The following is a 72,089-nucleotide window of genomic DNA, read 5'->3' as shown; positions in this document are numbered from 1 at the left end:
AAATACTAAATTCGGAAAATACTGGAGATATCCGCTTCGTTCTATCACTTTTGGGCTTTGAAACCACTGTACGTAACAGCAGGTCACTTGGTGCTTCTTTGTTTGGTGTACTCATCCATGGGTCAGGTCAAATGAGGTCAACTGAGGTCAAAATGACGTTTTTGCCAATAACATGGCACATAATGACGCTAGAGCTTAAAAATGGTATCATTGTGTTCCTGGTGATGAGCCGAATCGAATGATATGCAATATGATGCAATTTGGTTAACTTGCACTTAATTAATTAAAGTTTACTTAAAAATTAAGAAAAACTAAGTACACTTAACTTAAGCGACACCAGCGAGGCCAGCATGCATTCCTATTTCACCAGTCGCAGCGCGAGATGCTTAAGATCATATCCCTCCGGGCTTAGAGGTCCATCGCGACTGAGGTTCAGGAAGCAGGTCCCTTCGCTCTGATAGTCGATGAAACAACTGACGCGAGCGGGAAAGAACAGGTCTCGCTGTGTTTCAGATAGTCGATGAAACAACCGACGCGAGCGGGAAAGAACAGGTCTCGCTGTGTTTCAGATTGGTAACCAAGAGTTTGAGCCCGTTGAGCTGTTCGCCGGGTATGTACCAGCGTCATACGCCGCGCCAGCGACTGACGCTGGTACCCTGACGGCCATCATTTTTGATGTGCTGTCGCGATGGGGTCTTGACCCGAACATTATCCGGGGTCTGGCGTATGACGGCGCATGGAACATGTCTGGCCGTTACTCCGGGGTCCAGGCACGCCTAAAAGAGGTCGCACCGGCAGCTGTATTCGTGCACTGCACGGCGCACCGACTCAACCTGATGTTGCAAGATACCTTCACGGAGGTCCGCTCTCTGAGTTTCTCCATGTCGCAGGTGAGCGCGCTGGTGACTTTTTACCGGGATTCACCAAAGCGCATGGCGGCACTTCAGGACGCCGGTGCCGAGCTGAGCCTGAGGCCGCTCTGTCCCACCCGATGGACGCGTCGGGAGGGATGCCTGGCGGAAATGCCAACATATTAGTAACGATAGGATTGGTAACACGTATGATAGGATGTGCTTGGCTTATAGGTACTGGCATTTTCTGTAACGTCGTAAGTTTTAATTACAGGTGAATATTTACTTGATGCCATACGCCATCTGCCCATTTGCAGCTTACAGGATTCAAAGAAAATAAATATCAGCGAACGATGGCACTGTGCACGCAATGTGCACTATTCAATGATGGTTCCTCATGTGGCTCTTTAAAGGGACCCTCCCACCTTCAAAAAAGTTAATGAATTGGCATAAAAGTGATGTAGCGTGAATCACAAAGAGCGAAAATGAACATCTACCAAATTTTACCGGAAAATATTCACCCGTTTTCGAGATATAAGACTTTTATTTTTGTTTACTTTTTGGGAAATCCGCTGTTTCTATGACGTCACATAAAGGTTTTCTTTACGTCGGCATTTGGTTGCAATAGTTTGGTATCAAAGTGCGACAAATATTGCGCGAATGATGCGTTTATCTTATCAAGGTCAATATATGATGGCCAATAAAGGATTCCAGGACAATTCTTATGACATTTCTTCGTATCGCAATTCTTCGTCTGCAAATCTTCGTCAGGGCATTTATTCGTACCTATCGCATTACTTTGTCTCGCACCAGGGTATATGAAAATCGGCTCGCATTTCTTCTTCAACGCAAATATGTGCAAGAGTAAGCATTGAGGGACAAATAAATGCACCGACGAAGATTTGTATACGAAGAAATGCGGACGAAAAATTGTGCTACGAAGAAATGTCATGCGAGGATTCGTTTCGGGTACCATGACATTTATGTGTAATGTCAAGGTTCACAGCTGATCTGCTAAATCAAGCCAAGAATCCAAACTATCAAAAAACTATAAATATTTGTTTGTCTGTCACAGAGGTCTCAAGCAATATAAGGTTGACATATGTTGAATCAAAAATCTACTGCCACAACTCACATCTCCTGCCTTAGTTTATCATTGTTGTTTTAACTTGCTTTCAAGAGAAACAGAAGCCAGTATCTGATATCACTTCAGATGATTGTTTCAAGATCTGAGTTCAAATGGAAATAAAAGCAAGATCAAGATGAAACAGGGATTATTGCTGTTGAAGTAGTTTGGCCATGATACAACAAGCACATAAATCATTAGCCAAATCAAATACTGGTTGGTTTGTCAAGATGTTTGTTGTCTGTCGTCTGTCGAGCTGCTATGAACACTGAACGCTCTCACTCTTACTTTAAAGAGAGTAGTTTAAGTTGAATGGTAGTGAGCTGTAATTAGACAAAGCAGCTATTCAGTGCTCACATCAAGCCAGGCTAGGAAATGGCATCAACTGTGGTGGGAGGAAGCAGGTTCGGCAGCCCTATGTTGTAAACTTCTGTTATGTTTTGTGTTTGATCAACTGATGTTTTCTGCTCTGTTTTGTGCAGTGATAGTAGCAGGTAACTGCATGCTTGTCAAATTATGTGAATAAACGAATTCATAACATTGCATTTTTCTCTCCATGCAAGGAACAAGTAAGATGTTGTAGAAAATGTAATAGAGGGCTGCATTGCTGATTTTGCACTTTATCAGAGCTTTATTTAGAATTGCTTTCCTGAAAGCTACACACAGGCCACAGTGCTGAAATTCACAATGTCATAGCTGACATTGCTGAAATTCACAATGTCATAGCTGACTACTCCGTGTCGGGACTCCGTAGAGAGAGGACGTGTCTCAGCGGGGCGTTTGTGGCGCTTTGCACAGTGACTTTTGTGTGGTTTGTGTGATTGTGGGGGTAGCCTTATTGGATCTTTAGTTTAATCTGGTTATTTTTGTTTTTTGTCTCTTTAGTCTACTTTGGTAATTTCTATTCTCTTCTTTCTTTTTCTCCAGGGAGTGTTCTGTGAGTGGTGAGTTGTGCTTGTGCTGTGGTTGTGCTGTGATTGTGATTGTGGTTGTGTCTGTTGGTGACTGGTGCTTCGGTTCTCAATTATATCCTATAGTTTCCGTGTTATTAATTTGTCTGTGAGTGATCTGGGAATGGGTGTCACAATGGACGAGGTGAAGGAGCTAGTAGAGAGAGCGGTGAGAGAGGCGACTGACTCGCTCCGTGTAGAGTTAGACAAGGTGAAGGAGGAAAATAGCTGCTTGAAGGTAAAAATGATGACCATGGAAAGAGCTTTAGAGAAAAATGAACAGTATAGCAGGAAAACATCTCTGATTCTGAGCGGTAAGACAATTCCTGTTCCTCCATCTGACCGAGTTGAGACCCCAGCCGAAACAAGGACCATCGCAACTAAAGCGATCAAGGACAAACTCAAGGTAGAAATGCAGGGATCTATCGTGGCATGCCACAGACTGAAAAACAAAAAAAGAATCCTTGTCAAGTTCCAGGATCTCTCTGACCGTGATGCTGTTTACCAGGCCAGGTTCGAACAGGAAGGGGAGGGGAACAATAGGATAATTATCCATGAAAACCTCACCGAACCAAGGGCCAACATGATTAGGACTCTGGGTGAACTAAGGGAAAAAAATGTGGTGATGAACTACCATACCAAAAATGGCAACATATTTGCAAGGAACTCTACTGAAAAAAGATATGCAAACATAGAACCATGGTTCTCTGAGACGGAGATTGTCAAGGCAATGGAAGCAGCTCCTTTGAAGCAAACAAGGGGCCCAGGGCAATCTGGCAGTGGACCTGATCGTTTTTTGAGATCCCAGACCCTTGCCAACATCCCAGCTGGACATGTCGCTGGACGTGCTGCAGACCTGAGTGAGTTTGTTGTGGACTCAAAGCGCTCAAAGCGCCAGACCCCAAAGTAGATAGGTATCTACTTATAATACTGATGGCTGATGCCTAAATTCAATTTGGATCTTTCGGTGGGCCGGCTGGTGGAGTGTGCTTGTCCTTTATTCTGTTATCCTAATTGTTGTTACATTTATTTACTTTGATTTATTTTATTTCGTCCTTAACTGTTATTATTACATCCTGACTTTATTCCGCTATCAGTTCTAGACCCTAAAACTAGCAGTTCCTTTAAACACCCTGATGAGCTATTTGCTTTTCATCCACCCCAAAGCAACTGCATCACACACTCGCACAAGGGTGCTACTTGTGTTTGACACCACATGATGTCATGACAGTTGACACTTGACACACTGGCTGTAAGTGTGATTCCTCAGATGTGTTGATGACAATGTAATTCACTACATGTGATTTATGATGCACTGTGAGCGCCAGTGTGCTTGACCCGGCAGATGGGTCATTTTAACCTGTTTTAAATGTATGGGTTATGTGTGAGCCACTGGTGCTTCTAAGAGCACCAGTGAGCTTGGCCAGGCAGTGGGCCATTTTTATCTGTTTTAATAAGAATGGGTTATGAATGAGCAAGTGTGATCACTCGTGATTTGCAGATTGCTTGACCTGGCAGAAGGGTCATTTTAACCTGTTTTAATGAGTGAATGGCATGAGTGAGCACCTTTGGCTGCTTGTCTGCACCAGCTGTGCTTGACCCGGCAGATGGGTCATTTTAACCTGTTTTAAATGTATGGGATATGAATGAGCACCTGGCGACACCTGTGCCTAAGTGTTTATGTGAGAAATAGCACATGATATGATACTACATGTTTGTAGTATACATGACAATGGGCGCTGCTGTCCTACATTGAGTACCACTCATGCATACAATATTGACGATATGCACAACCTGTGGCGAATTGACACCACTATATAACACTCAACATAACACAGCACCTTTGATCTGCTTTTCCTTTTATTATGAGAAAGGTCAATTTTTTTCGCCCAGCCTTATCTGTTTCCGTACCCCTAGCTGCTCACCTGCCGGCCTGCCCTAAGCACAATATGGAAAATGGGACAGCCATATATCTATAATACGTATATATGTATTCTAGCTGATGTCATTCTTCCCCTACTCTGATGTCAGCTTCCTCTACCTAGTGGCGGCTTAGTCTTACCTACTGTATGGGCGCTGCTGTCCTCCAGCCACCTTTCACCTGCCAGGTTGCCTGATGCCAATTGGAAGCTGGGACACAACAGTAGCGCCACCTATGTATACGGTGGCGCCGCGTGGTAGAGTGCTGGTTCATTTAATACTGTGGATCGGTTTACTTGACAGTTAATTCATCAATATGTAGGCAGCGTGTCATACAGCGAATGGCTGTATTGGTATGAATCTTTTTGTGTTACCTATACTTGCTTTACATCTGTTCATGGATGTTAAACTTACTGACATCCATTCCCAATCAGTGTATCTTTTGTTTTTCCCACCTTTTGTGTGGATCACTGCTAGTTTGCATAGTGTCATATGCAAATAGATCCAACCTCTCCTTAATGACAAAGTCATTGATCCATTCAAAAATATCGGCCCATCAGGGCTCTCGTTTCAACATCAGAGGTTTGAGCAGCTCAGAAATGATTGTCAACATGTTGTATCCTCCAGTCCTGGATCATTCTTACATAAGCACAGCACTGAACTCCTCATCTTACATGTTAACACCAGATCTATCTTAACTAATGATAAGTTCGAGGAATTCCAAACTTTCCTTTACACTACAGGTAAACATTGGAGCATCATTTGCTTATCAGAAACTTGGCTGGACTCAAGCACCGAACAATATAGACATCTAGATGGCTACACATCTATATTCAACAGTCGCCAAGATAGAACTGGTGGAGGAGTAGCACTATATGTATGCAATGAATGCATAAATTCAACATCTCTCATGCAGCATATCAACATAGCTGGGGCTGAAGCTACATTTGTAGAATGTACTCTGCAGTCCATTAAGTTTATAATTGGGGTAGTGTATAGACCACCAAGAGTTAATTCAACACTATTTATAGAAAAAATGACAGAGGTATTAGAAGAAATTGGTCATACCTCAAAAAATGTTATAATTGCAGGGGATTTTAACTTTGACCTTTTTCACACATCAACAGAATCCTCTGTTGAGAGCTTTTTTAACATGTTTACTTCTCACGGCTATTTCCCTTGTATCTCAAGAACTACGAGGCTGGCTGCTGAAAGTGCTTCTCTCCTTGATAATTTCTTCTCCAACAATCTTGACATAATAGAAAGATCAGGTATTATCATAAGTGATATATCCGATCACTTTCCTATCCTTGTTGGTCTCACTCTTAAAAATGACAGACATAATCTTACAAAACAAACTGTTACCTCATTTAATTATCACAAGATACATGATTTACGATCTTACTTGCAGACGGAACTGACAGACTTCTTTCAGGAAACAAATGCAGAGAATGCGTGTAAAATTTTAATTGATGCGTATACGTCCGGGATTGCTAGGTACAGTAGTACCTATACACCTTCCCGCAAAAGTACGCCAATTAAGCCATGGATCACTCCTGGCCTACTCGCTTCAATTAATAAGAAAAATGAGCTGTTTCGTATCAAGTGCAAACATCCTACTACTTATAACATAAGCAGTTATAAGAAATATAAGAACATGTTCACTAAAGTTTTACGGAATGCTAAAAAGATTTACTACCAAACTGCACTGCATGACTGTGGTCCTAAAGAAACCTGGCGAATACTTAATGAAATGACTAAAGGCAACGCGCCTGAAGGAAAAATATCTACCGCTTTTAAGATTGACAATGATATTGTCAAAGATCCAGAAAAGATTGCTAAATCTTTCAACTCGTACTTCTCACAGGTTGGAAAACAACTGGAGGAACTGATTCCCCCCAGTCATATCGACCCATTGGGAAGCTTTCCTAGTGAAATAGGAAATACACTATCATCTTTCACAGATACAAATGAAGTAGAACTTGAAGAAATCGTAAAAGGTATGAAAAATGTTGGCGCTGGGATCGACGGTATCAATGCACGCATATTTAAAGCAACTTTTCGTGTAATACGTAGACACCTTGTATATCTTATGAATCTTTGTTTACGACAAAATGTATTCCCTCTGCCCCTGAAAAGAGCTGTTATAAAGCCGATTTATAAATCCGGAGACAAACAGAGCTTTAACAATTATAGACCTATAAGTATACTGCCTTTTATCTCGAAGATACTGGAAAAACTGGTCTTTAATCGGCTCGATACTTTTTTTAACCTCAACGATACGTTATCTAAGTATCAGTTCGGTTTTAGGAGTAATAGAAGCACTTATATGCCTCTAATTTTGGTTCAGGAGAAGGTAAGCCAAGCTTTTGAGGCAGGCAATGTTGTCTGTGGCCTATATCTTGATCTACGAAAAGCGTTTGACACGGTGGACCAAAATGTTTTACTAAAAAAACTGTATGCTTATGGTATACGTGGAGATGCGCATAAAATGATGACTTCGTATTTGCAGGATCGTGCCCAATGCACACAAATAGATCATGTCCGATCTAGCTTCCTCCCAGTAGACATAGGCGTGCCACAGGGCTCCATTTTAGGACCTCTCCTTTTTCTTATATACATTAATGACTTTCCCACTATATCTGACGATTTTACTGCGTATCTTTACGCAGATGACACGGCAATTTTTATAGAAGGCAAAGATGAAAACCATCTTCAAAGCATCATCAATGTCACCATGCCTAAAATCACAGACTGGTTTAAATCAAACAGACTTTCACTAAACACTGACAAAACAGTTTGTCAATTGTATAATATTTCTAAAAGCGATATAAGTGTATCTGTTTCTCTCTCTGGTGTTAATATCAAGTTCGTTAAAACTGTGAAATATTTGGGTATGTATGTGGATGATGATATGAGATGGAAATCCCATATTACTTATCTTACTCATACGTTAGGTCGTAACGTAGGCTTGATAAGTCGAGTTAGGCATTTTCTTTTGCCTAAGCAGCTAATACTTTTGTACAATGCACTGTTCCAACCATATATTAACTACTGTTGTATGCTTTTTAGCAATACACATGTAACTTATATTGAGAAGCTTGAAAAACTACAAAAGCGTGTAGTAAGAATGATTGATGGACAAGACAGATTTGCCCACACTGCACCCATTTTTAAGAAGCTGAAGATCCTTCGTCTGAGAGACGTGGGCAAGCTACAAATGATGCTATTGATGCATAAAAAGTTGAATGGTACTTTGCCCACGCCTCTTGACGAACTTTTTACTGTTTTTGAACCGCTCCGAACCACCCGTTCACTTCATCACTTCCAGGAAACATTTACACACAAATTATACTGTACGCACACAGTACGTTGGGCTGGACCCAGGCTTTGGAACCAAGTTATGGGGCCAAAGTTCCCAAACCTACGAGACGTTCCAACCTCCAAGAGACTTATCAAAGGTCTCTTAAAACAATTTTTCTTTGATTCTTACTGAACTGACACAATTGACCACGCATTTTATATTACAATAACTTTATACATTTTCATGCTGTCACAGTTCACCCCCGCACTGTTTTTGTCTGTATATTTGTATACAATGTGACAAAATGAAGGAGACCCATAATGCCACTGCGTGTTTACAATAACATAGGTATTATGCATATATACCTAAACCAGAGCGAGAGGTGGTCTACTTCGATGAATCGTTATCTCACTATGTCATCATTGTATTTTGACCTCTTTAATGTATTTGTGCTTTCCATTTTTTTTTTCTTTAGTTACGCTACCGTGTATTTTCCCTATATCTTTTTCGTGGAGTCACTCATATATGTGTTGTGTTCGCATTCTCGAATTCATGTTTGTAACAACATGATATATTTCGACCGCTTATAAACTACGTAACAATACGTAACACTTCAAATAACGCCCTGACGTTTGCCCGCTGATTTGAGTTCGCTGAGCAACAAGCTTGCTTAGCTCGGCGGCTCTTTTCAGTGGGCATTTGACTCTGCCGAACCCAGACCAGATACTGTCCCCCCCCCCGCAAAAATGTGTGAATGCGCTGCACGATTAACCTAACTAACCGATGGAATGACTGATCCTTTGGCTTATTCTTAAATGGGAAGGTGTAGTGGTCAGTCAAGCTACACCACCCCACAAAGAAGTCTTGACTTCTTTGCTTCTCTTTTAAGCCATATACCATACTAACAAGGGCCTTACCGCGCTTATTCCAGCTTTGATTTTGTTTTCTTCATTCTCCTAGCAGGGAGTGTCGCGACTTGATGAATTATGTTTCGGGGTGGTGTTAACGTAAGGTTCTATGTGTCGCGCGGGTCAGTGGGTGGACACTCCTGGTCGTCTATTCATGGGCGGCGGCTTAGAAAAAAAAATAGCTTTTGGCAGAAAAAAGAAAAGACCTACCTAGGTAAAATTGGCTGAAAGTATGGCAGAGCAGGTCTTGATGCGTATGCCCATCCGTGTGCTTGCCGAAGCCGAACTGACTGTAACACATTTAACTCTGACCCACCATGGTGGCTGGCATATCCTGAACTTTCACCACTCTAAACAAGACAACTTTCAGCCCTCAGCATTGTATTAAAACACTGTACAAAACACTCAAAATTTGTTTCAGTGCCATCCACGGACAACATCAGTCGCCATTCACCAGGCCAGTAAAAACAGAATAGATAATAGCTTCAAACCCATGTAGTCAGAGTTACTAGGTCTGCACCTCAAAACAAAATCCAGGTGACATTCACCACGCCAGTAAAAAACAGGTACTTAGGTAACGTAACAGCTTCAAATCTGGTAACATGTTGGTCAGACTTTACACTACCATATTTACATGGAATAATATGATACCAAACAATAGTGCAACCATTCTGGACAACAAAAGTGTATGAATTAAAATGAAATCGGACTTACTCCACAAGAGTTCGTTGGGTCGGAGCTTTCGAATTGTATTACAATTCTTCGTCAGCGAGAGTCGTATCGGATGTTAAGATCGAATCGAAGGTACAGTGCGGATCGAACAAAATATGGGTCGGACAGGAGGGTCTCTGAGGCAACTAGTTGGTCTTGAAATAAACATACAAACACTGGGAAAACACGTGAATAATAACAGGATGCACACTTACTAGAAAAAGCCTGTAAAATGGGTATAAAACACACTAGTAAAATATCTAATACAAAAATATAGGCAGGTAGGTAAAAATACAGTTAATGACATGTAAAAAATTGCATAGATTAGGTGCAAACAGTACCTAAAGCAGAGATAAAGCTTTACAAAAACACGAATAGTAAACTAGACTACCGTGGGACGGCGGGAAGCCGTCCTAGTGTCACCCAATGACGCGAATGTGAACCGCAACTCTGGTGCCCTGCTGCAAGACAGGTGGCTTCCCATTATTCGCCGTTTCTGCCGTTAAAAAGTTCATTTATAGAATTTATCATTTTGATATTTTATATCTTAGTCTAGTTTACTATTCGTGTTTTTGTAAAGCTTTATCTCTGCTTTAGGTACTGTTTGCACCTAATCTATGCAATTTTTTACATGTCATTAACTGTATTTTTACCTACCTGCCTATATTTTTGTATTAGATATTTTACTAGTGTGTTTTATACCCATTTTACAGGCTTTTTCTAGTAAGTGTGCATCCTGTTATTATTCACGTGTTTTCCCAGTGTTTGTATGTTTATTTCAAGACCAACTAGTTGCCTCAGAGACCCTCCTGTCCGACCCATATTTTGTTCGATCCGCACTGTACCTTCGATTCGATCTTAACATCCGATACGACTCTCGCTGACGAAGAATTGTAATACAATTCGAAAGCTCCGACCCAACGAACTCTTGTGGAGTAAGTCCGATTTCATTTTAATTCACAATTCATCTCCACATCATGTCTTTAAATGTACAAAAGTGTATGATAAAATTAATTTAGAATACTCTGGCAGCATGATTTACGAGCACAGGCAGGTGTTACCTACCAGCCTTCTCAATGCTCGTAAAACCAACATTGTAGTTTTGATTTTACCTTACATGATAACACACTTGGCTGCAATGGCACATTTAATTTAATACTGTGAAAAGACCAGTTATAACCACTTCACAAGCACAATTGCACCTCATGCCGACATCCTTTTCCAAAGACAGTCAGCAGCGTCTTTCGTCAAAACTGGAAGATAAATCCCCTTTCAACTGTTAACATCAAAAATATTTCTTCATGGTGTGACTGTGATCTCCATATGGAAACCTTGCAGGAAAAGAATTAATGTCAATTGTCAGCTCTTCAAATTTCTTTGGACTTTAACTTGCAGTACCATATCCAGTTTGCTTTAATATTTTGTTTTTTATTCCATGTTGAAGTTGAACACCAAGCTCCAGATATAGCAGGCAGCTTGATCATCTTCGGCCTTGGTATAATATCAGTCCAAGTTCCAGTGGTGGGTATCTTCTAATATTCAAATTAAAATGAAAAGCAATAGGCTTTCTCAGCGCCGACGACGGATTTCACGTTGATAAAAAAGGGAGCTCAAGGTCAGCAAAACTCGGGTTCAAGGAATGGCGGGCGTTGAAATGACTGCTGACGTCATCAAAAAACCGCTAATGGTTAAGAGATAGGGACTAAGCTGGTCCCACCCTGCGAGTAAAGGGAAGAAATTTCTTGAACACCATAAAGCTGCGGGGGTTGCGACCAGGATAAATGGTGGTTTCTGATTCTGGCCGCAAATTTGGCTATCTCAACTCAAAACTAATGTTAAGGTGGGATGGTCCCTTTAAAGGTAGACTGCCACCTTTTTTCCACAAAACGGTTTTCACTAGAGCTGAGCCACCTATGTCCCAGACTGAAGTCGATTTTCCGAAATTCGAACCCGTTTGCGAGAAATCGGAGACCAAAGTTCAGTTTGATGCCATTTTTTTAGTCCAAGAAAACCGACATCTCTACTGTTTATCGATAACTTTGAAACATGAATTTTCTTATCTTTTGGTAAATTTATGCCAAAACTTTGATTGTTTCGAGATCAGAGAAGAATTTTGGAGTGTCAAAATAAAAGTTAAACTTATATATTCAGTAGTTCATTTTTTCCAAAAAAGTGTGGGAAATGGGGTTTAACATGGGCCAGACCCATTCCAAATGAGCCATGATTTTTTTCAATGTTTTACGAACTTAAATGCAAAATAAATTAAACATGGCCAATTTCTCATGAAATCATATATTAGTAAATTATAAAATACCTTACTTTTTCAAATAAAATGTAATAATCTTATGACCTTGAAGTCTAGTGATGTGTAAACATTGTCGCTAGACATTAACCGATTGATAATTGTATAAAAATCGACAATTTTTTTCGCGATTCACGTGATGATACTTTGTCAGGTGAATTCTAAAATTTTGTTTTGTCCAGGGAATAAATCATAGGCCGATCTGAGAAAACTTTTTGAAGGTGGCAGTCTTCCTTTAAGCACTGTCAGACGCTACGCATTACTACGACGGCTTTCGCCATCGCCCAACCTTGCCCTCCCCCCGCACAGCGCGAGTGACCGCGCGCCGGCCCGAAACTGCCGCAGGCCAAGGCCATAGAGGTAGGGCTTAGCAGTGACGTCACTACGTATCACACCCCGCGTTCGATGTCTCTCGGACGACGAAGATTCTAATGTCGTCCGGCCAATCCCGCTCGAGGTCAGCGGGGACTCGGCTGCGGTTATGGAACGTGATTGGCCGGACGGCGTAGAATCTTCGTCGTCCAAGAGACATCGAACGCGGGGACAGGCTGACAGGTGATAGCCTCTACATACCGGGTGAAAATCGTGCTCCGAATTTAACATTACGTGTCAATGAGAAGTGCCCAAAATATTGAAATGACCGACAAAATATCTAAATAGTAAAAGTTTCGGCAGGTCTTGAAACGGCCACTTACTAAATTTGGTTGAAATTCGTCTAAGCGTTCAAAAATAATCGCGAAAAATTAAGGTCTCAAGGGGTCTGGCGCGCCGCCAACAGTAGCTACATGTCTGGTCAAATATCTGGCGTTCAAGCGCGACTAGCCTCAATGCATCCGAAGGTCAGCTAACTTCGTGTATCACTCTCGATCTGGCCCTCGTGGAAGATGCAAAGCAGTTACCAATGATCGCCGACGTCACGAAGATCGTGCGGGTTGTGTCACCCAGCCTCAACACAGCTGAGCGAAAAAAAAAATGTTTCGAGACCACGTAGTCGGAAGCGGCGACTTTTTCAGATGAGCGACCCTAAAAGACGCCGCTCGCCCGATGTCCCACGAAACAGACTGTTCACTTTCCGCCGCCAGGTTTTTTTTTTAAACCAAGATGCGGTGAAGCAACGATTAATGATCTAGTGATAGATATGGTGTCTCCCGACGTTCCTAGCAAGCTACGAAGGATCAAAACGCAAACGAGCAGGTGGGAAACCGTCTTTGGTCTGGTTGTGGCGCTGCAGGTGCTTACGCCATGCGAGGCTTTAGCTCGTAAACTTCCTAGCCCATCTGTGACATTTGGTGAAGCGGTAAAGGAAGCGGAGGCCCTCGCTAACATGCTTCAAACATAACACAGCAGTGACGGATTCAACATGATGTATGCGAAAGTCAAGGAAAAGTAACCTCTCTTGAATCTGAAACCCAGGTCCCATGACAGTACTTACAGCCATGAGCCAGACAAGGCCGCCAAAGAGCCTCAAGCAGGTGGCAAACCCAAAGCCTATCGCCATACCGCGCTGCATTCCCAAAGATCTTCTCCGAAAGCAATGCCTTGGTGCTCTCGATCTTGCTTGCCAAGATCGATCTTGCCAAAATATTTGTGCAACCGGGGATCAACGCTGGAAAGCCCTGGAGGTCGGATGAGCTGAAAGCCATGGAGCTCGCTGAAAACAGAGCATCAAACGCGATTGAAATGATAAGTCGCCTCGCAGTTGCGTCGGTTGCGTCGCAGTCAGAAGGCCGTGACGGTACAGAGGCTATGATGGTACCACACGTTGATCCAAGAATGTTTGTTCTCAGCTACAACTTACAACTTACAAGACACCCTTCTTGTTCTCAACCGCTAAAAGCCGGCACCGCTGTAACGAAACCGGCGATGAGTATTTTTTTCCTTTTCATTTTGGGCGAGAGTGGCGAAGTCGGGCGGGAGCTTTTAAAGGGAGAATATTACCTTTCTTATTTCTTAAAGAAAATTATTGAAGCGTTATGCTATTATTACTGTAAGTTATATAAAATATTAAAATTTTCAAACATTTCAGTATGTGAAAACGCCATTTTTTTAGCAAAAGAAAAGAAGCAATTGAAAGTACTTTTTTCCTTCTCTATTAGAAAGCTGCATTATATGGCGCTTTTGTTATAAGGACGCTTTGTTTTTGGTTTACTGCCCCTTGCAAGGCTAAAGGACTTACCGTAAAGTGGGGCTATTTGAAACGGATTTTACCGTCTTTGGCCTCTCCCTTCAAAACGGTTGATATTTCTTATAGGATGTAAATTGCAAAAACGTAGTTCTCTGTAACTGCTTTCAGATAGGCTGATTTTGTTTCAGCTAGTAGCAATAAATAAAGTTATTTTTTTAGTCGAAGCCTGTCTCAAATAGCCCCATAGTGTGGGGCTATTTTAGTAAGTTTTAGTTGCAAGGAAATTGAAGAAAACTGGTCAAGCTAGGGATAATTCTTTTAATGCCACGCGATTGGAAATTCAATTTTTATACTTCTGACAAAAAGTATTTCTTTCAACTACAGTCAAATAATTTCAAATACATATTTTGATAACAAATCTATATTTCTAGATCCATGATATAGCTATACCTACACGGAATTCAGGGCCTGTGCAAAAAAAAACTGCTTAGAATGAGTTTGATTCTGGGAAACCGCTTTCAAACCACTCATAGAATGTTAAAAAACAAATAAGGGTATTAGATCACGAGCCACGGTGGACGCAGCAAACATGATAAGGACGTCATTTATCATTTTTGGGAAAGATGATAACAGACAAGAAATGGGCGAGAATCAGGAAAAATTATTGTTTGATTTGAGTAAAAAGTATTGCTTTCAAATCAGGGTTTCGGAGTCGGAGTCGGAGTCGGAGTCGCCCGGAGTCGCGGCAAGCAGCCAGGAGTCGGAGTCGGAGTCGGAGTCGGTCCAGCTGCCTCGACTTCGACTCCGGAAAGTTAACTGAAGTCTAAAATCCGTGCTATCACTTTTCAGTTGTTTTTAACCAGTGGCCCCACGGCAAAATTCGCTTCTGGTGATCACAAATAAGTTTTTTTCACACATCTTGTTTTTGTTCTGAAAAGCTAACATTGCATCTTACAAATTTCAAGTTATGTCATAATTTAGTAGGCAAGCATTTTGTATTCGCGTTATAACTTCTACTATCCAGTGTTAAAAACTTGATGACAACTGTATAACTATTTACTTTCTTCTTTTATCGCTCCAAAAAGTGCCTAACACAAACACAGACCGACATGATGGCGATGCCCGTGGTCATGATACGGCCACACTCGTGCTTTTCGGCGGGTTTTCATTTTTCAAGCTGGCCGCCCAAGGCCGTATAAGAGCTGGCCGCCGGCCGCTGGTCTCTAAGGATTCAGCTGCGTCAACGTGGGAGAAATGGTGACCGCATGAACGAAACCGGAGCGATCTCCCGGTGCGCGAACAGGGTGTCCGGAAAGTTTTGGTGCCTCTTTTGGACGTCGTCTAAAGCGCGCTGTGATTATTGGACTTTCAACCAATCACCGCTGATATATGACCCTCGTTCACCGCTCAGCTAGGGGTCGCGCAAATATGACCTTGAAACCATTTTCAGTGCTAGGTATATGGGCGAAGATGCGCCTTGTCGCTGAGAGCCCGCGCGCGGGGGCCCGGTGCGGGTTGAACGAGGCGCGAGTTGCAGCGCGATGCGGCGTTTCCCGGCGAATGGTTGAGCAGGCAAAGGTGCATTCCGGATCAGAAATTTCTTAGAAAATATTCTCACTCAGTTACGACCACGGTATGCCAAAGCTGCTGAGACTGAAGCAGCATTTCAGCAGCAAGAAGAAAATCTGGGGTCTGATTGACACAAATGTTATATCATCTTTGTCAAGGTCAAATAAATGACTGACAGGCTGGTCCACGAGGGGTTCCTGGACACGACAATCAAGGCGACTTGCCCTAAGTGTCATTTTGCACTTCAACAGCTCCAACAACGCCGCTGCCGTCCAAACCAAACTGACAGAGGAGCTCGGCGGACCATATCACCGTGGTGAAATGAGATTAGGCCACCTTATTATCCCAGCCTTAACCCGCTCGACTTAGGCATCCTACGCGTTTTGCAGAAATAAGCTCTAGGCCACCTCTCATCCCAGCCTGGAGTCGCTGAAGACTCGCATCATGACAGCATGGGAGGACATGAAATGTCCTGCATCGTCAAAACCCGCAGGCGTTTCCGCCCTTGCGTCGAGGCCGTCGTCGGCACAGACGGTGGTTACAATGAATGGGCACTTGAGTCGGAGTCTGAGTCGGTCAGGAGCCCGGAGTCGGAGTCGGAAGAGCACTACCACGACTCCGAAACCCTGTTTCAAATATCAGTTGACTGACAAGAGCGCTCAGTCAGCACTTCAACTGTCATTTGTCCGCGATAGTCTGGCTTCACGGAAAACGTTTGCCATATGAGTCAGGGGCCAATTGAGGGGGTCATGACAGGGCTGTAGGTCGCATTCTGCCGATGCACTTTATATCACTTTTTATTTTAAAAAATAGGCCATAAAGACAAATGCGGATGAACTCTGACAAATTCCAAAGAAGAATGTTGTTTCCATAGCAATACCCCACATTTGACATAAAATCACTTAAGTCTTCTCCCATGAATATGTTAGTGGAAAAAGGGCAAAATGTCGAGGCCAGATAATATGTAGATCAGGCTAGTGTCTACATAGAGGCTACCGACGTAACTACAGATGCCGCTTTTAAAAGCGTGACAGGGTCTTCCGAATTATTGTGATTCCTCTGTGTTGTGCGCTACTTCAATCACTTCTGAAAAAGCCCGTCTGGACATTCAAAGTGACCTGGTGATCTGACCTTAAAATACATTAAGCTATAACTTGCACACCATGTGTGAAATTGATACGAAAATGGTCGTGCCAAATTTCAGGTTTTTTTTCGCTATCTACGAAAACCTCAGGAGGATAGTGCGCAGGTTTACACGAGGAAGGTCAAGCAATACCTTATATCGAAGCATCACATCTTTGAAGTTGGAGATAAGCAGATAACTAGGTTTAACACATTTATGTCATAATAATTTAATCACAACCATTGGCGAATAAGCAATGCTTTTAAATCCACACTGAAAACAAATCGACACAGTGAGGGCATGTTCTGTACTAGTAACACATCAGTCATGTGTTAATCGAACCAAAACACAATAAGGCTAAGTATTTTCACGCTTGGCGGGACCTTCGACACGTTTGATAGCACATAAAACAGAATAATGACAAAATTTTATCGTGCCAAGCACGCTGGACGAATGTAATGCATCAGTGTATCGAAATCATGTGTTGTCGGATATGGTAGACGTGTACCCTTGCACAAATACACCGTGCCATCCACCAGTGAGCGACCTCTGAACCTTAACTTCAGATGGGGATAAATGATAATATTATTATTATTATTATTATTATGTCAAACATCCACCAACCACAGAACAGTGGGCATTACGGTGGCATAGCACATACAGACGCACACATGCATACCATTTCACACATATTCATATATGAACACTTAATCGACTAACACAATATTCGGCGCAGTGTGAAGCAATCCATACGCGAAGATATAAATAACCATGTGTCCCATGTATGACAATTAAACTGTGTGCTCCTTTGTTTGAAGATATTTAATCAATTCCTTTTTAGATGCACTTCTTATCTGTGTCGGCAAACTGTTCCACAATTTTGAACCCTGGTATGATAAGGAGCGTTTTAAGAAGTCAGTTTTAGGAGCAATAAGATCAAGGTTACAAGCCTGTCTCGTATTACGTTCCGATTTCCTGGTCCTAAAGAGGGATGAAAGTAACGGCGACATGGTTTCTGGATAGAGTAGGCACTGGCGAACAACGGTGAGGACAGCAATGTTGCATTCCAACTCGAGGTCACCGCGCCATGCAATATTTTGATGTTCTCTACCTGCGATGCGCCGCGCAAATTTGACAATTTTTGATATTCTCTTCCTCTGAGCCAGACCACATGTGCCCCAAAGAGACACACAGAAGCGAAGATGAGGAAGAACTAGAGCATTTATCAATAATACGATGGTTTTGGGAGGTAACACATGACGAAGGTGACTTAGGCGGATTAACATGCCTATACATCGGCCTACGACGCTGTCAATATGACTGCTCCAGGTGAAACAACTGTCTATTGTCACGCCTAGACTCACCAATGTACTTTTGACAGGTATCACAGCATCAAAGATAGTAATGCTCCGCAAGTTGATTCGCCTCAAAATAGTTTTAGAGCCAAAAACAGCTACTTGTGATTTACTGACATTGATCGTCAGGCGATTTCGAGAGAACCATACACGAAGCCTGTTCAGCAATGTTTGAAGACGATTTATAATGTCATCAATGTCTTGAGGTTTACCTGAAACAATTATCTGAGTATCATCTGCGTATTGGACTAGGGAGCCCAAGTTATTGGCAACAGAAGTCATATCATTGACAAACAAATTGAACAACGTTGGGCCCAAGACACTGCCTTGCGGAACACCTGATGAGACCTTGCCTCTAAATTCATCACAGCCTCGAACATACTGACATCTCTCAGCAAGGTAGCTCTCAAACCAGGGGTGTTCAATTCCGTAATGAGAAAGTTTTTGAAGCAATATACTGTGATCAACAGAATCAAAGGCTCTGCTCAGATCTAATGACACCAAGATACATATTTTGCCGCTATCGATGGTGGACCGAATTGACTCTGTCAACGCAATGAGAGCATGGTTTACGGAATGACCAGGTCGGAATCCAAACTGCTCGTCCGATAACAGACAACAGTCTTCTAAATATGTCTTAAGCTGAAGTGAAACAACTCTTTCAAGAATCTTAGACACAACGTTTAACAGAGAAATCGGTCTGTAATTAGTCGCATCCCTGGGGTCACCTTTACCCTTAAAAATAGGGACAACTTCTGCAGTTTTCCAACACAGTGGTATGGTACCGCTGTTGATCGAGGCGTTCAAAATACGCAAAAGCGGCAGAAGCTGCCTGCCTGAGAAAGACTTAAATAAAAATGTAGGCAGCTTATCGGGACCAGCTGATGAATGCATTTTGAGCGAACGCACTACAGAACGAAGTTCGGCCAGCGTTGCTGGACGAAGATCAAATTTGGTGGATAAAACTCTAGTTGGACCAGAAACAACGTCAGTGTCATTCCTATTCCCAACAACATTAGCACTGGTGGATGAATTAGACCCTAACGAACAGAAGAAGTCATTAAATGACTGTGCTGTATGCTTATCTAGGACCTGAGTGGCCTTTGACCTACCCAAGGTCGAATTTATCAGATCCCACGTATCTCTGCTGGATGAATGAGTTGTGATACTGGACTCAAATTTTAAACGTCGCTCTGAGGAGATGGCACTCCTTACCTGCCGGCGCATGCGCTTATAAAGAGCAATGTCAGCTGGGGAACCAGAGACACGAGACACACGCAGCTGAATAGTTGCTGAACGGATAAGCTGTCTTGTTTCAGCTGAAATACCAAAACCAGATTTATGTTTAAGTGAAATAGTAATGAATGGGGCATGACGATCGATGACAGGAGTTACAGAGTCTGTCCACCCTTTCCATGCCTCATCAAGAGAAGTATCATCACCTATTTGTGACCAGGAAATCGTCCGTAAATCTCTAGAAAATGACTCAAAATCGATATTTTTCCAGTTGCGGAATGTTATTGCTTTGGGTTTCACTTTAGTTCTCCTTACTTTAATTTTTGCTATAACTAAGTTATGATCGGATGCAATACAGTCTAGCGAAGAGCATTCTGTCACAATAGAAGAATCACTAACAAGAACTATGTCAATGAGGGTGGAACTAGAGCTTGTAATGCGGGTCGGGTGGCTGACGCACTGTTGCAGTCCAGTATTGCCGATGACAGAAAGCAGTGATCGAACGTGGGGAAGGTTTGGTTGAAGCAGATCACAGTTTAAGTCGCCACACAATACAACACATTTACCTGCCGATAAGAGCTTTTGAATCGATAGCTCTAGCGCCTCAAAATCTAATTTAATGCCATCGTACTTGGGCGGTCTATAGACACAACCTATGGCCAGTGCTCGGTTATGGCCACACTGTACATTTATCCAAGTTAACTCAAGCCGGCTGGAGCCATGAAGAGCCGGGCTAGAGAGTTTCGAGAACGTAAGGTCATTGCGGCAGTAGATGGCTACACCGCCGCCCTTCTTCCTCGACCTATCGACTCTACTGGCCAACTTCATACTGGCAATGGGTACATCAGGCTCACCCCTCCTTAGCCAAGTCTCTGTAAGGCACAACACATCAATGTGGTGACGCTTAACATAATCTGACACAATATCTGATGAGGGTGTCAAAGATCTTACGTTCAGGTTACCTACTGATAAGACGTATTTTGATGACTGCACGCGACTATGGCTGATGCTGGTACCCAGCACTCTACATGGACTCGAGACCAAGGCAGCGGCTACTGATGGCAAGGAAGGCGAGGTACGAGACGCGGGGACTGGGGAACCTGACGATTCCTTGGCTGGTTCATTAACTACACTATGTTTGGGTCTTCGGTGCTCAGACCCTATAAAAAAGTATTTCCTGTCAACTGTAAGATCGATCTGAGGGTCTGCGTGGCACCCTCCCTATTGTAGTGAACTGCGTCTCTCGCTAATCCGCTGAATCTACAGCTGTGCAGAGCCTGCCGCAAGTCAATAAATTTGATGTCAGGACTCTGTGAGCAGAGAGTGCGCAGCCTATTGTTGACGCTCTCAGATCTGCTGTAGATGAAGGATCCGGTGTCCTTTCTTGGGATTATACTACATATAAACACATCGCTTACACCATCCCTACGCTTAGTTTGGTCAGCTAAACTGAATATGTCCTTTGCGACCAGTTCGGATCCTTTGCGAGTTACGTCATTAGTCCCAGCATGTATAACAACCCGTTTAGCACCACATTTGCGTATGGCCTGGCTGATGTCCTGTCTCACGTGCTCGGTAGTGGCACCTGAGATGGAGTGAAAAGCGGGTTTACTGGGGCCGCGTACACTCATTCCCTCGAGGCGCCTCACGTTGGAGTCACCGATCACCAGCAAAGACGTCCCTGCATTAGCGGGCTGGCGACCGGCGTGCCGTTCCCCAGCGGTCGTCCGGTGATGGCGAGCTAAGTCCTCAGCTGTCAGTAGCTGCTGTGTGTCAGCCTCTGCTGGGTACTGGGCATGACACGCTGAAGAGCGTTCAGGTTGACAGCCGTTCTGCTGCTGCAATGAATGAACCAGCTGCCTCACCTGACTGATGTCTTCAGCCATCCTGTCCATTTTAAGCTGTGTCAGTCGCACTGCCTCCATCACATCCATCAGAGTGACCGCCAGGAATGATGGTCCAGGCACAGGCTCAGATGGCTCAGTCGGCGGCGACCGATTGTGTGACAGTGGCTTCTCGGACGGCGGCTGGGAAGGCACAGATAGCGGCTGTGGCAGCTCTGATGGCGGCTGCTGCCTCTCAGGTGGCGGCGGCTGCTGCTGCTCGGATGGCAGCTGCCGCCTCTCGGGTGGCGGCTGCTGCCTCTCAGGTGACGGCTGCTGCCTCTCAGGTGGCGGCTGCTGCCTCTCAGATGGCGGCTGCTGCTGCTCAGGTGGCGGCTGCTGCCTCTCAGGTGGCGGCTGCTGCCTCTCAGATGGCGGCTGCTGCTGCTCAGGTGGCGGCTGCTGCCTCTCGGGTGGCGGCTGCTGCCTCCCAGGTGGCAGCTGCTGCTGCTCGGGTGGCGGCTGCTGCCTCTCGGGTGGCGGCTGCTGCCTCTCAGGTGGCGGCTGCTGCTGCTCGGGTGGCGGCTGCTGCCTCTCGGGTGGCGGCTGCTGCCTCTCAGGAGGCGGCTGCAGCCTCTCTGGTGGCGGCTGTTGGTGCTCGGTTGGCAGCTGCTGCCTCTCGGGTGGCGGCTGCTGCCTCTCGGGTGGCGGCTGCTGCCTCTCGGGTGGCGGCTGCTGCCTCGGGTGGCGGCTGCTGCCTCTCAGGTTAATAGAGGGCATTTTTCGAGCACCGACTTTTATGCTGGGTTTTCGTAAAAATTTGTCAAAGTGTTTTGAGAAAGGTCAAAATGCACAATGCAGCCGAGGGAGTCGATACATGATAAATTGTCTAGAGCGATATGCGCTGAATACATCAAGTGCAAGCTGAATCATAGCTAATTAACGTCTGCTTGGAGGAAGAAACTCCTCGGTCTATATAGGATATATTTGAAAAATCGGTGGCTGAAAAATTAATCCCGGCTGTCTGGACAACTGTATTGTACAGTAGTCCTCCAATTTGGGGCATCGTCACTTGGTGCTCTGATTGAGCCGTCCACGTGACGCGTTCACCTTTCGGCTCTGAAGTGGCCGACCGGGCGCAACCCCAGCTCGTGTATGGGTCGGCGGCCTCGTATGGGTCGGCCGCCCGCGTGCTCAGCCCTGACCGCGCCCTGACCGTATGGGTCGGCCGGCCGGGTACTCAGCCCTGACCGCACCCGAGCGCCCGATTCCACCCGGGGCCCGGCTTTGGCAGTCAGCCTGTCCAGCCAAAGCCAAAGTCCCTTCAACTGCGCCCCGGCAACAAACTACATAATCACCACGTGCTTCCTTCTTTCACTTGCGATTCGTGTTAAATTTAGTAACACATTTACCTTGTATTCTGCAAATGTATTCACACAAGCCTTATGTGTTGAAGACACAATGATATTGTGTTTTAGGACACAACACGACTGGGTTAACACATTTGTAAATTGACACGTCTGCGACGGGTCAAAAAATGCATGATGCAGGGTACACAAGAAAGCCTAGTTAACACGCTCTGCCTGTGCGTTTTTAGTCGTTTTTTGTGTCATTTTGTTTTCAGTGCAGTCAGACTTGCATACAGTGAAATACATGCATCCGGACATACATGATACTGGCTTTCAAATGTGGGTGCAACATTTGTCAAAGTCCACCCTCCAGTGACATTTAATTCACGGAAGAGTGACGGCCGACAAAATGTTATTCCTGATTTTTCCGGTTAGATTGAGGCACACATGAACTTCACATGAACATCCGCATATGTACAATTCACACTTAAAAACTTTCGAAAAGATGTGCGTTAAAAATGAGCAATCGGAACGTTTATGCCTAATGCACGGAGCGAAATGATCTCGCACATCCCTTCTTATATTTTCTTCTAATCATAAGTGATTCATATCACATTCTAATCTTCTTAGGACTGCAAGGCGACCCTTTAAGTATATAGACTGGGAAATATATGCATGTTCTGCACGAAGTGGAAATCATTCTAGCTTATAACATATGCTTAGTCCCTAACTGGGTTATATGCTATTTGATGTTGTGTTACATATGTACACTGTACAGCTTTATGTTCTGTAATTGAGGTCTGCAATTTAGCCAAAATGGAAAAAAGGATCTTTGAACTATCTAATCAAATGGATGTTTAGGCGTCATACTTTTTACCAATCGTAATCTTCACAATTATGCAACCACGTTATGAAATGGACAAACGTCAAAGCCACAGCACATGTGCCGGTCACTTTTCACATTTTGTTTCGGCCTGCACGTGCGATGCTGGGGGCGCGGCGCGTGTATAAGGACCTCGCCCTACTCACCCCTAAATGTCAATTCGTCTGTCAGTAAGTAGCACATGCCTGGTGCTGCGTAATGGCCGAGCCTCTGACGCGTCGTGGGCGGCTTCTGATTGACACACCCTCCGGATTCGGGTGAGTATATAGCGGTGAGCTGGCGCCGCCACGGCAGAGCTCTCTGAGCGCTATCAGGATGCGTCTCCTGTCGCTTCTCCTGCTGCTCTGCGCGGCAGTACTCGCCGCACAAGGTAGGTGTAAGATACGGCCTTGGGTGTAAGGACGGGTAGGGCCGAGTTCGGCGTTTTTTAGGAGATTGGACACGCCATACTGTGCGGCGGACTTGGGTGTGATTTGGATTGGACTTGGGTTTGATTTTGTAGAGTCTCTGTATTTCAGTAGGGATAAGCCAATCAACAGCAACTTACCGAAGTTGAAAGTTCGTGAATCCCGAATGTGATTCGGACGAGCTGCTTGTGGCAAGGAGACTAGTCTTCACTGAAAACTTTTTTACCATTTCCTGAAGGGTAAACCCGCCATAGCATGGTAGCTTGACACACAGACGTTTTTTACCACCTTCCAGATGGTAAATTTTTCTCTTTCATGAAGAGTAAACTCGCCAGGGAGGGGTAACATGACACACAGACGTTTTTTACCATCTTCTGAATGGTAAACTCTTTTGATTTACTCTTGTCTAGAGTGTAACATTTTTTGGGTTACACTCTTTGAAAGGGTAAATCTTAAACGGAACCCTTTTCTAGGGAGTAACGCATCATCTACTCTGTGCTTTACCCTCCTACAGAGAGCATATTCTTCTGGCCTACCCTTTGTCACATGGTAATGTTTACTCTTTCCTTTAGTGTAAACCCCCCAGAGGATGGTAACAGACTCACAGACGCTTGCTTCAGAAGCTTCACGAAGCTTCTGTTAACCGGAGCTCACCAACTAAAAAACATGCTTCAAGAGCAACAATGTATATTTGGCTTCCGTACAAACAATACGAGGGGCACACCAGCCATGAACATTGTGAGACTCTTCACTTATGCATACGAATTTATACGAAGCGTTCAGCAATGCACAAGCGGTAAATAAACACCACGATACAACTTGAATGCACTTTGAATGTGAATACAAGACATTCAGCGCCCTCATATTGGATAAGCCACAGCGCACAATATTTGAAGAGAGCGACGGCGTTCCTGGGTGGTCGCCCGTCTGCGTGAGATAATGAGACTGGATCACTACAGTGCAGGGCTTTTTCAAAGTCACCAACAAAATGCATAAACTTGTAGCATCACAACAAAATTAATGTACGCACTCACAACCTAGGCCACGTGGCCGTGCACGGGGTCCTGTTAACCAGGTCAAATTAGCACCACTCAACGGCATGCAATGCTCTAGCACATCGGTACTTACAATAAAATGTCCACAGAGGCTCTATAGGCGATGAACAGCACACAAGCACAATCACCAACGGCCACGCCGCGCGGCACCGACACTGCTCACATCCGCTCTCGGAGACCAACGGCCGAAAACTGACAGATGCGCGCGGCCTTCAAACCGCAAACGGCCGATCTCGTTTCTGATTGGCTGAGTGATTCCATTTCAAATATCATCTTCACGAGGGTAAACAAGATCCACGCATGAAACGACTATCTGTACACGAGTCACGATACCCAGAAGGAAAGAGTTTTCGTGATGTTCTGGATCGCGAGAGTAATATTGATATTTGCATGGTAATAATACTCTTCGCTGGCGAATAAGTTCATATCAACCACGTACCGTTACTATGCACATAATGGTAGCAAAGAGTTACCCTTTCAATATACTCTTATCTTGCTGGTTTGATGAAAATGAACCCTCCAGGAGGTAGTAAAAAAGTTTTGAGTGTTGCGATACCACAATTAGTTTACAGCCGATGCTATATTGAAGCACATGAGTCCGGCATTATCGTAGTATGCGTCCCGATTTTTTTTTTATTGAGGGGGAAAAGAACTTTCTCCGGGCTAATGATAACAAAAATCCTAAACGATATTGTTCTTCAAGGATAGCTTGTTAGGTATTGAGTGCATTGATAGCTAGCCGCACTGATATAAAAGTTTTGTGAACGTTATTATGTCTGTCGAAAATATCTCATCCTTCTAGTCCTCAGATGCCGTCAGCCAGTGACTTATGTACAGCTACTTGCCAGCGCTGATTCGTGAGGACATCTTAGCTAAAAGTGTGTTCTGTTTCAGCGGACATCGTCAAGTACCGGCCATGCAAGCACGTCGGCCAGTCCTGCGGATCGTACAATAAGAACATCTGCGTGCGGTGTCCCAAGGGCGTGGGACTGTGCTGTGTCGCCCGACCAGTGCCCGGTATGTGATGACGCCCACTTCACATCCTCCCCGGCTGTCTCACACACAGCACCACTCAGTACGGTGACTCACTCCTTGCTCTACCTGGATCCCTTCGAAATTTTACCTGACACTCTTCTTTCCATCAAATTGTTAGCGTTTTTGTTACCGACCAGCGATCAGACTAATCACTTCTTTTAATCACTATGTGATGGACATGAAGATCTTTTACGTCATTCGACGTCATGCAAAGTAGGTATACACAAAATTCCTGTAAGTGTAAACGCAAATGTTAACTTTGCACGACAGGTTGAGTGAGTTTGACTATTCACAGTGTGAAATCTACATCATGCAGCTTTGCGCCTAATTTCGTTATTGCACCATCACAGTCTAACCGCGCATGGTTGTCACAGTTCCAGTCTACCACTGCAAACATCCCGGTCAGAAATGCGGCACTGGAGTCTGCGGCAGATGCAAGAGGAACCCCAAGCAGCTCTGCTGCAACCCCAAAATCCGACCGAGGCCCAGACCCATTAGTAAGCATGCATCAGTCCGAATTTTTATTGCTTAGGTCAAGTTCCAAACGCAGCACACGTATGACAGCAGCCCGCATTTACGGAGTGTTAGCAGGAACAGTGACCTGTCACGCTCGGCTAGTGGGGGGGGGGGGACAACCCATTTTCGATCAGTAAGGCGGCATCCCCGCGCACGTTAAATATGCGAGCTCCAAGTCCTTCTTCGCGTTGCAGCTTCGATGGCCAAATATTAGCGTCGTCGCATTCCACTGAGAGTCCGCTTCTGTCAATAATAATGAAAAACAAAATAAACACATTAGTTCACTTCACGTAACAAAAAGAAGCGAAAGGGTGCAATCCCATAGTTAAATTACGAATCTGTTCAAGCTGTTTTCTGGACGGTATGCTGAATACTGACACGTACCATTCGTTACAGTTGAAAGGTGCACAAGCATTAATCAGAAATGCGCCTATGGAGTTTGTGGCAGGTGTCCGAAAAACCCCAAACAACTCTGCTGTATCCGCAGGAGGCCTAGGCCCGGTAAGAACCCAGACAAAATAGTCGTTTTCACGACGGCCATCTGGTACACATTTGGTTCACATCTGGTGCAGATTAGGTGCAGATTTGGTCAAATTAGGTTCAGTGTATCTCTTAGTAGCTATCACCTAGGGTTGCACTAATTGCTTATATGCCTGTTTTGTCATATTAACTATCAGAGAGCATCATCGATTAAAACACTGAAATAAATTCATGAAATAAAGATATTTGCTGTAAGAGAGATTAGGTGCAGATTTGGTCAAATTAGGTGCACTCGCCGGATTGCCCGTCGTGAAAACGGCTAATGTGAACATACAATTATCAATTAAGATATCAATTAACCTTAATAAATATACGCCCTTCCACAACAAAGTGCATAACGAGGATCCAGTCACTATTTTAAATTTCAATAAAGATAATCTCGAACAGCTCTCCGACAGCAGAGACGCAACTCGCTCAACTGGTATCCTAACAGAGAGTATGTTTTAGGGCCTTGGCAGAGAGCTTACAAGTGATACATACACAGTTGGATGGACTAATGAGATCGACCGGTGCCCATTTCGTACAAACGAAAAACAACAGAGAATACGGCGCATAATCAGAAACCAATGCGGAAAATATGCATCATTAATCAATTAGAGAGCACGAAGTAAATTTGAGGCTTTGGATCATGTTGTCATTTATTCATACCGTCAAATGCCGGTGTAAAAATGATGGGTTACATTCGAATGCATTTCTTCCTTTCTAGCGAACCATATGTATACGACAAGACGGAAACTCGCATTTGACGGACACTGTTTTGTTTCAGTGAAGTGCACGCAAGTTGGCCATAAATGCCGCCGAGGTGTGTGCAAAAGGTGTCGGAAGAACCCCAAACGGCTCTGCTGTGTTCGCAGGAGGAGGCCCGGTAAGCAAAGAAAAACAATACAGCAAACGCCTTGTATTTGAAAATATTAGGCAAAATATACCGAAGCGTCAGCTACAAAACTACCTTGCTGTTAATTAACGCTCGCTCATTGTTATGTTTCAGTTAAGTGCTTGAAGAGAGGCCACAAATGCCGAGGCGGTGTCTGCGGAAGGTGCCCGAAAAACCCCAAGAAGCTCTGCTGTATCCGCAGGCGCCGGCCACGCAGATCCCCCAGTAAATGAGCCTAGGCTATGTACAGACAATTTTCCCGTAAAACCACAAACATGCACAGTTTTCGCTTTGGACTACTGTTTAGATATAACTTGGAAGTATTTTTGTGACACAGTATTTTCTTTTACAAAAATAAACAAACTTGTGATAGCCTATTTCACTTGAATGCCATTGTGATTGGACACAAACTTTACTTTTAAAACTGACCATTCTTCTCTTGCAGTTGTGAAGCGCAAGTGGGTTGGTCAGGAATGCGCCTATGGAGTTTGTGGCAGGTGCCGGAATAACCCCAAGCAACTCTGCTGTATCCGCAGCAGGCCTAGGCCCGATCACATAGGCGAAGCGGTTGGAAAAATACAACTTTTTTATTCGACTCTATCCTTATTACGAGCGAGCGAGCGCAGCGAGCGAAGCGAGTCTTTTCAATATAACGGAAAAATCGCAGTATGAGCGGCCCGGCCTGTAACGCTTTTGAGAGGCAGTTATATCTCAGCAACCGCTGGACCCATTGGCCTGCGGTCTTTTTTGCTGAGTAGCCCCATCCCTTCTACCCCGTAATTAACTACTTTTGATAAATCTCAGTGACCGTCGTGGCACGTGCCACGTGAAAAGTCAAGGGTGTTCAAGCCGTTTTGCAAAAGTAGTGATTTTGAGAGACCCATATCTCAGCAGCCGCTCGGGGGATTGTCTTGCGGTAATTTTTGTAGGGTAGCTGCATCCCTTCCACCAATGGTCGGACACTCTTGATCTATGTGAGTGAGTAGTGACCCCCACTGCACGTGCAAAATGCAAAAAGAAGAGGTGCCAAATTTGTTCCCATTTCAATAACTCGGTAATTACTGGGGCGATTTCGCTGAAACTTGGCATACAGGTAGGCACCCACCAGGCAATGCATTCCCATGTGTTGCGGTTAGGGTGCTGCTGCACGTGCGCACGTGCACGGGGAGCTCCCAGATATCGAGAACGGCTGGGCCGATTGTGCTCAAATTTGGTACACGGTTGGGGACCGGTTAGTAGGGTGCCGTGCAAAAGTCATTTTGGACCCCGTTTGCACGTGCGCACGTGCAGAATGCTGCTTCCAGGTCTCAGGAACGGCTAGGCCGATTGCGTTCAAATTTGGCACACCGCTAGCGACCGGTAGAAGGGTGCTTTGCACAAGCCCGTTGGAAGTACCCTCTCGCCCTTCCGCACGTGCAGGGCTCACTATCGCGCTCGCTCGTTCTTCGCCCAAAAGGCGTTTTACTGGTATCAAAATGTGTTCTCCATCAGGTGGTCTGAAAATGTTCTATTCGTTTCAGTCCAGTGCAAGCGGATCGGTCACACATGCAGGCACGGAGTCTGCGTCCGGTGCAAGAACAACCCCAAACGGATTTGCTGCCAGCGCCGCCGGCGACGGAGGTCACTCGGTAAAACATAATGACCTAGCTCCTCTAAAGAATAAAAATGGGATAAAAAATAAAACAAAATACAATGCAATACAATAAAATAAAAAACAACATAAAATTATGTTAAGAAATACGCAACTAAAGAGCACACTACTTCAAAGAAACAAAAGCAATCAGTGAGTTTTTATATTGTGCTAATCAAGTGATAGCTCGGCGATAAATCGATAAATCGATAAATAGTGTCGTGGTAGAGCGGATCACACTAAAGGTCGATGTGTCTGTAAAGCCACACATTTCCGCACTGTAGCTGAGCTGTCTAGTTCCGTTGACGTTTGCTGTCAGTTGAAGGCCGCCTCATGGACAAAATGTATAAATCGTGTGCAGTGTATGTAGGCATTACTGTTGAACTGTTGACATGCTAATATAACGTGCGATGAAATAAAATAAAAGGCTAAATACAAAACCATTTTAAAAGTCAATGATAAAACATAATATTATTCATATTTTATCATAATAGCTCCTCCCATCCAGCGTTTGTGCCCATATAGGTAGTGCAACAACTGCTACCAATGCACACTGCTGAATGGATCCAAAACCAAACTAAGCCACCGGTTCTGGTTTCAGCCCAGTGCAAGAAGAGATGTAGAGGTTACGACAGGTACTGCACCCGTCGCGGGTGTCCCAGAGGGTACAAGGGCGGCTACTGCTGCCGCCGACGGGTCCGTCCCATCACACTGAGTGAGTGACATAGTGGTCCACACTGTGCACCACACTTGACATAGCTTACAAAGGCTCTAAAAAATCACAACACTATTCATGCCATTCTTATCCTGAGGTTTAATTTAGGTCAAAACATTGGAGGCAGTGTATTGCTGAGACCGAACCAAAGACCTCTTTACAGGTCGTCTTCGGCTCGTTTCTCCCAGACAGTTCACTTTTCGTCCTTTCTGACGTTTGTTGTCTTCCGCCTCAGAGCAATGCAAGGCGAGGTGTCGGGGCCGCTATCAGTACTGCAGTACGTCCGGATGCAGGAAGGGCTACAAGGGCTACTGCTGCCGCACGCGTCGCAACATCTCCATCCGTGAGTTCGATTTTCATCAATCGTTAACACATTGTGACCTGACTATTGCTGAACTAACACACTCCGATGATTTTTGGCAAAGATACATATAAAAGCTAAACGGAAAAATTGTATCAGTTTCCAACTAACTCAATTATCCCTATTAGTGGCAGGGGGGGGGGGGGTGTTTTTATCCACCCCTCAGGTTTTTCGGGAATATCTCCGAAACCGCTGAAGCTACGATGCTGAAATTTTCTGACTTTTCCTCAAACTAAATTGGGCACATACCCTGAAAATTTCAAGTTCATAACTTTACCAGGGGCGGCTCCAGAGCACTGGGAATTGGGGGGTCCTATTCGTGAAGCGAGTCATTTGGGCGAAGATCACGATGCTGCACCAGTTTTACGAACAGTGAATGAAAGGTATCATGTGATAACATATACAAAGTTATTGTGCATCCTCTTTTGACACGTTTTTGCTATAATAGGCGGATCCAGGCGTCCAAAAAGGGGGGTTATTTTTTACCTCCCAACATAGGTGCCCTGACACCGCCTATGCATGACCAATACAATTTTAGTCGTTCTCTCATAAGAGAATTGTAACATAACAAGACCATTGCCACCCTTTTTAGAAACAGTACCAACAAAAACCTTATTTACTATACTTTTTGTGTACCCCCAATCTCAATGATCTGTATTCGCCTATGATTTTTGAAAATGCATATTTTTAGGATCCATGTGAATTCCTGGTTCATTCTTTATCGATCGGCAAAAGTTGCGTTAAGATTGGTTCAGAAACCTGGCCGTGATAAACAGTCTAAAATGTATCTGCAATTTGCCCGTTTTTACCCCCTCTACCCCCCTATTGACATTTTTTTTTAAAGAAATGTAGATCTCGTTGAGCGAAATCGAATGCCGTTTGAATTTTGAAAATCGGTCCGTTAGATCTCGAGATATCAAGGGGGGGGGGTCGTAAACAGCCCCCCTGCCACTAAAAGGGGTAGCCAGGAGCCTGCCACTAATAGGGTTAATCGCTAAGACTTATTTTGGCACGACTGAAATACTAAGCTGTGCAATCCTTACTAAACAGTAAACAGCCGATGTGCCGAGCTGAACCTTAGAAGACGATGCTAACGATACTTTCCCGCTGACATTCCCGTCTGCTCTGGCTTATCAACACGTGTGAGCCCTTGTATGGATGCATAGGCGGCGGAACGGGGGGGGGGGGGGGCGGGGGACACCGGGGCACCGTGCCCCCTTGATTTTGCCATTGTAACATTAGCCCTATGGACGTTGCATGGAAAGAATGGGACCAAAAGTTAGCAGTGCCCCCCCCCCCCTTAATTGAAGGTGTTCCGTCGCTTCTGTATGGAATATGGATTATGGATGTTATGTTCCACCTTTCTGACGCCCTCTTCTCGATTGCAGATGAGTGCCAGAAGACCTGCAGAGCTGGAAGCTACTGCACGACCAAATGCCCTAAGCACATCAGGGGCTACTGCTGTGTGCCCAAGTACCACAAGGGCTAAAATCACCGTTAACAGCACCACCAGCTCATCGAAGGCTGGATATCCAGCGAGGTGTCCGACAGACCTCGATGATGATGCAAAAAGGAGCCGTCCGACGTGTTTTTAATTGAAAGTCTGTTAAAAAATGGTACTTTCCATCGTCATAAAATGCGAAGTTCTCTTGAAATACATACGGCAATACATGGGCAAAGCAAGGCACATAAGTTTTTCTGTTTGGTGTTCCATCAAATCACCATATTTTTCGTTTAAAAAATACCCAAGATACGTAACATATTGTTACTAAACCAGTGAACATCAGGATTTAGATATGGGTGTAACGAAGGAGCATAAGGCCAAACCGCAATGTTATTTCAAAGAGTACTACTTGATTAAGCTACAACGTGAAGCAACGCAGCTTCCTCGAACAAGGTGAAATGGATCAGGATCACAGGAAACCGAAACCCAATCAAAGGCGCATGAGAAGTAGTAGGTGATATAAATCCATTGTTACATGCGATGCACGATTGAGTCGAAATAAAAATCACTTACATTACAAGCATCATATAACCTTGACCTGTCAGCCACCACTTGGAGAAGCCTGGCCAGCTGATGTTCTTTAAAACATATAACAAAGCGCAAGATGTGCATTGTGAGGCGTTTGCTCAGTGCGTGCCCAATATTTCAGTCACACAAACTTACACAAAGCTCGACCGCCGATCCGTTCTGATAACTCCACACTGTGGCACTGGCGACATCTATAACTGCAAAAATAGCACAGTTCCAGTACAGATGACAGCACAAGTCGGGCACTGCCCCTGTGCTGACTAGAGGTGGCAAAATGTGGACCCGAGGACCCGGTCCAAAGAACCAGTCTGGACCCATATGGGTCCAGACCGGTTCCTGGAAATTTTCTGACGGGTCCAACCGGGTCCTACCATAAACTATACATCTTGCACACTACACAGTATTGCAAAATATGAAGCGAATGAAGTGAATGTTTCTTTGCACACAGTAGCTCATGAATGTTCCCAGTGGGAAATAAGCTGTTGTACATGATGCAACTAATGATACCTACAAGTAGTTTGTATTAATTGACTTTTGGGGAACTGGTCCAACTGGTTCCGATTCCAACTAACATCGGGTCCGACTGGTTCCAGAAATGTCCAACCGGGTCTGGTTCGAGTCTGGTTCCCAAAATTTTCATTTTTTTGCCACCTCTAGTGCTGACCCTCTACAAAACAGACCATGGTTGGTCTTGTGGAATGCGATGGCATGTTTTGTTTTATCACCCTGCACGCCCAGTATTTCAACTCGGTACAGCTGAATGGTTTTCAAGTTCGCTTTAGAAGAGGATGAAACTCGAACGATCAGATGTAGTTAGCAGTGAACTTCAGTGGTTCACTACCAGTTACACCGCCGCCATGAATATTGACCATCTACACGTTTGCTTATAAAAATCAAACTGAAAACGTCAGGGACTGGATGGTGGTTTTATCGGCCGTAGCTTTACATGTTCTACAAAACTCAGCTACCAAACACTATAGATCAAAAATCAGATTATCTTGATGACAGAGGCCAATGGGTCCGTTCGGCTCGGAGAAAGCAAAGTTGAAAACTGAAAAAAAATATCGGCAGCACCTTACTACCAGGGACGTAGCCAAGGGGGGCCACGGGGGCCATGCCCCCCCCCCCCCCACTGAAGGCGAAAAATAATACAAAATTGAATAAAAGATAAAAATAAATAAAAACAGCTGCACCACAGACCCAAAAAAGTGGGCCAAAACCGAGGAGTTTTCCGTTTTTGGAGGGGGTACGACCCTAGGCCGCGGCCTTTGGCCCCTCCCTGAGCAAAATCCTGGCTACATGCCCGCTTACTGCTTGTATACGAATACTAAGAATACTTAATGCTTGCATAGGTACAGTCCACAGCAGAAGTAATGTGGGGTTTCAGTCATGGGTATGTTCTGCTTCTGAAGCTTAGGAACGATTAGCCAGACTACAATGAAACTTTGAATGTAGCTTATATGTATCGTCACCCTTGCAGCTGCAACTTTAGCTATTGACATCTTCTTTTCGATCACTCCGCATTAAACAATCGTCAGTCAAAGCCAACCGTTGAGATTGGTAAAACCCTACATTACTTTAGCGGTGGGCTGAACATATGCAATATGAATGCCCACATGAGGCAAAAAACGCGATATGTGCATATTAACCACTGCCATTGGAGATGTAAAGAAAACGGTGAGAACTACATACAATTGCCAACGTTCAGCGGGATGTATCGAGCCGAGCGCGTTGAAAATGACTTCGAAATGCGATGCAATTTGCAGAAGATGCACGGCATGCCACCTGGGGTATATGCATGTAAACGTGATTTGCCAGCAACGCCCCGGCGCGGCTCAGATCGCTGGCCAGATCATAAACTCGTTCAACATGCAATCAGTCTAACTTGTTCGGGTAAGAAGTTCATTTCGTTTGGCATGCAGAGCGGTCGGCAACTAGGTGAAAAATGGGTTCGAGTATAAAATAAGCCGTCAGATATATACAATTGTCGAGTGGGCCCAAAACAAACGATAAATAAGTGAGAGTGAATGTCGTGAACAAAGTGAAGCCACGTATAGGTAGTTACTTTTCGGATTATTCTCTGGGATAATAATATCTAACTCAGAGTCAGAAGTCCATATCAATATATTTCGGATGATGTTGCTCACCTTGGGTCACTGGACAAAAAATTAAAAACTACATATATGAAAAACGAAGTGAAGCTAGTTGAGGGTATGCATATGAATAGGTGAAAATAAGTGATTGAGTGAAGGCGTGAGCGAATTGAACCTCAGCTGAGCCGCAGAGGAATGGGTGGATAGGCGACAAGCAATTGGGTGAGAAAAAACTGGTTAGGTGAATAAGTGAGCAAGCCAGAGAGCTGGCGAATGAATGTGCAAAATAACTGATAACATCAAGTAAGTGGCGGAATCAATTAATTAGTGAGTGAATGAGTGAGTGAGTCAGTGAGTGAGTGAGTCAGTGAGTGAGTGAGTCAGTGAGTGAGTGAGTCAGTGAGTGAGTGAGTCAGTGAGTGAGTGAGTCAGTGAGTGAGTCAGTGAGTGAGTGTTGAGTGAGTGAGTGAGTGAATGAGTGGTGAGTGAGTTAGTGAGTTAGTGAGTGAGTGAGTGATTGAGTGCCTGAGTGAAAGTGAGAGTGTGTAAGTGAATGAGTGAATGAATGAAGGTCCAAGTTTTCCACAAATACATAGTTGTGACATACCTACCGGCTAAACGTCCGAAATCAGAAGGAATAAAGGGAGGACACTGACAGGACGGTAAGAACCAAGGCCGTAGATCAGAGAGCCAGAAAATCACTGCCGGAGACAGCGCGGCGCCGTCTTTACCATACCGCCCTCTGACTTCAGCGGCCTCCTGACCCATCCAATGTCACCATATCTCCATAATGGAGAGAGCCCCGTCCCCGTCTCTAGGGTCGCCTCCCCCTCCCCCCCCCCCACATTCCAGAGCTCATCCGGTCCCCGGCCGACCCCGCGACCCTCCCCGTCCCCCTGACCGGCCCCCGACGACCGTGTCCCTGTCATTACGTCCCGACCTGTCCGTCCGTCACCGCCGGACCTGTCACTGCGCCGCTCGCTAACATTAGACGCTGCCAACGGGTCAAGGTGTGCGGCCCAGGTGCGGGCCAGGCCGGTGTCGGCCGGTGCGCCGTCTGGAGACTGCGACGCCGACAGTGGTCGCTAGCCGGCTCCGTGGGGTAGCCGCGGTGCGGGGCGGTTCGGGCGAGGTGCAAAAATGCGGCCCCGGTGGCTGTGGCTGCTGTGTGCGCTGTGCGGGGCGGTGTGCCCCGAGCACTCGCCCATCTACGTGGACAACCACAAGGGTCAGACGGTGGCCGGAGAGGAGATCTCCGAGGTGGACCGGGCGGAGATCCAGGAGGACCTGCTGCTGCTGCTGGGGCTGCACCGGCGGCCGCGGCCCGCCTTCCAGGAGGTGCAGAGCTCGGCGCCCCAGTTCCTCATGGACATCTACAACAGCATGGTCGACGACGAGGACACAGGTGAGGAGTCCAGTGGTCTTCAGGTGAGGAGTCTCAGACTCTCGGCGGTCCGCAGGTGAGGAGCCTCAGACTCTCAGCGTTCCTCAGGTGAGGACGAGTCTCGGCGGTCCTCAGGTGAGGAGTCTCAGACTCTCAGCGGTCCGCAGGTGAGGAGTCTCAGACTCTCAGCGTTCCTCAGGTGAGGAGTCTCGGCGGTCCTCAGGTGAGGACTCGCAGCCATGCTGTGGTGAGGACGGGTCTCAGCCGACAGCCGTCCTGTGGCCATTGGCAGGTCCAGGGCCACGCGGGGTCATGAAGTAGGCAGGTACCCTGTGCGTGACTCGATCTGATGCTCTCAACTAGTGCAGCACGCGAACTTGAACTTTAGGTATCCACTTTTTGCGGCACCTCAGCAGTTCGTTCCATGAAATCTCACTCCTCAATCATACAAAAATGCCGGACGACGATTCCGATTTTCAAGATGTTAAACGGAGGGGCCAGTAACCCATATCGAACTAAAAGTCAAAAGCGTTGAAGGAGGCCGTGTGCTTTAGAAACCGCTACTCATGGATAATGCCTATCTTTTGACGTTCAAGTTATGGTCATAAAAGAAAAAAACTTCTTGCCAGATTTTGTCCAGCATTTTATAATGTAGATCAGGGCATGTAGGTAGCGGCAGTAAAAACTGACCAAAGCAGACGCTACGCCGGACAAAAAATCCAAAGGAAGAGAATAGAGATAGCACATAAATGATAGTTGATAAAAACGCTTCTCCTTTTACATTTGTTCAGCTTTGCTTGTCAATGAGACATGCTGCTGTTGGTCAAGGCACTCGTATGCAAAGGCCACCACTGCACGGGATGAATATGTTAACAGTGCTTGTTATACCTACCCAGTACAATAGGCCAGTACCGTCAGTAGATTAGGTTAGGTTAGATTTTACGGTCCATAGCCCGAATTCAGTGGACCGTAGGCTCGTTTTCGCCAGAGTGCACGGTTTTGTCATGTGGCATGATATTCGGCGTCCCGCAAAGCAATTTAGGCGATGTACAGTACAGTGTATTTACAGGCCATTCCACATGGATCGAGACCTACCATTCCACTTGCCGATGTTCAAGTGAATTCTCTGCAAAGTGAATTCAAGTGAATTCAAGTGAAGTGAATTCAAATTCAAGCAAAGTGAATTCAAATTCAAGCAAAGTGAATTCAAGTGAATTCTCTGCTGGATTGGGAAAATATTTTGAAAGCCCCCATCGGTGTGTCAAGAGCAGCGTGAAACTGGTCAAAGAGCTGCTGAAATGCAACCTAAGCTCTCAGGAATTTATATTATCGTAAATCTCAGTCAAGAACTCGGTGACACGGTCACGTGGCATTCAGAGCTTCTGAATCGGCTCCATAACTTCGTTGCTGGTTCAAAAAGATCAGGAATGCTATAGATTTTTGTTATCGCCTTTCAGCATCGTGGCGAATTAAAGGTAGTGTGCCAGCTTTCCTGGACCGTATGGAGTTAATGGCCCAGATAAAGAGAACCGGATTTTTAGAACTTATCCATACCTTCAAAACTCATGGAAACGTCTTAAATTCTTCAAATTTTGAGTACCCCAGTGCGAAATTCGCCCCGACGGGTTGTCGGTCGTACCCCAACCACATTTCACACCACTATGAACAATAAATGCACACACTGAAATCGCTATCACCGATATGCTCATCCAATCAAGTTTCGATAAACCCGTTCATCATCATCTCCTGCGGTTTCGAACACGCCTGTTAGGTGGTGCGGTAGACCGCGCCCAAAGCCAGGGCCCCGGTAACGTGAGGTAGCCGAGTCGGGGCAGCGTGCGCTGACCCAAGCCGGGGCCGCGCGTCCTCCCGGTGTCATGTGATAGCCCGGGGCTGCCCGCGGGGATGCGGTAGACCGCGCCCAAAGCTGCGGCCCCGGCTTGGGTCAGCGCACGCTGCCCCGACTCGGCTACCTCACGTTACAGGGGCCCTGGCTTTGGGCGCGGCTTCTGCTCATACTTTGTGGTGCGGTGGTGGTGCGTCGGGCCGCGCGCTCTGACTTCGGCCAAGAAAAATGCGTCAGCTGATCACTGTCATTTCTGCCACTTGCGTGTGGTGAAATGGGGTCATAACTTAAGAGACGGCTTTTTCATATCAATTATTTTACATAAAATCATATTTCAAACCATAAATAATGTTCGACAGCCAAATAAAAGAAACAATACCAATACAGGCTTACAGTTTAAGGCTCGACATTGTGTTGTCTACGATTAGACAGCTGATAACTCATTCCCGTACGTCGTAACTCTATAATGACCTTTGCTTATTGTCACATGTGCGCCGCATTCGCGATTGTTGCCGACGCCTGTTTGCAGCTCAGCCCACTACAGTTGTTATACATATCGAAAAACCGATAAACTTTTAAGCGAAAAAGGCACTATTCCAGGCCCATTTTTGATTTTTTTTTGCGATATTAGGTAAAAACAGAAGCTTCTTATCCTAGGAAAAATAAAATGGGAAATCTTTCAAAGGTGGCACACTACCTTTAAATTGAGCGAAGCCGAAACAATATTGCTCACGCCGAACTTTAAAGCACCCGACCAATAATGTGCACTATGTCTTACAGGGTGTCTCATAAGTTCGTTCTCACATTATATTTGCATGTGAAACAGAGTACCTACATTGCGTCTTGATATATTTGTGACCCCTCAATGTGCTCCCCATTTAATAGGCAAACACATGAACACATGCCAACCGGCATGTTTGGCTGCATAGCAGGCTTAAAGTTAATCCAGACTGACTTGACACGCGTCGTGAGCTCCTCGAGGCTGGAACAGCGCTACGCTTCGACGAGCCTAATTTTCAGCATAACCAACAAATTTTTATGAAATTTTGATCCGATGAGGTGCCTGGCATGTGGTCTTGCCACATGCCAGGCACAAACGCCTGTCACAGTCTCCTTGCACCGCTTTTAAGCTTTGCTTGACCTGTGCACTGATGCACTGTCTTGCCTGAAGATGGGCCTACGACCTCTCGGATGCCATTTTCTCCTCTATAAATGTGTTCATACTCGCGGTTCGAGTTCAGCTTGAGGGTTGAAACTCCTCCTAGATGTTCTCGGAAAAGCATTATGCTTCCCAAAGCTGTTTCTGGGACACCAATCGCAACCTGGTCAGCGTCTGGACGCCTATAACCCCACAATACCGTGACCTTGGCCTTTCGCATAGGAACATAACGGGACGAAACGGAGGCCTCCTCCTTCGCCCTTATGGGGTTGTTTTCGGGTTTGGACGGGTGTTTCATCTCGAACGTGGATTAGTTAGTCCAGATGACCTGGTTGATGTCCTCAGCCCTTTAGTATTTTTAGCCTCAGGCATAACGAAACTCATGTTTGGCCATTTTAAGACGTTTTTGACTGTTTTGAGCCCTCCGGTAAGCAAAGCTTAAGTCACCTTGAGTTATGTACCCCGAAAGGACACTCTTAGACAGCTGGTAATCCATCCTGAAAAGTCTGCTTACCAACTTTCTAACCCTTTGACCTTTTTGAAGGCCACTTTGGCGCCACACAGTTTTGGCCACATGGCTCACTCCTGAGAGCTGACAAAAAAAGAGGATAAACTTGCAATGATTGACTCCCGACAAATCATCGGTGTCACTTGCTGACTGTGCGTCCAGTTAGCGATGGACATTGTCTACAGACTGGTAGGCCTCAATCACCCTCAATCGTCGCGAATGGTCACGTGCTGACTAAATACCGAGACGTACCCGTATTGGAGACCTCTATGTTGTGGCGTTAGCCGTCTGTGTAGGAAACGGGCTCTCTAGCAAAAACTATTTTGTCTACAGAAATTAGTTATTGTGGAGCATATTTCTACCAGCCATGGCAACCACGTAAGCCCAGTAACGAACCGATTTCAGCGTGCCTTTAAGCAAGAGAGCCTAAAAACGTAAAATTGAGGTGAGAACGAACTTATGGGACACACTGTACATGTTTGAAGCCATATGAAACATCAAATACCCTCTACCTTTTGCATCTGCAAGAACAGTGTAGCTGGCTATGTGACTTTTTTGCGTCGCTGACTGTCTACGAATGTCATTGGAGGCTCAGGTAGCGTGGGGTGTCCAAAAAAATGTTATTGCTTATTAATGCAATGCCGGATTTACTGAACAGTGCCTAAATTACATGAAGCACCCCGGAATTGAAACGACCTGACGAATAATGTGCAGTGTGCACTATGTCTCATATGCCTGAATTTGGGCCAGTTTTACCTGCACTAGGGCGGAATGACTGTACTATGACGAATATCGTGCCGCGATTCAATATACGAATGCACTATGCCGTACCTACTGTCGAATTGGGGGGGGGGGGGTTGGGCGCCCGGACTACAGTGGTCATCGGCGCACCCCGTACTGTCGAAATCGCCTGCTCTATTACTGAAATATGTGCACTGCCGCCTGAATTGGGCGTAAAAAGGTGCAGAACTTGTGTTTGTGTCTGCCTCATGGTTACTGCACCAGAAATCAGTCTCGAATCGGTCTCGGTCTCTGTGTGGGTGTCGATGTCGGTGTCACACTGTCGTCTCGTCCCACACCATTGTCTCGGACCCAGGAGTTTGTCTCGGTTCCATTATGTGTCAGTTTTTGTTGTGGTGCTGGCCAGGCCTGGCCCTTCGCCAAAACGTAGGACACTCACCACGAACTAACAGTTCACCCACCGACCGCCAGGTGACCTCAAACTGGACCCAGAGGGCGTCGGCAGTGCCTGGAAGGACTTCAACATCACCACTGTCGACAAACAGGTCATCGACGAGAGCGACCTCATCATGAGCTTCATCAACCACGGCAGCAAGCTGTTCAAGGAGCTGGACCTGCCGCGGAGCCAGCTGCTCTGGTCAGTCTGTCGGCGGGTCAATACCTACCCTTAGAAAACAAATCAGCCGTTCCAGAACGGCTGCTCAGTGCACAGCGTTGTTCCACTTCAGTATCAATTTGAACCTGAGGGCATCCCGTTATATCCTCAGGACCAACCATCTTACGATGGTTTGGGATTATACGGCGTTCAGAACTCAGCGCAGGCATTATCTAACGCTTAGGTACACCAAAATCATACGCTCAGCCCATCGATCGGATGCACGATTCTACCATCATTCGATTCTACAGTCCTTCTGAATCACTTTCAAGTTTCAAGCATATGAATTTCGATGCACAAAAGTGGCATTTCATGTGTACGGTGCGCGTTTTTTTAAACGAACGACCCCTCAAGCCCTCCGTGTGACCTGACCGCAGCTTGTCTTTGCCGATGCGTCCCCAGGTTCGACCTAACCGAGGTACCGATGGACGAGAACCAACTGGACACCAGTTTGCGGGTGTACCAGGGGTACGCCGAGGACGCCCTGTTCGACTACCAGTCGGTGACGCTCAGGATATTCCAGCTGATTGGAGGTCAGCAGACGATTGTCGTCGTCGTCGTCGTCTTTTTTGTTGTTGTTGTCTTTGTTGTTGTTGTCGTTGTTGCTGTTGTCGTCGTCGTCGTCGTCGTCGTCTTTTTTGTTGTTGTTGTCGCTGTCTTTGTTGCTGTTGCTACTGCTGCTGTTGTGTTGCATGCGTTGCTCTTCACTCTAACTCTTAACTCTTCACTTCACTCTTTAGTCTTCACTCACTCCTAGTTGATGGCATGTAGACGTGGAACCGGTTGCATAAAATAAACAAGTGTCAGGTGAACAACTGAAGGAAGGGCAAAATGCCCGACCCGTCCAGTGGCATTGACTATTTATATAGTAGCAGTCGGTACGTTCCGAGGATGCGGAAGGGTGCTAGTGTCTTGGCCGGTATTCGCTGGGTTAGCGACATAGCACCTGGCGAGTGTGGGCTGCACGATACTCATCATCCTATATCACCATTTTTCAAAGACTCGAGCTTATGTTCAACAAAATCTTACCGCTGAAAGTGGAGCTGGCGAAGAATGGTAGGTGGCGGGTCCTTGGCGGGTATCGAGAACCACAGCCAGCAGCTCAATTATTCAGACTTGGTTTCTGATACACAATTCAGAAAAAAATAGCCACTAGGAGACCATTACATTTTTTCTCCAGCATGTACGAAGGTATGTGTCTTTGATTAAAAGAGCACATTTATCCTTGAAGCGAACCGTATTCAAAGGACAAATGTTCTGCCCTGTAAAACGTAATACGAGCATTTGCTTTAGAATTACCTACCGTGCGTCATCCGTTATCATTTCTTATTCTCAGCGTCGTTTCAAAGTGCCTTTGGAATTGTGAACGTTGTACAGTCCACAGCAGAAGTAATGTGGGGTTTCAGTCATGGGTATGTTCTGCTTCTGAAGCTTAGGAACGATTAACCAGACTACAATGAAACTTTGAATGTAGCTTATATGTATCGTCACCGTTGCAGCTGCAACTTCAGCTATTGACATCTTCTTTTCGATCACTCCGCATTAAACAATCGCCAGTCAAAGCCAACCGTTGAGATTGGTAAAACCCTACATTACTTTAGCGGTGGGCTGTACATTACACAAAAGCTCATATAACATTCAGTATGTGCCTTGCAACTTGCCCAATTCTGCCAACACGGTAGTAGACCAAACATGCTGGTAGTTGAGCGCCTTTGACCTTGCTGGCTCTAGTCTATTGACGCACACTTACCAAACAATGGCTAAAATCAACAAAGGACCGAGGACGGAATAATACCGGCACAATTTTAGATGAAAGAATTCCGAATTGCGGTTTCTGATATGACATTTTCTTCTGACGTTACTTTATATGCAGGTACAAATACAACAATTTTTGTTGTTTAATCGCATTGGCTTTTAATCACAAGATACCTTCGGCGACAATTGCAGCTTGCAGCGTTTTTTCCTGACAAAGTGATAGACACATCTGTCTGTCTGGCCTGTTAGGTTCGTATGCGTAAGGCAACATTTTATAAGGCTCTACATTGAGTGCATGTTTGAGGTTGAGGTGTCGATATATTGACTTCTCACCGCGAGGTTTATATTTGGCAGATTTTCTGCCTGTCTGTCTGATTGAATGAGTGACTTCATCCGTCTATCTTCGCTATCTGCCTGTATTTATTTAGTTGAGCATAACCTGAGTATCTACCTTCCACCCAGTATATGTCTGTCTAACGCCGTGTACCTCCGCCCAGGAGAGGGCGAGACGCGCCCGGACGACATTCAGCTGAAGGAGGTGGGCGCCAGGGTGCTGGAGCCCGGCTACGTCGGCTGGCTGACGTTCAACGTGTCCAGCGCCGCAGACCTGTGGCGCATGTTCCCCCACTCCAACCTCGGACTCTTCATGGAGGTCAGTGCGGCAGGCCGATCTTACAAGCACAAATATACACACAAAAAGGAGTGGGAAGCTAGCTTAGGGATAGCTATTCAGTAATTAAATGGACCGCGCTACGACCCCTTCCGACGACAGCAGATCAGTCGTTAGTTGATTGGCAGGACTCGCTGTCCGTTTAGTGCCTGATCCATGGTACGGATTAGCCTCAGGCACAGCCTGAAGCTATAGCACAACCGGGTCTTGGCCAAAAATGGCTCCTCTGAGAAGACACACGGAACCGCCTTAGTCTGAAGCTTGACGCTGACGCCCCTTCAGTGCGCCTCTAAGCAATTGAGTTGAGTGTCAATCAAATAACATGGCAGAAGACGTACAGATGAGAAACAAGATGAGTGGTATTTTTATCGAGTGCTCTTTGTAGCGATCCGGCTAAGGCCGGCTTGTGGCTTTTTCGCGGTGGTATTACCTTTGCGAGAACCACTGGGATCTGTTGGATAATCCTCGATAATGGCGGTGACGACAACACCGCCTGAACTCGGGGAAATTCCAGATGGGCCACGCAGGAGAACGAATTAATGTGCGGGTATTCGAGCATAAAATTCTGAATCTTCCACCAACCATTATTAGACCCTGCCGGCTAACGACCTCAGGGACCTTTAAAAATTAAAATAATTAATTTGACCTCATACCCCCCCCCCCCCCAGACGCTTCGATACCAAATGCAGGTAATATGCAATGTAACAAAATGTACCTACCATAAGTCCCCAACCGAAATATAAAACAAAACGCTATGCTAATAAATGAAACCAAACAATGATAACCAAAGAAACATAAGTGACGATCATCAGGCGATTGTAGCTCCTATTCTGCGTGGTGTCTTGCTTCTACAATCGTCTGTGAACGAAGATGCTTACAGACACTTAAAGCTGCAAAGCCGTCTAGCTTTATGACCTTTGGTAACCTCTGTTGACCCGTGTGTCTCCGGATGATCCCTGAGGACTCTAGCACCTCTCATCTGACCTTTGCTAGCCTCTGGTGACCTAGGTGTCCCCAGGTGATCTCCAAGGGCTCTGACGTGTCTCATCTGACCTCTGTTGACCTCTGGTGACCTCTAGTGACCCATGTGTCCCCAGGTAACCTCAGAGGGCCGTAACGCCTCTCATCTGACCTCTGTTGACCTCTGTTGACCCGGGTGTCTCCAGGTGACCCCGAGGGCCCTGACGTGTCTCATCTGACCTCTGTTGACCCGGGTGTCCCCAGGTGACCTCCGAGGGCGGAGAGCAGCTGGTACCGGGTCAGGTCGGACTGGTGGACGCCTACGGAGAGCAGGCGCGCCAGCCGTTCATGACTGCGTTCTTCAAGCAGCAGCAGTTGAAGCGTCCGCTGCCGCGTCTCTCCCGTTTCAAACGGTCTCCGAATGGGAAACGGTCAGTACTGGGAGCGCCCTTGGGTCGGTCAGATGGTGAAGAAACGGGCTTATTGGTCCATTAACCCTCGCCCGCACATGGGGGGGGGGGGGTGGTTGCCACCCCCACCCCCAGGTAGTCTTTCTGCTCTGCACTCAACATTTTTAGAGCTAGAAGGCTGATTTTTCGTATAGCTGCTCCTCTATCCTTTCTTGATGTCCACTGAAAATTTCAAGTTTCTGTGGTTATTGGTTTCGGAGATATATCTTTTTTGGTCAGCACGTTGGCCCAGCTCGGGCCGTGTATTTGTGACCACACCTGAGTCGAGACTAAACCGACAGCCAAGCACAAAGTGAACAGTCACATATCACGCCACATGGCGCTGCATCCGATTGGTCACCCCTTTGGCGCGAATGCCTCTCATTGGCGGACAGCGATCGGCTGATCGCGCCAGGTCACAGGCCGAGGTCACGTGACGGCGCATCGGCGGGGTTACTACTGGAAGCGATATAACGAACTGAAAAATTACGCCTAGAGAACAAAAGTAATAAAATAGGAAGCCACGGCCTAGGACACCTTCCTTTGTCTAAATTATATCTAACACCTAAATTATCCGTATGCACTGTAAACGGAGCAGTGCCCGCGCACATTAACCCTCGCATGTGTAGGGGGGGGGGGTCGGATGGACCCCCCCCCCATGGTTTTTCGCGAATAACTCGCGTAAAAAGCGGCCGATCGCGACGAAACTTTCAGTACCCTCGCATTGATCAATTTTACACCTACCCTGAAAATTTCATGACCCTGACCCAAATGACCTTTGACCTGTGACCTCTTTTCCGAGACCATGTTTGGCCGGAATCGCGATTTCGCGTATGTCGGCTCGCACTAGCCGCGTGTTTGCAAGCTTCTCGTGGTTTCAAACGTTCAAACATGTGATTTGATGTTACTCCCGTGTGTGTCAAGGTCACCTGAAGGTCAGGTCAGGTCATTGACCTTTGGTGACCTCGGGTGACCTCGGGTCACTTTTTCGTGTTTTACATGTTTCTAGGCTAGTTTTTGGAGCTGAATTCGAATTTAGCAACCATTTGAACATTTACGAAGTAGTTTTGGTGACTTCGTAACATGTTACGAAGCTGTCAGAGGCGGTTGACACGTACTACGAATACCCGTCACGACGCCTACTGGTTGACCTGACCTGACCTGACCCGACCTGGTCTAAATGCTTCAAGACATCATCTGTGATCAAAACTAACACGATATTCGTGATCAGCACCCCGAAAAACCCCTTAGCAGCCACACTTTACGACTTTCTAACAGGTCCCGATTTTCCCGACTTTGGGTCATTGACCTGACCTGGAAGGTCAACCAATGACCTAGGACCTTAAAATTGGGTATCATCGGCTTCCTCTCGTCACGGGCAACACGCTCGTTTTTTCCGCGAAGCTCTAGCTCGATCAGGGGCCAAACGGCAAGGGGGGGGTCCAACCGACCCCCCCCCCCCCCCTACACATTAGAAGCTGGCAAACGCCGCACACATGCGAGGGTTAAATAAACCGCCACCAAAGCCGCTACATATTCCGCAACATAAATCGGAAGGGCGAACCGAAATCTCGCCGAAATTGGGGCGCAGCCCGGGCGCACGATACCAATACAAAACGGAGTGGCGTCGACAAAAACCGAACGGTCATGCGCCTCGGACCACGCACATCGATCTTGCCACCGCCAAACCACATCATCGGCCAAATACGGCACAATGGCAGCGCACGCGGCACAGTCTCCGTCCCTGACCGCCGCCACAACCTCGAGAGGCAGCTTAAATAGAGGCCTTACAAAATTAACATAACCCGCCAGACGATGTCGCACCGTCGACGGCCAAGACGGACAGCACTCAGCTACCGCCGTACGAAGGGGGAGCAAAACATCACGTCGCACACGCGCCGAACTCTCGCGCAAATTCAGCTCAACCCCCAAAAATACAATGCTCGACACCGGTGACAATATAGATTTCTCAAAATTAATGCATAAGCCCACATCCGTCAAAAACCGAACAATACCACCGAGGGATGCAAAGTCCCGAGCAAGAAACAGAAAATCATCTAAATACACAACGCCGCGAACACCAGGAAAACGCTCCTCCACCAGTTTAACAGTGACACAAGAAAAATGCTGCATCTCAGCAGGCGCATGTTTATAACCCATCGGCAATCTCGTAAACAAATATGTATGATTATCATATAATACCCCAAAGTTACGTTGCGTGCTCGGACATAACGGAATATGGTAAAAGCCATCGCGCAAATCATGATTATCTTAATCGCCCATGTACAAAACCCTGAGACGATAAATCTAACGCTCTGTCAATAGAAGGCAAATTGCATGGACGGGCCGACAATAGTGGAGTCAAATCAGACAGATCGTAAACCAAACGCGCAACCGACTCAGATTTCGCAACCGGGAAAAGACGGTAGCAAGCCAGCGGGTTCCCCGGCCGCAAAACCCCCGCAGACACAAACGAATGCACCGCCGCGTCCATCAGCGCAGATCGAGGAGTCGCCCGCCAGATCGGCGGCACCACAGAAGGCACTCGTAACTTGAGGCCTCGAGCCAGAACACTGTGTACCCGATGATGGCGCACGTAATAGTCTGGCCTCACTTGCACCGACACCGGCGGCCGCACTCTGGCCCCACCTCTGGCGAGGTTGGGGACATCGTGCGTTGGCTATGGGCCTTGTGAGCTTTTGACACCTTGATTTCGGCCTTTTTTACCAGTCTTACCTCCCACCTATCATGGAACATGTTGTTCGACGATGTACAGATGGGTCAAGGTCAAGGTCGACCTAGGTCCAGGGGCGGATCCAAGGGGGGGGGGTCACATGGGTCATGGCCCCCCCCCCTTGAGGCCCGGGGGCCCAAAGACGTTCCAGGGGCACCACCGGCCTATCAGGGGTATCACAGTCCTGACAGGGGCACCACAGGACCGCCAGGGGCACCACAGGCCTAGCAGGGACACCACGGGCCTGGTGCCCCTGGGCCCTGACAGGACTGTAACGCCCCTGACAAGCCTGAAGTGTCCCCGGCAGGCACGTGGTGCCCCTGACAGGCCTGAGGCGCCCCTGCAAGGCCGGTGGTGCCCCTGGCAGACCTGTGGTGTCCATGGCAGGCCTGTGGTGCCCTTGCTAGGCCTCTGGTGCCCCTGACAGGCTTGTAATGCCCCTGGAAGGACTGTGGTGCCCCTGGGCCCTGACTAGCCTGAGGTGCCCCTGACAGGCCAGAGGTGCCCTTGCTAGGCCTGTGGTGCCCCTGGCAGGCCTCTGGTGCCCCTGACAGGCTTGCGGTGCCCTTGGAAGGACTGTGGTGTCCCTGGGCCCTGACAAGCCTGAGGTGCCCCTGACAGGCCCGTGGTGCCCTTGTTAGGCCGCTGGTGCCCCTGGCAGGCCTCTGGTGCCCCTGCGCCCGGAGAGGACTGGTGCCCCTGAAAAGTCTGAAGTGCCCCTCGGCAGGCCCGTCGTGCCCCTGACAGGCCCAAGGTGCCCCTGCGAGGCCGGTGGTGCCCATGGCAGGCCTCTGGTGCCCCTGGCAGGTCTGTGGTGCCCCTGGCAGGTCTGTGGCGCCCCTGGCAGACCTGTGTTGACTGGTGCCCCTGCTAGGTCGCTGGTGCCCCTCACAGACCTGTGGTGCCCCTGGGCCTTGACAAGCCTGAGATGCCTGGCTATGACAGGCTCGTGGTGCCCCTGATAGACCAGTGGTGCCCTTGCTAGGCCTGTAGTGCCCCTGGCAGGCCTCTGGTGCCCCTGCTACCCCTGCGCCCTGAGAGGACTATGGTGCCCCTGAAAAGCCTGAAGTGCCTCTCGACAGGCCCGTGGTGCCCCTGGGCCCTGACAGGCCCAAGTTACCCCTGCGAGGTCGGTGGTGCTCCTGGCAGGCCTCTGGTGCCCCTGGCAGGTCTGTGGTGCCCCTGGCAGGCCTGTGTTGACTGGTGCCCCTGCTAGGCCGCTGGTGCCCCTCACAGGCCTGCGGTGCCCCTGGAAGGACTGTGGTGCCCCTGCCCCTAGGGGTGCTCATGGGCCCAACAGGCCCGTTGTGCCCCTGACAGGCCTGTCGTGTATACTTGCTAGACCTGTGGTGCCCCTGCGGGCCTGTGGCGCCCCTACAAGGCCGTAGGTGCCCCTGACAGGTTTGTGGTGTCCCTGGAAGGACTTTGGTGCCCCTGACAAGCCTGAAGTGTCAAGGACAGACCCTTTAGACGCCAGGGTCAAGTTCGTCGGACTGACAACGATTTGCTTACCTGATAACGTTCCTGGTAAGTACTCATTACTCAGCGTCCACAACATATATACACATAGCACATTCATATATACTTGCTTACAATTGGTAAATGTGGTTGTGGCTAAGAGGTAAGATACTGACTAAAAATAAAAAATAAAAAAACTGAAAATGGGGGCACCACCAAAATGAAGTGGACGAAATCCGTTGAGTTTTTAATTTTGGGTATAGGTAGGGGCACCACTTCGATTCATGACCCTCCCCTTGGAGTTTTCCTGGATCCGCCCCTGCCTAGGTCATCTAAGATAATTGCGTTTTAGGCAAGCGGAATTTACTTTTTGTGAAGTTTTTTGACTGCATTTTTGGTAAAAGCTTCTCAGATCATGATTTCATGTAATATGGACACATAAACAATCGGTACTGCACACATCAATATACACACAGACACACACAGACATACAAACACATATAATTGACCTTGACCTAACTTGACCTGAAATGACCTCAGCAGCAAAAACCTGGTCGGGTAGTGTGACAAAGAGGTTCTAGCTGGCTTGGCACCAAAAAACGGCATCGTCATCGGTAAATGATAAGCAGCGCACTTGATGTCCAACGATGACCCAAAACAGCAACATTTTTTTAGTTTGACCTGACCTGGAAGGTCAATGACTGACCTGAGAAGGTAAAACTGGGTATCATTGGATTCGTCTCTTCCCAAAGAATCTTTTTGGTCTTTACCGCTAAGCTCTATCTCCAACAGGAACGAAATGGCGCGGGGGGTGGCAACCCCCCCCCCCCCCCCATGTGCGTTCTAGGATGGGAAAATGGCATGTGCGGGCGAGGGTTAAAGGGACCCTCCCACCTTCAAAAAAGTTTATGAATTGGCATGAAATTGATGTCGCTCGGTCCAGAAAGAGCGAAGACGAATACCTACCAAATCTCACCGAAAAATATTCACCGGTTTTCAAGATATTAGACTTTTACTTTTGTTTACTGTTTGGGATCTCCGCTGTTCCTAGCGACTTTATTTGGAAGCAATAGTTTGGCAGCTGAAAGTGCGGCACTTGTTGCACGCAAAGCAGCATATACCACCGCGTGCTACAAAACGTTTTAGTCAAACATTTAAAAATCGTTAGATATCTGCGCTGACGTCACACATTCAGAGGGGTATTCCTATGCATTAGCCCCTCTGAATCAAAATGCTGCAATTTTGAAATTCAATATTTCCGATTTAAGGCATTTCTCGATGTTGTGAGTGCCGAAACCGGTAGTTGTGAGCCAGGGACCCCATTTTGGCTATCTCAACTCAAATCTTATACCTATTAAGGTGGGAGGGTCCCTTTAACACTCGTCAGGCCAGTCCCTTTTCAATAATGCGACCGGCCAGGATTGACCAGCTCAGGTATGGCCAGTACGTTGGTATGATTAGTGAAGCAGTCGGCACGCCCAAAGCCCCAATAAACAAACAATGCATCAACCCCCGTCTGCGGTCTTTCAGGGGCAAGAAGAAGCGCAATCGCAGCAACTCCCAGACGAGTTCGTCCAGTCTGAAGGACTACATACAGAAACAGGAGTTCAGCGTCTGCCAGAAACGCAACCTGTACGTCAGCTTCCGGGACCTCGGCTGGCAGGACTGGATCATTGCACCCGACGGGTAAGTGGTATTGGTTGGCTATGAAAGTTTATTTTACATATTCACATGCATCCTAATCTTTATCAGAAAACATTTTAGCGAGTCAATACATCGGAGTTCTTGCTAAGAAAAAAATGTCGCTGAAGCCTAACATTCTTATTACGGAGCGAGCGAAGCGAGCGTAGTCTTTCCTTAGATTAACGGAAATTTCTGAGTATGAGCGGCCGGCCGGCCGTGCGGACGCTTTTGCGAGGCTTATATCTCAGCAACCACTTGACCGATTTACATGCGGTAATTTTTGTAGGGTAGCTTCATTCCTTCTACCAAGTACTGGACTATTCCCGATGCATGTGGGTGACCCCTTATGCAGTATGCACGTGCCACGTGCAAAACGAAGAGGTGTCACTTTTGTAATTGTTGCAATATCTCGGTAACTACATGGCCGATTGCGCTCAAAGTTGGCATGTAGGTAGGCACCCACTAGGCACTGCATATCCATGTGCCAGAGTTGGGGTGCTGCTGCACGTGCGCACGTGCAGGGGTCGTTTCCAGATCTCGAGAACGGCTGGACCGATGGTGCTCAAATTTGGTACACGGTTAGGGACCAGTTAGTGGGGTGCCGTGCACAAGTCAGTTGGGACCCATTTTGCACGTGCGCACGTGCAGGGTGCCGCTTCCAGATCTCGAGAACGGCTGGGCCGATTGTGCTCAAATTTGACATATTGCTAGAGACCGGTTAGTAGGGTGCCGTGCTCAATTCAGTTGGAGGTACCCCTCGAAATTTCGCACGTGCAAGGCCCACCCTCTCGCTCGCTCCGTTAGTCGCCCCAAAAGGCGTTATACTGGTTACTATTGCGCGTTGAGCTTGTCAAAGTAAAAATTATCAGTAGGGCTAAACGGATACGGGCTGTATGCATGATCTGCTCTTCCATACCTAGGCAGTTTAAGCGTGCTAGTAATTTTAATTAGCGTTCATGTTACTGGACTACTTACATACGAAGTCAGGGGTAAACCTTGTTGCCGTGCGTTTAGCCGCTATAATTTCTCATCCGGCGAAACTTGTAGTCTAATGAAAGTCCTGAGGCACTGTGGATACCTGAGATTATCACCATGTCGTCGGTATTTAATTACGCTGTGGACCTCCCGGTCTGCGACCTTCAGGCAACACATCCACTGCATTCTCAATAGCAAGACACGTGACAAAGGTCGCCTTCTGCGACGCTGACTATCGCACGACTCCGTCGCCGTTCGTTACAGAATACGCATCAATGACACGCGACATCAACACCGGAAACCTGCGCTAGACTACTCATGCTTTCTACTTATCATACAAATGTCATGTCCGCTTCCGACTGCCCTGTGACGATGTATCATCTGGCTTGACATTTCGCCTGACCTCTGAGGCAGTCCCGTCTGGTCCCGTCCTCACTCACCAGTCTTTGATCTCGCACGACGTCTTAGCCAGAAGTACCACCCTGGAGCAGTAATTGCTCAGCCCTACCCCACCTGGGTGCTCAGTGCCAGCGAGTTTGTCCCCAGCTGACCTATCACTGACCTTTCCACCGACACAGACAGTGACAATGTCACGGCACACTGGACTTGTCCGGAACACAGTGGTGCACAAATTTATGGAGAACGCCGCTCACATGAGATGTCACTTCACCCTCAACATACCACAACATACCAGACTTTAACCTCAGATCACCTCAGCTTGTGTGCATTCACTATACCTCACCCCACCTAAAGTCACCTCACATCACCCTGACCGCACTTACGCTGTCCGCAGGTACGCCGCCTTCTTCTGCATGGGCATCTGCTCGTTCCCCATCAACTCCCAGATGAACGCCACAAACCACGCCATCGTGCAGACGCTGACGCACCTGCTGGAGCCCTTCCTCTACCCCAAGCCGTCGTGCGCGCCCACCAAGCTCAACAGCATCAGCGTCCTCTACTTCGACGACAAGCAGAACGTCAACCTGCGCAAGTACAGCAAGATGGTGGCCACCAGCTGTGGATGTCACTGAGGCTGAGACAGACGGAGAGCGTGTGGAAGAGTCTGTCGAAGTCGCAGCGACCACCGCGCTGGGACCGACGCTGGGGCCGGGCTTGGGTAGCCCGCAAGGTGTCTTGGGAGGTATGAGGTGGGCTCGAGGGGTGTGGATCGGATTGATCAAAAGGATGGCCCGCTCGCCGGCCCGATTCGACTCAGCGGCCAAATATGGCAGAAGGACAAGGATGAAAGAAGCTGGTAGCGGAAGCGATGGCCACTGGACTTCGGGGAAGTGGCTAGGTTGCGCCCATTCAGTAGCCATAGGAGAGAGATATTGGGCGATTGAGAGCATTGAGATCAAATGTGGCCATTCTGTGTTACTCTGGCGTGCGTCGCCTTATCGTTCTGCCGGCGATTGGGTGCTATGTTAGGTGTGCGCCGTCCGTTTGTAGTGCCACGTGCGTGAAATGCACGAGACGGCAGTCTATTCAGCTGTGCCATGTGACCTTTAGTGTGACCTCTGACAATCGTGGTAGAATACCGTGAAAAGATGGCACACTCGATCGGATGATGTGTGAACAGCATCCGCCCCGAAGCTAAACTAATGTTAGTTCATAGTTAGCAACAAGATGCAGTAGTCTCGGTACGGAAACGCCATATTGGATGACGCTTTTATCAATATTTTAAACGATTAAGTGGAAATTACTGTTCTTTACCATACGCGATGAGGTGCAGGATTCGTCAATTTGCTCTATTTTAACCATTTTCACTGTCAATGTATTTTACAGGTGGCAGTTTCATATTGTGGCCAACTGCTAAGCGATTGTAAAATGTGCTTGCAAGTGTATGTGACGGACCCGGCGTATGCAGATTGTCGTCGCTGAAGATAGACTTACCTATGGTATGTGACAGTGAAAATGTGTGCTGCTATCCTGCAATATGTCCGAAGCACTGCTGCATACGGTCCCAGTGACGCTATGGACCAGAGGCCTACCAATCCAGTTACGCTAGGAGAGCGAACGTGCCGTGGTGATCAAAACGCCACAAAGCGAAGTGGCGTTTTCGTGACGACTGTTGCCGGTGTTGCGATGAAAATAAATGTCCTGTTTGACGTACGACTACGTGTTATATATTTTCTTCTTGTCAAATGTCGAGTGTATACTGCATATTCCTCGTGTCCTAAGCAAAATAGAAGGCTGTATATAACTAAATTCAAACTTCGGGCATATGTAAGCAATCCACAACGTCATTGGTCAATGCTGGTTGCCAACCGACACAGTCGGACAGGACCAATGTCTGACCTGACGCTAAACCGAAGACCCGGTCGGTCTCGTCTCTCATCCAGCACCAGGGCCCTGTTTCACCGGTGATAGCAGCACGCCACTATCAAATTGCGCGAGCTGACGTAATGTGATGACGTCATACTGCTGACGTAAGGGATAATTCTGGCGCACGATTGCCGCAATATTGTTTTACGTCATCAACTAAATGTTCGAAGTTTACGTCCAAATTTTCCTTAAAACCAACTTTTTTTTAAATACATCATATTAAAAAATATATATTGTAAATAAATATACTATCATGACTGCATAAACTCTTACTTTTAAAGGCTCATACGTCACTTAATGCCGCAGCCAAGGTCGCGGCAATCGTGCGCCGGAACTGCCCATCACGTCAACAGTATGGCGTCATGACATGACGTCAGTTCGCGAAACGTGATAGCAGCGTGCTGCTATCAGCGGTGAAACAGGGCCCAGGGCCCCAGCACTACCCCCGGAGGGGAGGGGAGGGGAAGGTCAGCCGCACCCGCAGACGGCTCGGCGCCGGGCGGGGAGGGATGGGGGGGGGCATAAGCCGCACCTTCCTCCGAGCGCACCTGGTGATGCGCCCCGCTGACGAGTTGGTCGGCTCTTATTTTGGCGAGCGTGAGGAAAATCAGCACGCGATGGATTGGAATGAGCGACGGTCGGGGCCACGTGGCGGGAGGGATGCTGCTATGTCCTCTGGCATCAATAGGCATCGTAGCCAGTTTGTTGGGAAAAAGAAAACATGAACTATCAGCAACCGGATAATGCCTTTACTGAAGACACTGACTAATTGTCAGGGCTTTCAGTTTCTAGCACTGGTTTCACTCGGATCAGATCACCATTGAAAAATATACTAGAATGGAATATCAGCATTTGGGGCCGCACTCCGAGTCCCGTGAGAACCAAGGCCCTGTTGCGGATCCAGAAACGCAAAAACACTCCAAAACATAACAAACTTCGTAAGTCGATGAGGAATCATACATGACCTTGGTTACCTTCATGAAGCCTCATCAAATTATATTTATTATCAGTGTATTTTTGCATCAATCATCATTGTTTTCTAAGAGCCCGTGGTGAGTAAAATTGACCAGTCTCAGAACAAACAACGCCGATAATGAGCCTTATTAATTTTTACTCCTCCCCAATAAACAGTGGTCAAGAAACGATGGTGTAGTCTTACCTGCTTAAAAAGGGGCAGCGAAAAGTGGCATCATCTTCACCGAAACACTACCGTCCGACAGCTTTTTAACCCACCTATTGTTCCCACGGTACCTCGGTATCTCATCAAGAGGAAAGGGCATACCTAACCCACTCGCTTTGCGTCATCGCCCGCGATAGAAGCGATGTGATACCGTTTGACCTATCAAGAAAGGTGATTATAGCCCTTATCCGGAATTAATCTATGCCATAGTACACGGTAAATTAGCGCGGAACGTCGGCACTCACGTGTTTGGCCACGAGTTTCCGATCCGCTGAGCTTTGCGTTAGAAGAAAGGCTGACCAAAGCCCGTGACTTCCGGCTGGTGTATTCGCGAGTGCGGGCTATCCTTTTGTACAGCGAACGAGGTTTTACGGTGACCTATCTGAAGCCTTCAAAACATTACGTGTGTAACACCTCCGAATAAATGGGTCAGGAGGCGACAGGACCAGACAAATTGGATAACTGCAAAGGCGATTTCTCAGAATACTCAACGAGCAGTGACCGGGATGAATAAAGGCTCACAGAATGGTTCGCCAGCGACAAAGCGATATGAGCGTCCCGGTTCCTAGTATGTAGGTATGTTATGTAGGTACCTACAGTTGTACAGGTCCGGTCACCTTTTCATAGTGGGGCTAGTTACCTGAGGAACACGGCAAAGCAAAACATCGAACAAGGACCTGCGCGGCCACTATTGATGAAATTCGCGTGTACATACGCAGAAACACAATCAGTGATGGTAAGCAGAATTGGCGTCTACCGACTTCGTTCACTAAAACAGCTGTAATGCAAATAACCTTGCTATCCTCACAGTCTCATTTAAAAGTTCATTACAGTCTTGATACCAGTCACTGCTCACTGAACAGTGCACTGGATGTGGATAGGCTCCATCATTGGATCAGTATTCAGTGTTGAGGACAGACTGTTGGGACAGGTTGGGAGCTGTTGGGACAGACAAATATTTTCCAAAAATGGCACGTATGATTAAACATTACTGTTCTAAAATTACTTTTTCTTTTTATAAGTGAACACCACAGAACTCGAATGTAGACACAGCTTTGTATTTTTAGCCGAATGGGGAGCGAATACCAACATTTTACACTTCAGCACCCCATACGCTCCACAATCTTTCTCACACACACTTCGGGGATAAAAGATACAACAAATTCTTAGGACCTATGTCTGCAGCCCAGGCCACATTTATCAGGCGAGCCAGACCGTGCTGAAGTTACAACACAACCATGTTTCGCGGACAGAATCACCCAAACGCACTGCGGGAAGCCGCGCACCAGCAACTATTCACCTGCCACCTAGCGGCAGATTCATCAACCACACGTTACACATTCGCCACCGGGCGGCGCCAGCGGGCTCACCGAAGTAATGACGCGTCCGTGTGTTTGACAGCCATAGAATTATGGATGGAGAGTGCACGGAGGAGCCGCTCCTGTACTCTTTCCACAGCAGCAACCGTGAGAACCAGTGTATCGTGCTTCAGCATCGTAAACACATTCAGACCTGTTGAGAAAGCCGATCGTCAGAACCAGACAACCTATGATCCGCGGACTTCCGGACAACGAACTGCCGTCGAATAAGAATTTCCAACAATAAACTGGGTGTCGTCTCATATGATGTAGCTCAACGATTGCTGGATTATCGATATCGAGCAGACGGGGAAAAGAAGAAATCACCACCTCTGAGACAACGCTCAAACCTGGTTGCCGAGACCCATGGCTGTTAATGTCCCATCCCCAGTTCTAAATCGATTATTGTTCCACCCTTAGACGCCACATAGCACCTCTCATTAACATTTATAACCCATTCTCCAAACTAAATCCAGAAAACTAGCGGAATAAGCAAGCAAAGTCCTTTCTCATCCCGGCAAATAGCCTTCATCTTAATTACACCTTCTGGGTGTTCGTGCCAAATGATAGCAATTTGTATGCTGATTGCAATGACAATTACATTTTACGTTATAAACCCACTTATAAACCTGACGAAAGCATACTTATTCCATGATAAAGATGGCTATAATTAAGGCTTTTTGGCGCTCGGACTGCAGAAGTGATCGCGATTCGCGATTCGGAATCCAATAACTTCGCAAGTTAGTTATTTTATCTTATATTATTTTATTCTTATTTTTATTATTTGTTTTTTAGTATGCGTGTGTGGGACCACCAACCGCGCACCATGGGCGCTGGACAGTCCGATGATTGCCGCCGACTCCCACACCCTTGTCTTATGAGTTTTGTAACGATACGAGACAGTCGGGAATAGCCTTCACATTGCGGAGGCATTAGAATGTGCTGGGCGAAATATTGGCCGACAACAGAGGGCGGTAACAATATTATCTAGCACGTCCACGACACGCTTCATAAAGCAATGAAGCCAACGCGGAACATTTGTCTACAGATAATACGAAATTCGGCATCGACCAATCCTTGAGAATTGGAAGCCAATGAGCTCCAAGTTCATATTTTCTTATAAATGCCGAGGCGACTGAGCCCCTCCAATCTCCATCTATGAGCATCATCTGAGCAGCGCTGTGCTTGGACAGTCTTCAGAATTTAAATCAATAATTTTGATTTCACATGTGAAAGATAAACGGATTGCCGGGTAGCGAATGAGTTTTATCACTGAATAATTATTATTTCATATATATAGAAAGGGTGATGAATTATCATTTTCACAGCCGAAGGGACAATGTCTTTTTGGATACCTACTATAAATAATCGCTGTCTGCCATCGCTCGTCGTGTGCCCATTTCCTAGGACTGTGGCGGGGAGACTGGATGATCCTCGAGAGCTCTCACCAGTCGCCATAGGACGGTGAGAATGGGGACACTCACCATACACAGGAAGGGCTACTCACCATACACAGGTAGGAGGTTGTAGTGTGGCACCTGGTCGGCGGCTCTCACCAGATTTTCCGGCATCTCGTCAGTGCTGAAACACACAAATATAACAAAGGCCGGTCAATTACGGGCATTTATCGTAAGTGACAGCGAGTTTCATCGTCATGGATGATGGAACGCCAGGAAGTGACAACTGACAGGGTAGCCACAGACGGTGAAACAAAATCACGAAACAAGACATCAGCGTCAGCGTCTTCTAGATCTCAGGTCAGTGTGATTCGGGCCACAGCAAGTCGCAGACAGAAGAAGGAAGGGCGTGATGATAACTCACAGAATCACGAATAGTCACGGACAGTCACGGTAAGTAATAAACAGTCAACAAAAGTAGCGAACGTCGGCAGAAAGTCCATACGTGGCAATCATTGAAACATTTATTATGCATTCACACAGAAAACTACGCCAAATATGTACGTACATGCTAACAAACATCAATGCCTACCAGACCAGTTTTCGACGAGATAAAAAAAGGGTAGAGAACGAGCTTTCAATAAGTGTCACATACTTCGTGAAAACTTTCAAGGCAACAGTGCTTTCACGCCTAGAAGACGCTGACCGCATTACATGTAGGATTTTGTAGAAAGAGCGTTCTTGTTTTATTAAGAAAATAAAATACGGTAGACGGCAGTAATTCCCTACGACCGAGATCAAATACGCGTGAATCTGGTTTTTCTGAAGTTGGCTCTGTCACTTCAAAGTTCCGTGCCTTAACCCTCGCCCGCACATGGGGGGGGGGGGGGGTGGTTGCCACACCCCCCCCCAGGCAGTCTTTCTGCTCTGCACTCCACATTTTTAAAGCTAGACGGCTGATTTTTCGTATAGCTGCTCGTCTATCCTTTCTTGATGTCCACTGAAAATTTCAAGTTTCTGTGATTTTTGGTTTCGGAGATATGACCTTGTTTTTCAGGTCATGTCATGACCCAAATGGCCAATTCTCAACATTTTGCGTTTGCCATGGGCCTTGTGAGCTTTTGACACCCTGATTTCGGCCTTTTTTGCCAGTCTTACCTCCCACCTATCATGGAACATGTTGTTCGACGATGTACAGGGGTCAAGGTCAGGGTCAAGGTCAACCTAGGTCATCTAAGATAATTGCGTTTTAGGCAAGCTGAATTTACTTTTTGTGAAGTTTTTTGACTGCATTTTTGGTAAAAGCTTCTCAGATCATGATTTCATGTGATATGGACCCAAAAACAATCGGTGCACACATCAGTATACACACAGACACACACAGACATACAAACACATATAATTGACCTTGACCTAACTTGACCTGAAATGACCTCAGCAGCAAAATTCTGGTCGGATAGTGTGACAAAGAGGTTCTAGCTGGCTTGGCACCAGAAAACAGCATCGTCATCGGTATTTGATAAGCAGCGCACTTGATATCCAACGGTGACCCAAAACAGCAACATTTTTTAGTTTGACCTGACCTGGAAGGTCAATGACTGACCTGAGAAGGTAAAACTGGGTATCATTGGATTCGTCTCTTCCCAAAGAATCTTTTTGGTCTTTACTGCTAAGCTCTATCTCCAACAGGAACGAAATGGCGCGGGGGGGTGGCAACCACCCCCCCCCCCCCATGTGCGTTCTAGGATGGGAAAATGGCATGTGCGGGCGAGGGTTAATATCATAAAGCATAGGTAAAAATTAAAAAAAGCATAGGTACCATTAGCTGCCCACTCAACAACAACAAAATGGCACAAGTGAAATAAATATAAAAATAGGCTGTTGAAAACAATCATTAGAAAGGCCACTTAAGCCAGGGTGTGTGCCACACTGCCTACGGTAAACGTTCACTGATTTCTATGTGCAGCTGTGCTGGTATGGCTGGTGACCGCTCAATGACAAAATAACCAGCCATCATCTGCCTACCGCTACAAAAACACTACTTAGGTATCCGCTGCGTTAAGGGCAGACCTATAACATCGTTCCGGATAAGCGTACCAAAAATCGAGATATCAATGCACATTGCACATTGTGAATACCATTCTGTACAGTGTACACTGTACAGTCGCCTCGCAAGTCGCAACCAGTCTGACGTTTGGTCAGGACCTTGGAGAAAACAATGGGATGTCAGCCGGCATACCAATGATTAAAGTGGGAATGCAGCACGGTGTTGCCACGAAAATTTCGCATTGGGATTGAACACCGGGCTGGTCTTGTCTGAATTCAAAGCCGCCAAAAAATGAGCCTTCAAGCGCAATGCGAAATCAAAGGGATCATCAGCAGAATCTACGTCTACTTACAACTTTCAATGCAGCCGTCCCAAGCGCCGGGACCCCAGGGCTCAGTTCCAGCGCATGGCGCATGGCGCTACCTGACACCGTATTGGCGCTGGGTTTCTATGGAGGCGTAAGCAAAAATGGCCAATTCTGCTTACATTTCTGTGAAAACCGAGCGCCAATGCCGGTAGTGTCATGTAGCGTCAATACGCTGAAACAGACAGGGGCCGGGCAACGGCCAATGCTCGGGGCGGCCTACGACCAAACTTTCGTCAGCCCGAATGGTCAAGAGCCACGCGAGGCACTTGCTAGTACTAGTTTGTCCCAGTGCTACTTGTTCTGGTGCCCCATCTGCCAGTTCAGTCCCATGCGTGCCCTGACTCCTCAGAAGCGAGTGCTGTAGTGAGCGTCACGTTTGCAGCTGAAACCTTGTCACAACGCGATACGGGCAACGGAAGTTCCACCGCGGCTCCTGCCAGCACTGCCTGTCCCCGACCAAACTTATCCGATCGAAGAGGACCTGTCCCAACGGAACAGCAGGAACTGGGACAGATGCCAGCGACAAACCGACGTACTCGTCCACCCATAATACGACTAGGAGGTCACCCAAAACCAGCCCGGAGGTCGTCAATATGGCAACAGGCTTCTGCTTGATCGAGTAAATGCATAAAGCATACCCCCGTTTTTCGTAATTAGGCTGTCTGGTTGCATTATTTCGAAAACCGAACGAAAAAAAGCAGAACAATAATGCAACAACCTCAATTGAGTAGGTAACAGATTTTTCTACGTTAATCAAGAAACGGTCGAATAAAATCTACCATAGAATAACGAATAAGTAGTCGACACCTTCAAGGCAAGTTGGCATCCATAAATTAGGGCAAATCAAACATTAAATCAGCGCACTACCGAAAGAGCAATAACAGCATAGCCGTGCAAAAACAGAGGATCTTGGTTGTTGACTTCATTAGTTGATGGAACCTAATACAACATACCAGCGACAACGACCTTCACCTGGCAACAGACGGTCTACTAAAATTATTTCATACGTCACAGGAACAAGTTCAAAAGCTTCAAATCTAATCAGAGACCTATAGTTGTCTCCGATACAATACCAAGAACAGGGGCCTTGCTACTGTGCAATCACTAACTGTGGCACTGAGGTGCACTGAGGAATTGGCGAACTGTTACAAAGAGTGGTCTGCGATCAAACAGCTATTCCAGTGCAGAGAACCCCGGGGGAGCCGTAAAGATCCCCAGCGTTGCCCGCTGAGGAGCGGAGTACTTTATTCGGGCGACTCACGTCACAATTCATCTTATCAGCATCCGGACAAAGGTAAATAAAAAAATAAACTGATGACATTTGCGAAGTGCTCCTGGAAAACATAAACGTCGTCGGTTCAACGGCACACAACGATCAAAGGGGATCTGAGCCAGACGCTACATCCAAATTCGAACCTAAAAAATATAGCAAAATGTACGTTTCAAGTCCCATATAAAATAAACAAGTACGCCAATTAAATAATAGGAGATCTGAATGAGGCCTCTATTTGACAGACCTAAATCGGGTTTCAGCAAATTTACATTGTTGAATACCTTCATGAAGCTTCATTTGTTCCTTCAGTATATTTAGAAAGGAATGAAAAAATAATTTTCGGTGAGCCAGGCCAAATTAGACCAAAAGTTTAAAAAATGCATGGAAAGTGCATAATAAAGCAGCCGTGACACTTCTGGAAACAATGAGCAGATGTTGAGTCTCTCATAATAGTAGATGCGGGTACAATTAGTATCCAAATAATATTTAACATGTATGGCTTTCAACGCCCATTTCCGGACCGCCAAGCTGAGTCATTTATCAGTTTTAGCTTGCAGCTGCTACTAGCTCCTCTCCCTTAGACAAGGCAAATGAGGCCCATCACTCGGAACTGTACGCACATGCCGAGTTATAAATGTGTGGGCAGAAAGCACATTTAAATCTAAGGGTATTTGGCTGACTATCGTGCCACCTGCCCACTCACAAGGTCGACCCCCCCCCCCTCCTCCTCCCCTCCCCCCGCCACCGCAGGGCTGAAATCCTGTCTCATACAAGTCCCAATACTTTGACTTAAAATCGATGGCGACAAAGTTTGACAGCAAAGGCTGTTTTCTGCTTGGCCTTCGTTACCCGGGATACGACAGTCGACACTTTCAGGAAGTTGAGTCCTTCAAACTTCACAGGCATAAAACCGGTGAATAAACCGACAACAAAAAACGACAGACCAAAGTTCGTATACTCCAGTCTACTCATTTTGTTATCACAACAACTTAAGCCAGTGGAGCAGGCACCAATTTTCGCAGAAGTCGGGGATGTCTACAGGGAAGGCTTGAAGGTGCTGCTAAAGACGAAAGACCAGGAAGGCCTCACATTGATGCATCAGCCTCACTAAGCCCTATTCCACTGACTTTTTAAGAAGTGGACTGTGAAGTCATAAGCACAGCTCATAGTTCATCCATATTCCTAGACAGGGCCTGTTTTCTGTTACTACGGCCATCCGCCATCTATTTTATGTCATTAAGGAAATGACGTGTGAAGCTACGAGTTCAATTATTATCTCTACTACACTTTCCACAATAGCATTAACTTGTGTACCAACATGTGCCGTTTGCTGGCGCAAGACAATATCTATTTACCTTAAGTATTGTCGCGGAGGCGCGGAAGGAGAGACGACTGAGCGGGCCGAGACTTGTATTCCAACTGTGGTTCAGGTTCTGATTCGCCAGTGCCTGTGCGTTATATGCAGGGTGGTTGCACAATGAAGGACCGGTCCGCCGACCCGCCGGGTCGGTGGACGGTGCCGACACGTGGGGAAAGTGACGGCTATTTCTATGTAACAAAGCTTGAACGTGTACTCTCTTTATCATGATATGGAAGAAGGGAATCGGTCCCACATTATCTTCCCTCCCCCAGGGAAACGTAGGGAACCGAAGCGATCATAACAAAGAGAGGAAACGTGTAGCTGACGGAGAAAGAAATTTCCATATGAGCGTATCACAAAATGGTATGAACAGATAAGTAAGTTTCGTGACAATTACACCTACTACCGGGCGATCCCTCCGCACTCTTGGCGGGGACCGTCCCTGGGCATCTATGGCCCTCGGCATCTCTGGCCGAATATCAACACAATATAAATTCAGTGAATTGACGACGATTAACGTATTTGAATGTTCATACCGTTGAGAGCAGACTCTTTTTACGTTTACTAGTGTCAAAATGACACGGCAAAGTGCAGGCAAAAATTAAATGCACTTGCAATTTCTCCGTAAATTTTGGGGTGAGCAACCACATTGAAGCACAACAAACGACAGAACACTGACGAAAACGGATAATGAAACAGTACGGTTTTTGAAACACATCGAAGTTAAAACAAATTTCACAGCACAATTTCACTGTCACTTTTTGACGAAAATACAGCAAAAGTTCATAATGGGTGGATTTTCTTGATTTTGGGTGTCAATTTGTCTTGAATTTAGCGCTGATATTTTTTTCTCTTCTCTTCTCTCCTCCGATCTTGAGTCCTTCAGCGAGGTGGTGTCCATCACTCGATGATGCTGAGGAGGACGGCGCGGGCTGATGAGCCGTGCGCTGTCGGCGGGCTCCGTAGTAGTCCAGGGCAGCTGATGACGTTGCCGCAGGGCAGATGGTATTGCCGGGCAGAGCTACTCACTGGAGACGGTGATGTCGGACGATGACGAGTCCAGGATGGTCAGCTCCCTAGTCGATGACGTGACGTAGGGGCGATACACTGTCACGGAGCACGGACTAACCAGTCTGCGATGTCAGTGCAGATGTAGAGGCTGGGGTCCGTGTTGAGGGGCACAAGTCCCCTCGACCGCCGCTGCCACCATTGTCGCGGAGGCGCGGAAGGAGAGACGACTGAGCGGGCCGAGACTTGTATTCCAACTGTGGTTCAGGTTCTGATTCGCCAGTGCCTGTGCGTTATATGCAGGGTGGTTGCACAATGAAGGACCGGTCCGCCGACCCGCCGGGTCGGTGGACGGTGCCGACACGTGGGGAAAGTGACGGCTATTTCTATGTAACAAAGCTTGAACGTGTACTCTCTTTATCATGATATGGAAGAAGGGAATCGGTCCCACAGTATTTACCTTAAGTAAAGGTCATTAGATACCCTTTCGAGTAATAAGACCCTTTACTCAAGAGGCGCCTCCTCCTCTTCTGATGAAGACGAGTTGGCTGCCATGCTTGTTGTCGCCATAAAATGACGACCACTGTTGTTAGTGACAGTAGCTACTGTTGTTAATACGATGAGTAGCCACTCTTGAGCATTAGTAGGAGAAGTTGTAGTTAAACTTGTCGGGGTGGTCCTTCCATTCTTTCCCAAGTCTGAACTTAAAAACATCGACATTTGGTGCTTCAATAGTGTTCCTAGACAGCTTGTTCCACGCCCGAGTCACTCGTGCCGCGAAGAAGGCTTTCCTAGGTCCCAACTGATGCTGAACCTGCAGCTTTTGACCATGACTTCGGGTGGTACGGCTAAGAGAGTTCTTGAACATGCTGTTGCGACAACACGAGCACTCTCTTTGGTAGTTCACCGTGTCGAAGCCTTTCACTGTCAATGTTTGCAAAGGTATGTTTGATGACTCCGAGAATTCTATTGGCCTTGTTAACCTGGTTCATGACATGTTTTGAGAATGATAGTTTCTTGTCAATAGTAACTCCTAGGTCTTTTTCTTCACTGACTGCTTCCAGAGTGTGATTGTCTCCGTCTATAGTAGTCATAGTATATTCTTTTTCAGGATTAGTTGATCCTAGATGCATGACCTTGCACTTCAGTGGATGGAATAGCATCTGCATTGTTCTTGCCCAATCCTGTATAGAGTTTATGTCTTCTTGTAAGCCATTTGAATCATCAGACTCGTTGACGACTTGATAGACTTTCGTATCGTCGGCAAACATGGAAATGAAACAATTTAACAGGTCGGGAATGTCACAAACAAACATAGAGAACAAGAGAGGTCCAAGGACTGAGCCCTGTGGCACCCCGCTCGTTACATTCCCCCAATCTGAGAGCGATCCATTTACTTTCACCCTCTGCTGTCTGCCAGTGAGGAAGCTCCTTATCCATCGGCATGTTACGTCATCGACTCCCAGAGCCTTGACCTGGGCCAGAAGCCGTTCATGGGGCACAGTGTCGAAGGCTTTGGCATAGTCTAAAAATACAACATCCACAGGTAACTTGTGACTAAGCGCTTCTGTCCAAACATCAAGTGCTTCCAGTAGGTTTGTGACCGTGGATTTTCCCGTGATGAAGCCATGCTGTTGATGAGCGATAAAGTTATTTGCCTTCAGGTGAGTAATGATGTCTTCGCCAATTATCCTCTCCAAAAGCTTACATAGTATTGATGTCAATGAAACTGGTCGGTAATTTGCAGGATCACTTTTGTCACCCTTCTTAAAGATCGGTGTGACGATCGCCAGCTTCCACTGCAGGGGAATTTCCCCAGTTTCAACGCTTTTTCTAAATAATGCCGTGATAGGTGGCGCAAGCTGGTCCGCAAGTTCCTGTAATACACGAGGGTGTAACTTGTCCGGGCCTGGTGATTTATCGACCTTAAGTGTCTTCAACATGGCATTAACTCTCTGAACAGTTATTGTAACTTCCATCTCTGACTCCAAGGGCTTCGATGCTATTGTTGGAATTGATGATACGTCCTCCTTTGTAAACACGCTCGCGTATTGCTGGTTCAATATGTCAGCTTTGTGCTTGTCATTACTCGTGAGTTCTCCATTAGCACTGCGTAAGTCAGATACACCGCATCTCGACTTCCTACGGCGGTTGACGTAGTTCCAAAACACTTTATGGTTACCTTTTACTTCTTTAGCCAGTTTCGACTCAAATTCCCGCCTTGCTTTCCTTGTCGCGTGAGTAGCTTCGTTTCTTGCCTTAACATAGCTCTGGTAATCAGAGACATCTTTAGTGTTCAAAAAACGAATCCAGGCGTGCTGTTTCTTCTTCACCATTCCCAGAGCATTTCGATTCATCCAGAGGGGATATCCCCTTTTCGATTTTTTGTTAGGATCAACCTTGGGCACATGCTCTTCTATCAGATCCGCGATCGTTTGTTCAAGTTTATCTGCCATCTCCTGCACAGATTTACCTTCAAACAATCCTTGCCAATCCATGTTAAGTGCTTCCCTCATATCTTCATAATTGGCTTTATGGTAGTTCAGCACCGCACTCTTTCTTGCTGGAGCCTTTGGTGCAAACGACATAACAAATGAGATGCTGACATGGTCGCTTGCTCCAACCGGGTCACCAATGCTGAGTTGCTCAACCAACTCCCGCTCATTTGTAAATAGTAGGTCGTCGAGAGTAGCTCGCTGTCCATCCCTGTATCTTGTTGGCTCCGTTATATGTTGTAGAAGGTAGGTGTCGTGTATGCATTCTATAAACTTCCGGGCTGGGCTGTTCTGGCTGACACCCTCTGGAACTTCGGGGTCCGGGGTCCAAAATATTTCTGGGTGGTTGAAGTCCCCAACTATGACTTTGTGGGAATGATTTGAGGATGCCGCCCAACCAAACATTTTGTGGAGATCATGATCCAAAGGAATAGCTCTATTTGGTGACCCACTTCTATAGATCACCCCAACGAGCATACTGACCCCAGCCTGGGCACCAATTGAAATCCAGGTACAATCTTGAAAGTTGCCGCCCACCGTAGGATACACTTGCTTGGCCAGTAAGTTTTTCTTGACGTAAATTCCCGTACCCCTTGTACCTTCGGCAGAAAATTTGCTAGTAAAAAGGTCATACCCAGGCACTTCCATAACAGTATGTTCAAGTATCAATCCAACTTTGGGCTTCATTTCTGATAACGCAAGAACATCGTAGTCCTCAAGTGCAATGAGTGCCAAAATAGAGTCGTATTTACTCATGATAGAATTATCGATGTTCGCATAAAACACTTTTAACGCACTTGAATGTGCTGGGGGCCCGGTTGTTTTCGTGCCATCTTGGATGTTTAGCTTTGCAGTGATGGAACCATGACCACTTCGTTCCGTTTTATCATCCATTTCTTTTCTGGGAAAGCTAGGCGTTTTTCCTGCAATAGTGCTCGCAAGTTTTTTGAAGCCTCAAGTTGGCATTTTGTAAGATCTGGACGGATATATACACTAGTATATGTTTCATCACGGCTTGTTCGCAGATCCTTCGCTTTAGCCAAGATCAGCTTCTTTTCACTCAGTGCCTCGAGTTTCACTCTAAGTATTCTGGAGCCTGTGTCTTTCATCTTTCCAAGTCTTGTGGCTTCCTGTAACTTCACAGATAACTTGAACTCAGACTTGATCATTTCTTTGAATGCTGCAATGTCTCCCTCGCTGCTGCCGGTCTCGGGGAGGTTGAAAACAACCAAGTTTAGTTTTCTGTTTTCAATGTCTTCTAGTTCAGTCAGTCCTTTCTTCAGGGCTCTGGTATCGGTTGTGTCCTTTACTAGGCTTGACTTTACAGTCACGGCCAGTTCCTCCAGTCTGGTTTCCAATGCTGACATGTTTGCTCTTGCTGCTTGAGCATAGCTTGGACTGCTCATCTCCGCTGATGCCGACCCACAGCTTTGCTCCACTTGTTTCAATCTTTTTTCCAGCTTTACTTGGAGGGCAGCTTGAGTAACACTGGAACTGACCTCGATGGCGTTGATTCTATCCTGCAGCTCTTTTTGACACGCTTCAAGCTTCTGGCTAGTCTGTGAAATATTAGCTTTCAATGCGGCAATCTCAGCACAGTTCTGCTCGCATGTAGATGCGAGGCTTTTGAGGTCGGCTTTGATCGACAGCTGCTCTCGCTTCATCGCTATGATCTCGAGTCTCAGCTGCTTAGCTCCTTCCTTGCACGCCCGACAGAACCATGCACAACTGTCTGCCTCGTCCCCAAGGGCTTCGTACAGTTTGTCCGATACTCCTTGGCAAACAACATGGTATCTTAACAAGCACACCTCACACTCCAGTGATCGGTCTTTGGCGCCCATTTCCATCTGACAAGAGCCACATAAGTTTGAGGCATTGTTTACCTTTGCAGCCTTTTCATTTTGTCATTCATTTTCTTGTTCCTTTTTCTTTTTCCTGCAATGATCCATTCGCTGCTTTTTGGGTCATAGCCTTCGACAAAGCAATCCGAGTCGTCGTCCGTAGAATTGTGCATAATGCCTTGACGCAATCGCTATAGTCTGTTTTTCGTATCTTCTACCTTCACTCAAAGATGTTTTGCCCCTCCAGCACGTTTTTAGGGTATAGTTTTCAAATCTTGACCGCATGACCCACCACTCACTGCAAGAGTTTGTTGCTCGTGTTGGAGTTCGCCTTCGCTGCGCAGATAAAATCGGAAAAGAAACCTTTAAGCTAGAATATCAGTATAGAGTATAGAGTATAGAAAAGCTTAAAGCTTGCACTTCCTTTTTTCATTGGGTAAAAGAAGCTAAATGTTTTTTATGTTCTGCCATATTTTTTTTCAAATGCTTTATTTATGCTTTGCTTTATTTACGTTGCGATAACTTTTACACCGACGAATAACAAAATTGTCTTGGCCCACGCCCGCTTGGGGGTCCCCAGGCAGATTTGCTTCATCTTACAGTTTTCCTATCTGCCTCACGCGATCATCCCGAAAAGTAAGAAAGATGCGAAGGCGCGGGCAAGAATCGATAGCTCTCAACAATTGCTTTCAGCAGTATACGTATATAGTATATACCGCATTTTGCTGAGGTCAATAGTGAAGGCCACTGAGTCATAAATTTAAAAAACTCCCGAGCTCAGCATGTTTGGACAAATCTGACCAAACATTGTCAACCGATTGAACTACAGCGCCGTCGAAACATTTTTAGTTCTAGTAACTTATACGGCCTTGGTTCTAGTAGCTATTAGGTATTGTCGAAAGCTGCTTGTGATCTTTATCATCTGACATGACTTTTTGACCACTGGCAATCACCAGCGCCTTAGGGCTTATATTATGATACACAAATGCAGGTAATAACAACAATAACACCCACGTATGCATTTTTCGTATTATATTGCGCTGAAAGCATGACGGAGTTGAACTGTGCCACCACCGTCGGTGTTTCTCCGCGCCTTCAACACTTTTCGTTCTGGTATCCAAGGAAGTAAATTCGTTATTCTGGCGATATTCGTTGGTTGTGCTCCTTCTTCACCGCCTTATTTCAGTCACCTAACCCACATTTCTTTTGCTTTGAAACGTTGAAAGAAAACGTTACGATCATTTTGTCTTGTCTGAGACCAAGGCCATTGCCCTTCTGTTGTTTGAAAACATAATTAAATTAGAAAGGGATAATTTTGCCAGAATGAAAATATGATGACACGTTTTTATGCAAATGCATTTCACTTGACAAAGAACATTGCATTTTGATTAACAAGACAGGCCAAGGGGACAGACGTTCGATCTTGCGTTCGAGATAAAAATTGACTTTGCAGCGGTGTTGATTTAATTAGATGTTCGCTGGAGCACGTGATTAGAGAGTTTACCGTCTTTGAGTGAAGGTAGAAGATACGAAAAACAGACTATAGTCGCTTTTTAGTACCTACCTAAATCCTGCGATTCCTAGATCCTAACTTATAAAGCACGTGCCACCAGAGAAAAAATCAAGGGAAGTTGACATTGATGGAGCCGAGATACTTTCCAAAAAATTAAGGAAAATAATCCTTTTTTTAAACGACTATAGTAGTCCTACACGTACTTTCTGAGAAACATTTACACACCAGAAATAATATACGATAAAATGTGAACATTTTAATACATATTTCACAGCATTATCTGAGCTGTTTACGGTAAATAAACTAAAATAGTGGAGCACTTTGAAACACGTCCGACTATTCCAAACGCCGTTTACCTCTATGCAGTATGCATCCCTCGCACTCTACTCTCTTTGCCTCAAACAAGTTCTCCCTCCTCTCCCTTCTTCCCTTCACCACCCACTGCCCAGAGTCCATAAAACCACAGAACTCACTCATCAACGAAGAGCACGCTGGGCCCCCAGTAGCGGCGCTCGACCAGCTCCTGCAGGAGGCCCGGGTCGGCAGAGGGCAGCTCCAGGTCCCGCACCACGTGCAGGTCATTCTGCGCCAGCTTGACGCTCAGTGTGGCGCACAGGCCGCCGACGCGGGCGCTGTGAGATAGCATGTAGAAGTGTGTCTTGGGTCCGCGCGGCCCGTGGGACACGCCGCCACCCTGCCCGGAGAGGAGGAGGGGGGGGGGGGGTCAGACGGGTCATCGGGACAGGAGCTCCGCCACCGAGGGTCGCTGGGGTCCGCCCACCCCCCATAATTTTGCTTTCGTAATGCCAACCAAAATGTAGAAAGTAGTACATTTTGGGTCGAACCATCAATCCTGAGAATAAGGCGGAGCCTCTAAAGTCACGACAAAAGAGTTATTAAGTCATTGGGTCTTCCCGTTAAAAAAAAAAAAACTGGATATACGAACGAAGCCAGAAAAATATGCAGTCTAGCAGTCTCTTTCCAGATATACTATGCACACAACTCCCACCCGAGCGACCTCCCCTTCCCCCTCCCCACCCCGATCCACGGTCGCTGCTCACCTTCCAGAGGGGTGACCGGATGCTGCCGGCGCGAGCTCTGCCGCCTCCCTTCTGCGGATGGGGCTTCCGACCACCGCCCCGCACCTCGGCTCGGGTCTTCGTGGCCGCGTAGTCCTGCGGAGGAGCGCGCACGAGTGGTGGGCACAAATCCCACAGGCAGGACGGCGGTACACATCAGACAATAGTTGACAACGGGATTCTTACTTGTTGGGTTTGCAATGGAAAAGTTCATATGCATAACGAAGAGACATCACAATGTATCAATTGCAGAGAACTCCGTTGTGCTGACGTGAAATAATGATAAGTGTGGCCGTGAATGAATAGGAAAATATGAATTAATGTATCAGTAACACGAATGACGAAAGGCGTAGCACTAAACAAACGCGTCAATCAAAAAAGATGAGCGCGGCGTTCCCTTACCGTTCTCGTAAGCTTTCCATTCAGAAACACCCCACATAAATGCAACCTAATGTACACCGACATCCAGCAGACTAACGTCAGGTCTAACTCCACTGACAGGAAACATTACATGTCTCTTCAGTCCATTACACAAGGCATCAGAGACTGTCATCCGGTCTCCGACAATACCCTCCCACCTGACCGAGCGCACCGGTTTTTAATTCACCTCCCCACCGCGGCAGTGATAGAGGGAGCGCGCTGTCCGCCGGTCGCCACTAAACGATCCGCACTCACCACCTGACGGTACATGCGCTGCCAGCGCACGTTGTCGTGGATCAGGTGCAGCTTGGGGAAGGCGGCAAACACCTCTGGGTGCAGCTCCAGCAGACCGAGCTTACGCTCATCGGCAGAGTCCATGTTCTCGACCCAAACCTGGCGGTATAGGAAGACGACAGTGAGGGTAGGTACGGGCGGGAGGGTTGGTGCACACGGAGAGACTGAGTTATAACTAGACGCGAAAAAAAGAACGGAGCGTGGTCATGGCTAGAGGGATGGGAGATGTCAAAATACCAAACAAGGGCATATGAAAATATAAGAAACTTGTTCACCATCACTGGCGAAAGGAAGCTCCACAACAGAATACCACTTCAGCTGTGAGAGCAGTTTAATACGAATAGACTTAAAAATTATCGGAA

The 72,089-nt window shown here is 46.6% G+C and overlaps 3 protein-coding genes across 3 annotated transcripts; 2 read left to right on the top strand and 1 right to left on the bottom strand.

The window, feature by feature from the left end:
* Window positions 1-23,826: 23,826 nt before the first annotated feature.
* On the top strand, window positions 23,827-32,355 carry LOC122367907 (NF-X1-type zinc finger protein NFXL1-like). Its single transcript, XM_043341434.1, has 10 exons — window positions 23,827-23,905; window positions 25,892-26,014; window positions 26,407-26,529; window positions 26,945-27,049; window positions 27,855-27,953; window positions 28,077-28,187; window positions 29,483-29,590; window positions 30,194-30,307; window positions 30,543-30,650; window positions 32,057-32,355. Exons 1-10 carry the CDS (start codon window positions 23,851-23,853, stop codon window positions 32,155-32,157), a joined length of 1,047 nt encoding a protein of 348 aa, XP_043197369.1. The 5' UTR covers window positions 23,827-23,850; the 3' UTR covers window positions 32,158-32,355.
* Window positions 32,356-35,782: 3,427 nt separating this feature from the next.
* Window positions 35,783-53,882, top strand: LOC122367908 (bone morphogenetic protein 7-like). Its single transcript, XM_043341435.1, has 7 exons — window positions 35,783-36,198; window positions 40,903-41,068; window positions 41,489-41,619; window positions 43,339-43,493; window positions 44,736-44,902; window positions 50,643-50,798; window positions 52,564-53,882. Exons 1-7 carry the CDS (start codon window positions 35,934-35,936, stop codon window positions 52,799-52,801), a joined length of 1,278 nt encoding a protein of 425 aa, XP_043197370.1. The 5' UTR covers window positions 35,783-35,933; the 3' UTR covers window positions 52,802-53,882.
* Window positions 53,883-56,317: 2,435 nt separating this feature from the next.
* On the bottom strand, window positions 56,318-71,826 carry LOC122367912 (39S ribosomal protein L4, mitochondrial-like; the record flags this gene model as incomplete). Its single annotated transcript, XM_043341440.1, has 5 exons — window positions 56,318-56,787; window positions 58,141-58,214; window positions 70,408-70,628; window positions 70,996-71,109; window positions 71,689-71,826. Coding segments are annotated over 5 exons (693 nt in total), but the record flags the coding sequence as incomplete, so codon positions are not given.
* Between the last annotated feature and the right edge of the window lie 263 nt (window positions 71,827-72,089).

Source organism: Amphibalanus amphitrite, unplaced genomic scaffold (genome assembly GCF_019059575.1).
Source record: "Amphibalanus amphitrite isolate SeventyFive unplaced genomic scaffold, NRLGWU_Aamphi_draft 000905F_arrow, whole genome shotgun sequence".
Classification (NCBI taxonomy): domain Eukaryota; kingdom Metazoa; phylum Arthropoda; class Thecostraca; order Balanomorpha; family Balanidae; genus Amphibalanus; species Amphibalanus amphitrite.
The sequence above is the reverse complement of the archived record's forward strand: the minus strand, read 5'-3'. Positions and strand labels throughout refer to the sequence as shown.

Excerpts from the sequence above, each read along its gene's own strand:
- LOC122367907 (XM_043341434.1), top strand. The coding sequence starts at position 23,851 with ATGCGTCTCCTGTCGCTTCTCCTGCTGCTCTGCGCGGCAGTACTCGCC. Across the intron at positions 26,015-26,406 it reads TGTCGCCCGACCAGTGCCCG|TTCCAGTCTACCACTGCAAA; the intron begins GTATGTGATGAC and ends TGGTTGTCACAG. Across the intron at positions 30,308-30,542 it reads GGTCCGTCCCATCACACTGA|AGCAATGCAAGGCGAGGTGT; the intron begins GTGAGTGACATA and ends CTTCCGCCTCAG.
- LOC122367908 (XM_043341435.1), top strand. The coding sequence starts at position 35,934 with ATGCGGCCCCGGTGGCTGTGGCTGCTGTGTGCGCTGTGCGGGGCGGTG. Across the intron at positions 41,620-43,338 it reads GATATTCCAGCTGATTGGAG|GAGAGGGCGAGACGCGCCCG; the intron begins GTCAGCAGACGA and ends ACCTCCGCCCAG. Across the intron at positions 50,799-52,563 it reads TGGATCATTGCACCCGACGG|GTACGCCGCCTTCTTCTGCA; the intron begins GTAAGTGGTATT and ends CGCTGTCCGCAG.